We start from the raw sequence: 72,089 nt of genomic DNA on the forward strand, positions 1-72,089 counted from the left end.
GAAAAACAGCAGATCACAAGTAGCACGTATTTTGTGTAACCAGCTAGCCAGCTGCGTTACCAAAAATGGATACCTTTCATGTAGCAAAATGTGTTTGGTGAATGTCGCGGATCCACAGTTAATTGTTGTTAACTTTTATTAAAAACATACAAAATAGGTACTGACGCATAAATGTGCAGCGAAAAGTCACATTCGCTAGTAAGACTTATATTTTGGGTTAAATTTTACTGAGAAATTTGAAACAATTGCGGAATCTGGCATACGAAATCATTGAAAAGAATAAATATTTTTTTCAAAATTTCAGAATATAAAGTACCTAACCTGATTACAATATTCTCAAATCGTGGGCACCCCCCACCCCTCGCCACTGGCACTGAGAGGCTTAAATTTAAAACCAACGCGTAACGTGAAAAACAAGTTTGACAAGCACAGCAAGCATAAAATAGTATACTATCGAAACAAAGTCAACTGGACAAGCGATAATTCCAAACAGTATTCTAATAATATACCACAGCCATCAAAAGGCTTGATAAATACTGTTTTCATGAAACGTAAACAGTAGATAATACACTGAGGTGACAAAAGTACTAACATCGTGACTGACCTCCATTTTCCCGGCGTGCTGCAGCAACTCGACGTGACAAGAAGTCGGTGGAAGTCCACTGCCGATATATTGAGTCAAGGTCCCTCTATAGCCGTCCATAAATTCAAAAGTGTTGCTGGTGCAGAACTTTGGGCACGAACTGATCTCTCGATTAGTCCCCTAAACGTTCGATGCGTGGTCAAACCATTCGCTCGAATCCTCCAGAATGTTCTTCAAACCAATCGTGAGCAATTGTTGCCCGGTGACGCGGCGCTTCGTTATCCATAAAAATTCTATCGTTGTTTGGGAACTTGAAGTCCATGAATGATTGTAAATGGTCTCCAAGTAGCCGAACGTAACCATTTCCAGCCAGTGATCGATACATTGGTACCACAGGAGCCAGTCCATTCCGTGTAAATACGGCTCACACCATTATGGAGCCATCACCAGCTTGACACAGCACTTCGATCCAAGGATTTGTGGGGTCCACGACACACTCGAACCCTACCATCAGCTTTTCCAACTGAAATCGGGACTCATCTGACCACGCCACGGTCTTTCAGCCTTCTAGCATCCAACCCGTATGGTCACGAGCCCGGGAGAGGCACTGCAGGCGATATCGTGCTGTTAGCAGAGGCACTCGCGCCTGCTGCCATAACCCATTAACGCAAAATATCGCCATACTGTACTAACCGATACTTTCGATATCCTACCACATTGATTTCTGCAGTTATTTCACGCACTGTTGCTTGTCTGTTAGCACTGACAACTCTACGCAAACGCCGCTGCTCTCTGTCGTCAAGTGAAGACCGTCAACCACTATTCCGTGTTTGTTAATTACCGTAGTGCGACCATAATCACGTCGGAAGCCGTTTGAGATTAATCATCGGAGTATAAATGATAGGACCCGACAGGTTAGCCGAGAGCGCTAATGCGCTGCTTCCTGGACTCGGGTAGGTGCGCCCACCCCGGATCGAATCCGCCCGCCGGATTAACGACGAGGGCCGGTGTGCCGGCCAGCCTGGATGTGGTTTTTAGGCGGTTTTCCACATCCCTCTAGATGAATACTGGGCTAGTCCCCACGTCCCGCCTCAGTTGCATGACTAACAGACATTTCACTCACATCTGCACTTTTCCGTGGTTTACACTAGACGCAGACAGATAGGGTAGTCTGATTCTGTCCTGGGGGGGGGGGGGGGGTACGGGGTGGCGGCAGGAAGGGCATCCAGCCACCCCTTCAAATTAACATGCCAAATCAGATTTAACCACGCCAACCTCGCGCACGATGCGGGACACAGGCGCAAGCGATAGCGATAGATCGGAGTATAAATGATAGCTCCGCCAATGCACAGCCCTTTTGTATCCTATGTACGCAATACTACAGCTTTATGTATACTTGCATGTCGCTATCCCATGACTTTTGAACAACTCAGTGCACATGAGACAGATAATTGTACTTAATCTGAACACTAATTGCGCAACTAATCTACTAAAAGACAAAAGTAGGAGGCACTTCTTGCGCGCACTGCAAGCCAACCATACTAATCACTAACATTGTGAATAGACAACAAAATATGAAACGGTAATGCATGTTCACTAGAAATTGCGAATACGTGTCCAGAACCACAAACGAAAGCCTTTGGCTCACAACAACAGACTGGAGGAATTACACAAATATCAAGTAGGCCAGAAAGTGGCCGGGATGCAGTTATTCACGGATAAAGTGAGAAAACAGTTAATGCCCATTACAGAAAGGTCTTACCACATAGTCCATAAGGTGGGCACACAACAGTTCCATAAGCATATTCCTTCAACGCTCGAGTATCTAACAGTTAACTTCAACCGATAACATTCCACAGGCTACGGCACTGCTTTCCAGCTGTGTTCGGCCAAACAGAGCGCTCAGATGTCCACGGTCCCCCAAGTGCCCTACTGCCCACTGCTGCTAGCAAGACACTAACTCATAGCTAGCCGAGAGGGGCCGTATGTCAGCGTCTACTGCAGCTTACTCCTGTCCTCTTCTGGCCTCCCAGCAACTAGCTAGAGACAAACACTCGGCAGGTACAACCGCCACTATAACCTCAACGGCATTGCTCGTGCACAGCATATTTACGTGATTAATTTTTTGTTTGATTGTGGGCGTCTCCAGTCCAGGTACTCACTGAAATTCCCAGCCCACGTTACCGTAGTGCACTGGCAGGGAAGCCAAGACGAAGTTCACAACCTATTGATACAGTGGAGTATCATGTGGTGATTTTTTGGCCAGTAAAGGAAATGTTGCAGCTGTGTGAGCACATTCCAGCCAGCTAATCATCAAGAAAGAACAGGTGCTGAATGTAGCACTACGATCCTGAGACAAAGTAGAAAAGAGAACTTACGGATCCGCCACCGTCGGAAAAGTCGTAGACCAACTACAATAAGAGAAGGTGATGCTGAATGTTTTTGGGACTGCCATGGTGTGGGATGAAAGGTTACGCTCGTAAATTAGCTGACAATCAAAGGCTGAGCGAAGCGAAACTGAGCGTGATGATAGCAATGCGAAAAGCGTGCAATGACTTTGAAGGTAAAACTTTGTCAACCGATCTCAGGGAAAAGCTTAAGAGGTTTCGGTCGTATGTAAAATTGGCAAGAGGGTCAAAAAAATCTTTTCTTTAACTCAGTGGCCATACCGACACCGAAACGGAAGATAACAGAGAGAAGGCCGAAATACTGAATTCGTCTTCCGAAATTATTTCACCGCGGAAGATCGTGACTTGGTTCCTCCTTTCGATCGTCGTACGAACGTCGAATTGGCAAATACTGAGATAATCGCTCGCGGAATAGTAGTGGAAAGGCATCAGGACCAGATGAGGTACCTATAAAATTCTACAAATATTGTGCGAAAGAACTTGCTCCCCTTCTAGCAGTAATTTCTCGTAGATCGCATGAGCAACGAAGGGTACCTAGCGACGGGAAGAAAGCGCAGGTCATTCCCGTTATTAAGAAGGGCCGTAGAACAGATGCACGCAATTGTAGACCTATATAGTTGACGTCAGTCTGTTGTAAAATCGTGGTACATGTGTTATGCTCAAAAATTATGACGGTTTTGGACAATGAATATCTCCTTTATAAAAATCAACGTGGATTCCACAAAGAGAGGTCCAGCGGAACTCTGCTTGCACTGTTCCTCCATGTTGAGTTTTATCCTTGCGGGTACAACTCAACACGAAGTTCTTAATGGAATTAAATCGACAGATGTGAAGGTAATTTCCGAAGTGCTCCAAGGAAGTGTGATAGGACCGTTACTGTTTACAATATACACTCCTGGAAATGGAAAAAAGAACACATTGACACCGGTGTGTCAGACCCACCATACTTGCTCCGGACACTGCGAGAGGGCTGTACAAGCAATGATCACACGCACGGCACAGCGGACACACCAGGAACCGCGGTGTTGGCCGTCGAATGGCGCTAGCTGCGCAGCATTTGTGCACTGCCGCCGTCAGTGTCAGCCAGTTTGCCGTGGCATACGGAGCTCCATCGCAGTCTTTAACACTGGTAGCATGCCGCGACAGCGTGGACGTGAACCGTATGTGCAGTTGACGGACTTTGAGCGAGGGCGTATAGTGGCCATGCGGGAGGCCGGGTGGACGTACCGCCGAATTGCTCAACACGTGGGGCGTGAGGTCTCCACAATACATCGATGTTGTCGCCAGTGGTCGGCGGAAGGTGCACGTGCCCGTCGGCCTGGGACCGGACCGCAGCGACGCACGGATGCACGCCAAGACCGTAGGATCCTACGCAGTGCCGTAGGGGACCGCACCGCCACTTCCCAGCAAATTAGGGACACTGTTGCTCCTGGGGTATCGGCGAGGACCATTCGCAACCGTCTCCATGAAGCTGGGCTACGGTCCCGCACACCGTTAGGCCGTCTTCCGCTCACGCCCCAACATCGTGCAGCCCGCCTCCAGTGGTGTCGCGACAGGCGTGAATGGAGGGACGAATGGAGACGTGTCGTCTTCAGCGATGAGAGTCGCTTCTGCCTTGGTGCCAATGATGGTCGTATGCGTGTTTGGCGCCGTGCAGGTGAGCGCCATAATCAGGACTGCATACGACCGAGGCACACAGGGCCAACACCCGGTATCATGGTGTGGGGAGCGATCTCCTACACTGGCCGTACACCACTGGTGATCGTCGAGGGGACACACCGTCATCGAACCCATCGTTCTACCATTCCTAGACCGTCAAGGGAACTTGCTGTTCCAACAGGACAATGCACGTCCGCATGTATCCCGTGCCACCCAACGTGCTCTAGAAGGTGTAAGTCAACTACCCTGGCCAGCAAGATCTCCGGATCTGTCCCCCATTGAGCATGTTTGGGACTGGATGAAGCGTCGTCTCACGCGGTCTGCACGTCCAGCACGAACGCTGGTCCAACTGAGGCGCCAGGTGGAAATGGCATGGCAAGCCGTTCCACAGGACTACATCCAGCATCTCTACGATCGTCTCCATGGGAGAATAGCAGCCTGCATTGCTGCGAAAGGTGGATATACACTGTACTAGTGCCGACATTGTGCATGCTCTGTTGCCTGTGTCTATGTGCCTGTGGTTCTGTCAGTGTGATCATGTGATGTATCTGACCCCAGGAATGTGTCAATAAAGTTTCCCCTTCCTGGGACAATGAATTCACGGTGTTCTTATTTCAATTTCCAGGAGTGTATATAAATGATCTAGTAGAATCTAGCTCTTTAAAGCTGTTCGCAGGTGATGTGGTTGTCTACAACAAAGTAGCAACGCCAGAAAATAGTAACGATTTGCAGAATGACCTGCGGAAAATTGATGAATGGTGCAGGTTCTGGCAGTTGGCCGTGAACGTAAGTAAATATAACGTATTGTGAATGAATAGGAAAAGAAGTTCACTATTTCACAGCTACACCATTGATGACAAACCACTGGAAACAGTACATCCCGTAAAATATTTAGGAGTAAATATGCAGAGCAGCCTTAAGTGGAATTACCATATAAAACGAATTGTGGGAAAATCAGATACCAGACGCAGATTCTTAGGAAGAATTTTAAGGAACTATAACTCATCCACGAAGGAAGTCCTTATAAGGCGCTTGTTCGTCCGATTCTTGAGTATTGTTCTTCTGTATGGGTTTCTTACACAGTTTTGGAAATTCGTGGTAGGTTCCTATGGGACCAAACTGCTGAGGTCATCGGTCCCTAAACTTACACACCACTTAATCTAGTTTAAATTAGTTTACGCTAATGACAACACACACACCCATGCCAGAGGGATGACTCGAACCTCCGACGGGGCAGCCATGCGAACCCTGGCAAGGAGCCTTAAAACCGCGCGGCTACCCCTTGCGGCGGTTTCTTACCAGGTAGGACTGATGGGAGAGAGAGAGAGAGAGAGAGAGAGAGAGAGAGAGAGAGGAGATCCAACGATGAGCGGCGCGTTTCGTCATGAGATCGTTTAGCCGGCGCGAGAGCATTATGGAGATGGTAAACAAACTCCTTTGGCAGAAGTTACAAGAGAGGCCTTGTGCATCACGGAGAGATTTGCTATTGAAATCTTGAGTTAGTAATTTCCGGGAAGAATCGGACAACGTGCCTTCCATTGGCATGGTGCAGTTAAAATCGTGATTCGGACGACCTTATCATGTTACGCCGTTGTTCTACTGTCCATTCCTGGTGACTGGAGAAATGCAAGCTGTTGTGCCCGATGACTTTGTGTCAACAGTAGTACCCGTGTGCGGCGCCGACTTCCATAGCCCATGGTAACCATGTTCTTACGGACTGGCCACTGTGAGACGTGTCCAGCACTTTCTGTGATGAACTGAGCGATGTTGCCCTTCTGACACTATTGACGATCCGTCTCAGATGTTGCCGGTTACGGCCATTAAAGGTGACTGTACGGGCGGTAGTTCATCTGTTGTGAACTGTGATACTCTCATTCAGCCAGTCACGATACACGCTGGACACAGCAGAACGTGTGAAGCCGAATTCCTGCACCAATGACGAAATCTAAATTTCCATCCGTCGGGCGTCGATCACCGTACCCCATATTAATGTCGTCAGCTCACGTCGACGTTGCACGTTACAAAACTCACGTGCGCAACCATTTCTCAGAAGGTCTCCTATACAACTGCAGCTGGCACAGGGGGAGTTTAGTGCGCCATCTGTGCCGCATTATCTGAAATGACGTTTGCTAAGTCAGTGTAAGTGTACTTGGTAGCACTGACAACTAGCCTCACTGACTTCGCTTTTCAACGTTGCTTCGCCACCTATCGATCTGCAGTCTGGGTCTCCGGATCTCTGTGCAGACATTCTTCGTTTCCAAGCCACACCCGCCATGTATTTGGGTAAGCCGCAGTGTATTCACATCTGACGACTCACGCCCACTGGAAAAGATCGTGGGACTCAACTAGTTTTACTCACTGAACCTGGTGTTTGTAACAAACCTCCCCTGCCTGTTCATCTCCTCCAATTTGCTGATACCACCGCCTTCCTAGCCCTTTATACTACCCTTCAACGGTCCTAACGTACCCTTCAAACCCACCTTGACCAATTCACCGCTTGGTGCGACCAGTGGTTCCTCCGTATCAACCCCTACAAAACCCAGGCGATCATCATGGACTGAACCACCCGCTCTTTCCGTTTCCGTGATTTCTACCTCTCCATTTATCTCCGTCCAATCCACCTCACTCCTACCCTCAAATACCTTGGCCTCCCCCTCGACCGCCACCTCACCTGGACTCCCCATCTCCTTACGATCCAACACAAAGCTCGCAACAGAATTCGCCTCCTGAAACTCCAGTCCGCCCTGACATGGGGGTCTGCATCCTTCCACCATCCGTCACACCTCCATATCTTTGATCCGCCCGATTCTTTGTTATGCCAGCGTTGCTTGGATTTCCGCCCCTCCCAGGTTCTATAAGGCCCTCCAAATCCTCGAAAGCCATGCACTCCGCATCGCCGTCCGCATCCATCCCTCACTCGCATCCTCTACAAAAAAAAAAAAAAAAAAAAAAAAAAAAAAAAAAAAAAAAAAAAAAAAAAAAGATGTGTTACGACACGTGGCTCTACCCTTCATTCGATCCCTGCGAAACCATACATTTCAGCAGGATAATGCACTACAGCATGTTTCAGGTCCTGTACGGGCCTTTCTGGATACAGAAAATGTTCGACTGCTGCCCTAGCCAACACATTCTCCAGATCTCTCACCAACTGAAAACGTCTGGTCAATGGTGGCCGAGCAACTGGCTCGTCACAAATGGTTCAAATGGCTCTGAGCACTATGGGACTTAATAGCTACGGTCATCAGTCCCCTAGAACTTAGAACTAATTAAACCTAACTAACTTAAGGACATCACACACATCCATGCCCGAGGCAGGATTCGAACCTGCGACCGTAGCGGTCGCGCGGCTCCAGACTGAAGCGCCTAGAACCACTCAGCCACAACGGTCGGCTTCTCCTTTTCCTTGAACACATCTGCACCCTATATATTGTCTGCCGACTCGGTCCCCCTCACGCCCTGGTGTCTCGCTTCCTCTCCACCACCACGTATAAGTACGTGGTATCACGTAACATTCCCCCAGTGCGGACGGTATTTCCTTCGTGATACATTACCCGTGTTAAAATGGACCGTTTACCAACTGCGGAAAAGGTCTTTAACGTGTTGATGCCTGGCTATTGTGTTCAAAATGTCCAACGGCGTGTGCTATGTGTGCTGCTCGCTATCCTGGACGACATCATCCAAGTGTTCGGATCGTTTGCCGGAAAGTTAGGTTATTTAAGGAAACAGGAAGTGTTCAGCCACATGTGAAACGTCAACCACGACCTGCAACAAATGATGATGTCCAGGTAGGTGTTTTAGCTGCTGTCGTGGCTTATCTGCACATCAGCAGCAGACAACTTGCGCAAGAATCGGGAATCTCAAGAACGTCGGTGTTGAAAATGCTACATCAACATCGATTGCAGACGTACAATATTTCTATGCACCAGGAATTGCATGGCGATGACTTTGAACGTCGTGTACTGTTCTGGCACTGGGCACAAGAGAAATTACGGGACGATGACAGATTTTTTTCAAGCGTTCTACTTAGCGACGAAGCGTCATTCACCAACAGCGGTAACGTAAACCGGCATAATACGCACTATTGGGCAACGGAAAATCCACGATGGCTGCGACAAGTGGAACATCAGCGACCTTGGCGGGTTAATGTATGGTGCGGCATTATGGGAGGAAGGATAATTCGCCCCCATTTTATCGATGGCAATCTAAACGGTGCAATGTATGCTGATTTCCTACGTAATGTTCTACCGATGTTACCATAATATGTTTCAGTGCATGACAGAATGGCGATGTACTTCCAACATTATGGATTACCGGTACATAGCTCGCGTGCGGTTGAAGCGGTATTGAATAGCATATTTCGTGACAGGTGGATTGGTCGTCGAAGCATCATACCATGGCCCGCACGTTCACCGGATCTGATGTCCTCGGATTTCTTTCTGTGGGGAAGTTGAAGTGTATTTGCTATCGTGATCCACCGACAACGCCTGACAACATGCGTCAGCGCATTGACAATGCATGTGCGAACATTACGGAAAGCGAACTACTCACTGTTGAGAGGCATGTCGTTACACGTATTGCCAAATGCATTGAGGTTGACGGACATCATTTTCAGCATTTATAGCATTAATGTGGTATTTACAGGTAATCACGCTGTAACAGCATGCGTTCTCAGAAATTATAAGTTCACAAAGGTACATGTATCACATTGGAACAACCGAAATAAAATGTTCAACCGTACCTAGGTTCTGTAGTTTAATTTTAAAAACCTACCTGTTACCAACTGTTCGTCTAAAATAGTGAGCCATATGTCTGTGACTATTACAGCGCCATCTATCACAAAGCGAAAAAAGTGGTCCAACTAAAACATTCATATTTCTTTACGTACTACACGAATATGTAATTAAAAATGGGGATTCATATTTTTTAAAAAACGCAGTTGTTATCCTTTTGATCTCTGGCAGCGCCATCTAGTGGGCCAACCATAGCCCCATCTGGTTTCCCCCTTCAAGCTAGATGGGTTTCGTTCTTTGTAGTTTTTCTTCGTTTGATGCTTATTTCGTGAGAAATTTGGCCCTATCACTATCAACGGACTACCCTATATATTTGATAGTTGTATGGATGTGACCATAAGGCTACTAAATACATGTTTATCATCATCCAACTCATTTCAACAATTTACGTCACCACCTGACACACTTTACACATCAAGATGGTGTATGTGTTATGTCTGTTATACGAGGATCGTTCCGGAGGTAATTAGAGGAGATACATAAATCGCAACGCCACAGCTAAATAGAGCGATATATCAGCTATAAACTGTCATTTTTCCACATAATCTACACAATGTTGTCAACGATGAACCAGAGCCTGCATGCTGCGCTTGTAAAAATCGGAGCCAGCTGAGGCTAACCACTTCCTTACAACATCCAAGTCTTGGAAATGTTCGCCAAGTAGTCCATCTTTCAGAGACCCAAAGAGATGGAAGTCTCAAGCCACTTAATCGAGACTGTACGAGGGACGTGGTAAGACACTCCAGCCGAATTTGCAATGAGTTGTGTGGTCGCGAAACTGATGTAGGGCCTTTCGTTATCATGTTGCAGGTGAAAGTTGGTCTTCTTCTCTGACCTTACTCTGGAAATTCAGGCTTTCAGGTTAGTCACTGTCGTCTTGTGGCGTGCTGAATTGATAGTTTCCCTAGACTCCAGAACACCCAAAAGAACCACACCGCGACTATCTGTGCACATCACTTTGCCTGCAGACTGACGTGTCTTGAATTTCTTCTTTGACGGAGAACTGGCACGTCGCCATTCCATGGAGGGTCTTTTGGATTCCGGCTCGTACTGGTGACACCATGTCTAATCTCTGGTGACGGCGCTATTCAGAAAACTGTCACCTTCAGCTTCATCTTGGTCCAGCGAGAGATGACAACTGTGCAGGCTCAGCAGGACCGTGACTTGTCATGCACATCCTTTTCACCACCTTGAAAACGCCGTACTGATTGCCTCAGAGTGCTAACGTCTATCGTCTCGTCTCCATAAATATGCATCAATCGTCAATTTCTTCAGCAATGTAGAATTCAATGAGACATCGCTGTTTCATACACGCGCCCATATCAGACTCTATTTTGGAACACTCCTCCGCCGTCGCGAACTACCGCAGAACAACGGAATCACCTGCAAATGAAAGAGGAAAGTTCAAGTATTTTCACTACAGTATTTACATCTGGAGCGGACATCTAAAGACGCCAAAAAAAGAAAAAAAAGGAAGCGTTATTTTCGGAACGATCCTCATACATCATTTTAAACTCTAGAATTTGCCAATGTTTACGTAGGTTGTCGAGCTACTTGTAGCATAATAAAGATTTTTTCAGATTTGTGGTTGTTTAGATAAAAATGTCTTTTATAAAAGGTGTGAGCACAACGAAAAAGAGATTTTATGGACCTTGCTGCGTATGTTTTTCAGAACGAGCAATCAGTAACACATGAGACTGCAACGAGTAAGATTTTGCGGGCAAATACGTGTTATTTTGGAGAAGAAAGAGGTATCTCGAGACTCGGATAAAGCTCAACAAAGGCTGCCGTAAATTCAGCGAATATCCAGTAACGACGGCAGCTAGGAAATTGCTAATGCTCGGAGAGCGTGACGGTATTCTGCAGATGGAGGCACAGAGAGGTTCTGCCGAAGCAAATCTGTATCTCCGGGAGGCGGTAATTTCCTGCGTGGCCGACTTAAGTCCACGGCCTTTGTGTGCTCATCTGGAGCGCCGGCTACCAATCTCCTCCATTGCTTTGTTCCAAAAACGGGAGGGAAATCTAGCGCGGACGGGAAGCGCTTTGTGTTGCTTCTCACCTCTGGAGAGAGATTTGCGGTGCTAAGACGGCCGCCATCAGCATGCAAATTGAAACCTCGGGCCGCGCCGGGCTGGAGCGGCTTCTCGGCTGCGCGCCTTGGCTTCCCGAGGTCTGCGGCATCGCATTGCGTCCCAGCGCTGCGCCAGCCGAGTCACTTCCAGCCACGGGCAGGGCGAGGTCAGGCAGCGCCACACCACACCGCAGTGCGCCCGCCCGGGCCGGCTTCCGTGCGCTGCCGAGACATCTACATCTACATCTACATCTATACTCCGCGAGCCACCTTACGGTGTGTGGCGGAGGGTACTTATTGTACCACTATCTGATCCCCCCTTCCCTGTTCCATTCACGAATTGTGCGTGGGAAGAACGACTGCTTGTAAGTCTCCGTATTTGCTCTAATTTCTCCGATCTTTTCGTTGTGATCATTACGCGAGATATATGTGGGCGGTAGTAATATGTTGCCCATCTCTTCCCGGAATGTGCTCTCTCGTAATTTCGATAATAAACCTCTCCGTATTGCGTAACGCCTTTCTTGAAGTGTCCGCCACTGGAGCTTGTTCAGCATCTCCGTAACGCTCTCGCGCTGACTAAATGTCCCCATGACGAATCGCGCTGCTTTTCGCTGGATCATGTCTATCTCTTCTATTAATCCAACCTGGTAAGGGTCCCATACTGATGAGCAATACTCTAGAATCGGACGAACAAGCGTTTTGTAAGCTACTTCTTTCGTCGATGAGTCACATTTTCTTAGAATTCTTCCTATGAATCTCAACCTGGCGCCTGCTTTTCCCACTATTTGTTTTATGTGATCGTTCCACTTCAGATCGCTCCGGATAGTAACTCCTAAGTATTTTACGGTCGTTACCGCTTCCAATGATTTACCACCTATGGCATAATCGTACTGGAATGGATTTCTGCCCCTATGTATGCGCATTATATTACATTTATCTACGTTTAGGGAAAGCTGCCAGCTGTCGCACCATGCATTAATCCTCTGCAGGTCTTCCTGGAGTACGTACGAGTCTTCTGATGTTGCTACTTTCTTGTAGACAACCGTGTCATCTGCAAATAGCCTCACGGAGCTACCGATGTTGTCAACTAAGTCATTTATGTATATTGTAAACAATAAAGGTCCTATCACGCTTCCTTGCGGTACTACCGAAATTACCTCTACATCTGCAGATTTTGAACCGTTAAGAATGACATGTTGTGTTCTTTCTTCTAGGAAATCCTGAATCCAATCACAAACCTGGTCCGATATTCCGTAAGCTCGTATTTTTTTCACTAAACGTAAGTGCGGAACCGTATCAAATGCCTTCCTGAAGTCCAGGAATACGGCATCAATCTGCTCGCCAGTGTCTACGGCACTGTGAATTTCTTGGGCAAATAGGGCGAGCTGAGTTTCACATGATCTCTGTTTGCGGAATCCATGTTGGTTATGATGAAGGAGATTGGTATTATCTAAGAACGTCATAATACGAGAACACAAAACATGTTCCATTATTCTACAACAGATTGACGTAAGCGAAATAGGCCTATAATTATTCGCATCTGATTTATGACCCTTCTTGAAAATGGGAACGACCTGCGCTTTATTCCAGTCGCTAGGTACTTTACGTTCTTCCAGCGATCTACGATCTCCGTGGAGACATGCCTGTCCGTGCATCACACTTTGAGCCACAGTGGTTTCTGCCTCACATCACCTCGATATTCGCATTGTTTTAAAGCACCAATGCCTTTCGCATGGAACTATCGATGTTACTGCGAGACAGAGTCATCTAGCGGTACACTGCTGTACTTCTACGAATGTAGTGCACTGTAGCAGTCACTATAGTGCGCGTCATTTACGAGGGCGACCGAGTTAGGTTAGTTCTGCGCATCTGACGACACAAAACACAGTCAGCCAATCAACAGAGAACGACGTTGCCAGAGCTCAATTGCGGTGCAGAGCACGGACGAGTGTCTTCAGTTTTAGAAACGTTCTGTCATAAATAAAGTAATTTGAAACGTCCCCTTAGAACAATTATATACGACTGTGCTTAAACTGACACACAATATTTTTAGCGCAACGCAATCTGACTTTCAGAAATCCCTACAAAGGAATGGCCCTGACTAACATTAACCTGTACCTTTCACAAATCACTTACCTCACCAAAAATCTTCGTTACTCGAACTACTGCAATACAGCGAGCGCCACTACTGCCAGCTAAATAAAAGATTCAAACTACGGAAGTCACTAACTACTGATAGGGATAGTTAGCAAATGAAAGATTTTAATAGACAACAAACAATGTATTTACCTTAATAGTCATAATATATATAGCAGTTCATAATATCCAGTATAACAAATTTCAAAACTCCGCCATCTCTCTCCCCACATCCACCACTGCTGGCGGCTCACCTCCAACTGCGCAACGCTACGCGCTGTTAACATCCAGCTGCCCCTCTACAATGGCAGACAACAATGCAAACTAGCCACAGACTGCACACAGCACAGCCACTGATTTTCATACAGAGCGCTACGTGGCATTACCAATATAAAAATCTAAACAGCCTACTTACAAATTGAACAAAAGCAATGTCTTGATAGCAGACTTTCTTTTATAGAAAGTTTCGAAAAAGCATTCTTTATAGCAGTTGCTTCATATTCTATTAATTAATTAAACCAAACAATCAATAAGCCTCCTAATTCAGGCGATAGCAAGGAAAGGTGTTTGTACCATTCTCACAAACCGCTTTTTTGCAATACAGAACAGTGATAACTGTTTATTTCCTATTGTACTTAGACGAAACGTCAGTAATTCACAGTCCTACCAACAGTGTTTGTCAGTATTTTGCTTGATGTTTTATAGTCATCTGGGAATTCGCTTGACCGACAAGCTGAGTTAGCGTAATGGTTAAGGTGTTCGCCAGCACGGTAGCTCAGCGTGTTCGGTCAGAGAGCTGGTTGGCCTCTGTAATAAAAAAACTGAATAGAACGATCAACAAACGAACTTCAACGGATGTAATGTGACGTCCGCAACGACTAAACACAAAAAAAAGTGTTTGGCTGCTAAGTGTAAGGTTGAGAGTTCAAACCTTGTACGGTGCTTAATATTTTCTTTAATTAAAAACAATGTCGAAGTGTCTTACGTCATGAATTTTATTCGTTTGAATGTAATTTTTTGAAATTTCTACTGCTTTCTTTCTTCATTATAATCATAATAAGTTTTCAGTTTTTTTTTAAATTTTGTTCTCCAGTATTTCTTTTCACAGCAATTAAAAACAATGAAAAGGCACCCATACAATAGTAATGTTATCTGTTTTGTTTGTGTATCTTCTCTTACACAGTCGCTGTTTTACTATTCATTTTGAGATATATTCTTTTGTATTAAAAGTATTATGTAGAGCAGAATTTCGGCTCGTACGTTGCCGAGCTACTTGATTGTCTGACGCAATTCTCTGCTTCGCTGCTTTGGCAACATCATATTCCATGTTTTCGTCTACCTATGTTTTGGCAAGTATTTGCTTCCCATTGTGACAAACACAACTTGTTTGTGCACTGCGCATCACTGTCAATATATTTTAGTTTCTATGTTTTATTACGTCCACAATTCAGTTTTGTGTACTTCGCCAACTTTGTTTCAATCAGGACGTTATAGAAAAAAGCGAAATGACTCTGGTATAAATAAAAGTTTTATTACAGTCGCGAAAGACGGAATATTTTTCAATATTTCATACGACACTTATTTGGCACTTAATTAAATGAGATATTGTTATGCGGTAAACTTTATATGAAACTTAGGTATCTTCTCCACATTTCATTCTCAACATTGTGGCAACTAAAATAGACTATACGGAAAGTATACCATATGGCCTTTTACCTCTGCAAGCTCTTCAAAATTTCGTGCAATGGTTTACTACATTTAATGCTGCACAATAACTGCGCTGAACATCGAAACGAAATTAAGTCATTTATGGGGCGAAGGTATCAGTCAAGAAGATGTGTAAAAATCAGATTTTTTGGCCAAATAGTTTTTGTGAAATCGAATGATAAGTGTGTCAAAGCAGTCGGAACACCATGTGTCTGCACAGGCGAGCAATGCAGTGATGACAAAATCGCGCACGGCGCGGAATGCGGGTAATACGTCTCTGTAGCAGCGAAAGGGTTAATGCGGCCGTGGTGGCTTTACTTCATAAACTGCGCGTAAATTTGCGAACTATACTATACTATGGCGCTGCTTGACTTGGCGCGTGCGTCGTTTGCAACTGGCAGCGCAGCAATCTCCCACGTCTGGGTGGGCGTGCGCGAGCCGCCAAGATAAAAGGAACTATAGCAGCTTTCAAAGCAACAGTCGGCGCGGAGATATTGCTGCGTGATTGTAAGAGATTGCGACACTTTTTTTTATACAGGGCGAAGGAAAATTCACGCACTACGACTTCACAGCTCTATTCCTCACATAATAGCAATACAAAAATGTTTGTCACAAAATTTCGTTCTGTGCATGTTTCCGGCATTAAATGGACATCAAAGCCTGGAAGCTTAGCAACACTGTACCCCTCCACTGCCTTTCCCGCTCCTTCTTGCGGCCTCCCATCCCCCCTTTTTTTATGTCCCCTCACTCCATCGGCTTCCACTTTTTTTCCTTTCCTTTCCTTCCCTTTCCTTTCCTTTCCTCTTCTCGAGCCCACCCCCCCTCCCCCTCGGCCTTATCGGTCCGGGTCCTCCCTCCCCTGCCGGCCGGTGTGGCCGAGAGCTTCAGTCTCGAACCGCGCGACCGCTACGGTCGCAGGTTCGAATCCTGCCTCGGGCATGGATGTGTGTGATGTCCTTAGGTTAGTTAGCTTTAAGTAGTTCTAAGTTGTAGGGGACTGATGATCTCAGATGTTAACTCCCATAGTGCTCAGAGCCTCCCTCCCCTCCCCCCCCCCCCCCACCATCTGCCGCCGCAACACCTCTACAGTGTTGCTTTAAGTGACTGTTCAGTGCTGTGCGTCCCCTGTCAGTGTTGCGAACAGCCATCATACTCCAGAATGAGATTTTCACTCTGCAGCGGAGTGTGCGCTGATATGAAACTTCCTGGCAGATTAAAACTGTGTGCCCGACCGAGACTCGAACTCGGGACCTTTGCCTTTCGCGGGCAAGTGCTCTACCAACTGAGCTACCGAAGCACGACTCACGCCCGGTACACACAGCTTTACTTCTGCCAGTACCTCGTCTCCTACCTTCCAAACTTTACAGAAGCTCTCCTGCGAAACTTGCAGAACTAGCACTCCTGAAAGAAAGGATATTGCGGAGACATGGCTTAGCCACAGCCTGGGGGATGTTTCCAGAATGAGATTTTCACTCTGCAGCGGAGTGTGCGCTGATATGAAACTTCCTGGCGGATTAAAACTGTGTGCCCGACCGAGACTCGAACTCTGGACCTTTGCCTTTCGCGGGCAAGTGCTCTACCAGGAGAGCTTCTGTAAAGTTTGGAAGGTAGGAGACGAGGTACTGGCAGAAGTAAAGCTGTGAGTACCGGGCGTGAGTCGTGCTTCGGTAGCTCAGTTGGTAGAGCACTTGCCCGCGAAAGGCAAAGGTCCCGAGTTCGAGTCTCGGTCGGGCACACAGTTTTAATCTGCCAGGAAGTTTCAGCCATCATACTGTCGCTAGTTGTGTTTTTATCTCGTGCAAACAGAAACCAGAGTGTCGCCGTGTTTTTTAATTGGTCATGTCTCCTTCCTGTGTGTCTTCATCCTCATCGTCAAAGCCGTGTTTTTGTATTTTAAGTTCTGCAAGTTTCCGCCATTTTACTGTTATTAACAACGTCACCGTTTTATCGCCTTTTTATATTGTTTGTTCTCTCACCATTGTTTGTTTAACACTTCTCTCGGCTGTAGAGCAGCGTATTAAGCTGCTGTCAGCCCGCCCCTCCCAGGTGGGAGGGAATTAAAAATCAATAAAGGAAAAAAAGTCAAGACTGAAATCATACGTACGGTAACTAAATCTTTCAGCACATTTCAATATCGGTGTGCAATTGGTGGAATGGATAGCGTTTTGCACTAGTATGCAAGAGGTCGAGTGTTCGATTCTGAGTCCTGCATTTGTTTTTATTAGCCATTTTCTTTCTGCCATAGAATACTGTAGAATACACTGTTTCCTACGCAACACGTGTCCGACATTTACATAGTACAGTGTTTTGTAACGGTGAACGTAACAAAAACGTGGTCAGCCAAGTCAGAAACAGGCAGTTGAAGCAAATGACGTGTCACAGGACAGAATAACTACAAAAACAATATTACGAGACGCTGAAGAAGACTGCACAATTAAATAACGCAACACACGGTAGTCATCTATACTACATGCAGTACATCCACTCAGATGTAACACATTAGCAACCAGTGAGAATAATAAATTCCAAATTAATGACCGCATGGCGTTTACAAAGGAATGCATTATCCTTAGAGTAGGTGCTCAAAGCGACCCCTGCACGAACAAACACTGTGCGACCCGCTGGATCCTACAGCTCTGGACTCTTCGCAACATGGCTGCATCTACAGGTACAAGAGCAGCATCAGGTAGATTCAGTCGTGTGAAACACTTTGCGTCCACTACGTGCAAAAGACTTCTTTGAAAGCTGACCGACGAAAACGATTGTACTTTCACTTCTGTATTCATAGTCCATAAGTGCAAATGTTTTGTAGAAACCACACTGTAATCACTGCATGACGATTACGACGACAGATACCGTACAATGAGAGCTACAAATAGCAAATAAAAACAAATACGCCTCGACCCACAATCTAATCCGCAAGCTCCTGCATCCTAACCCAAAATGCTGTCCACTGCACCAACTGGACTGCACTACTTCAGTATGCTGACAGGGATCGTTACCGTCCATGTGATTACAGTGTTGCCAGGCTTCCAGTCTTGAACGTCCATTTACTGCCCGAAATATGCGCAGGACGAAGTTTTGTGAGAGACATTTTTGTATCGCTAGTAAGGGAGGTCAATCTGTATATTGAGCAAGCACTAAAGGAAACAAAAGAAAAATTCGGAGTAGGAATTAAAATCCGTAAAGAAGAAATAAAAACTTTGAGGTTCGCGATGACATTGTAATTCTGTCAGAGACAGAAAACGACCTGGAAGAGCAGCTGAACTGAATGGACAGTGTCTTGAAAAGAAGATATTTGATGAACATCAGCAAAAGCAAAACGAGGATAATGGAATGTAGTCGAATTAAATCGGGTGATGCTGCGGGATTTAGATTAGGAAAGTAAAAGCTTAAAGTAGTAAATGACTTTTGCTATTTGGGGAGAAAAATAACTGACGATGGTGGAAGTAGAGAGGATATAAAATGTAGACAGGCAATGGCAAGGAATGCGTTTCTGAAGAAGAGAAATTTGTTAGCATCGAGTATAGATTTAAGTGTCAGGAAGTCGTTTCTGAAAGTATTTGTATGGAGTGTAGCCATGTGTGAAAGTGAAACATGGACGATAAATAGTTTGGACAAGAATAGAATAGAAGCTTTCGAAATGTGGTGCTACAGAAGAATGCTGAAGATTAGATGGGTAGATCACATGACTAATGAGGAGGTATTGAACAGAATTGGGGAGAAGGAAATTTGTGGCACAACTTGACTAGAAGAAGGGATCGGTCGGTAGGACATGTTCTGAGGCACCAACGGATCACCAATATAGTATTGGAGGGCAGCGTGGAGGGTAAAAATCATAGAGGGAGACCAAGAGATGAATACACTAAACAGATTCGGAAGGATGTAGGTTGCAGTAGCTACTGGGAGATGAAGAAGCTTCCACTCGATAGAGTAGCATGGAGAACTGCATCAGACCAGTCTCTGGACTGAAGACAACAGTAAGAGAGGAATCGCGCTGTGAAGTCCGAGCGCGCGTAAGTTTCTTTACCCTGTACAGTAATCATTAATTATATTGAGGCCATTGACGGTGAAAGTAAGTATATCTGAAGTATCTCTAAGGTAAATTTGAATTTATATTACTGCACTGACGAGTGGTTTCGGTTCAAAATGGTTCAAATGGCTCTGAGCACTATGGAACTTAACATCTATGGTCATCAGTCCCCTAGAACTTAGAACTACTTAAACCTAACTAACCTAAGGACATCACACAACACCCAGTCATCACGAGGCAGAGAAAATCCCTGACCCCGCCGGGAATCGAACCCGGGAACCCAGGCGTGGGGATCGAGAACGCTACCGCACGATCACGAGCTGCGGTCAGTGGTTTCGGAATGTAACCAATGTGGCAATATTTATTTTTGACGTAAATTTATTAAATTTCATGCCCATTTTTGCAGGCTATTTAGGACTATAATTTATTTTGGGCATGACGAGTTCATGTTTGTTTCGAGATGTGGGATTGTGCCTAGCAACATTACGGAAAGGCGTTTCAATGGATCACATAAAATGATGGGTGCTTGAAAACTGTATGCTCCAGTGGCTCTAAAGTGAAACCAAGTCCTCAAAACAATTGATTATTTTTTGCCAATGAGTTCTTGTTTCGTTGCTTACTATGATAATACAGGTTAATTTTGCAAATAATTTTAAAATTAGATTTCAAAGTTAAATCTACTTCTTACAACATTTGATTGATTACTTTTTGGCAACTTGTCCTTGTACCTGTATCTTGCTACGATAACAAAGGTTATTTTTGTGAAAAATTCTAAAATTATATTTTTTCTTATTATTTTGACTCAAAGGGTTAAATTGCAACTGTAAGTGAACGCTTGTAAGAGGTAACGTAATCGGACATGTTAAGGTATTTTAATGCACTGAACTCAATTATTGTTCAAGACTAAACTCCAGCTCTGATACGAATTTAATGACTGAAAATTACGCCCTTAAACAAAGACCGTTTAAGTTTGCGATTATTCACAACTGCTATTCTCTACACGTGTTCCGCATCTTGCGGGCGCTTTCAGCGACGAACTTCACTTACATGGTGAAAGAAAATATCCCGCCGGTTGGAACAGTGACTGACACAGAAAAAGTATTTGTTTGAGTATATAGTCGTAATTTTTTATATTCTCTGTTGGCTACCGGTTTCGATACACAGACCTATTTCAGACCATCCTGGCAATGGCGGTTATCGCTGAAACATCTGGTTTTTGAAACTTCTTGGCAGATTAAAACTGTGTACCGGACCGAGTCTCGAACTCGGGACCTTTGCCTTGCGCTGACAAGTCTTCAACCAACTGAGCTACCCAACCACGACTCACGCTCCCTCCTCGCAGCATTACTTCTGCCAGTAACTCGTCTTGGGTAGCTCAGATTGTAGAGCACTTGCCCAGGAAAGCCAAAGGTCCTGAGTTCGAGTCTCGGTCCGGCACACAGTTTTAATCTGCCAGGAAGTTTCGTATCAGCGCACACTCCGCTGCAGAGTGAAAATCTCATTATGGAAACATCCCCAAGGCCGTGGCTAAGCCATGTCTCCGCAATATCCTTTCTTTCAAGAAGGCTAGTTCTGCAAAGTTCACAGGAGAGCTTCTGTAAAATTTGGAAGGTAGGAGACGAAGTACTGCGCGGCATTTGCCGAGCGGTCTTGGGCGCTGCAGTGATGGACTGTGCGGCTGGTCCCGGTGGAGGTTGGAGTGCTCCCTCGGGCATGGGTGTGTGTGTTTGTCCTTAGGATAATTTGGCCGGCACGGTAACTCAGCATGTTCGGTCTGAGGGTTAGCTGCCATCTGTAAGAAAAAAACTGAGTTAATGGCTCAACGACGAACTGTAACGGGTGTCTTGGGACGTCCGCCCGAGCAGATACAACGAACGAAAACGAACAAAATGACATTAATAAAAAAAGATGGTAGAGCATTTGCCTGCGAAGGGAAAGGTCCCGTGTTCGAGTCTCGGTCGGGCAGACAGTTTTAATCTGTCAGGAAGTTTCATATCAGCGCACACTCCGCTGCAGAGTGAAAATCTCATTTTGGCATCTGGTTTTTGGCTATATCGGTTTCTTCAACGCCAGTTTAACCTTACTGTTAAAATCTGTGATAACAGATATCCGGTTTCTTGTACTTACCATTTCCTGCAACAAACGTAAAAATCTGACAAAGTTTGAAAAATTTTGCCTCTCTCGGTTTCCAGATACCTAGCGTCGACATATTAAAGATAATTAGCCAGTAAAAGAACACGTAGTACGTCCACCGCTCGCCGCTTTTCTCGAAAAGTGATAAGTGGTTGAATACTACAAAAAATCGCAAGCATTTTCCTATTGATTCTAAGTTTTTGTAACACTGCTCAAAAATTGTGTTGCAGTAGAGTATCATGCTAGTACTTGGGTACTGTGAGTAGTCAGTGATAGAAGGCGAAAAACGAGGTTGAAGGGCTCTTATTTCTCGTATTAATTTGTCCGTTTTCCAAGAGCTGTAAGCAGATAAAGAAATATTATGTAGACACAGGCAGCAGATCAGCTTCTTTCTATATTTATTGTAAACTATGAATGAATTGTTAAGTCTGAAGTTTTCTTTTGTGTGACAACGTAAGTTTGTTGTGGCTCCTGCCGGTTTTAATCTTTTAAAGCAAGTGGACCATTGTACATCACCAATACTGCCCTTCATAAAATACACACAGGTTAGCTGTAGTGCCATGCCGTAATACAACACATGTCCGATGATGACAGCGAAAAACGACCGTATAGACCAGATGGCACAAGTCATGCACACTGCATGTACCCACGTACCGTGTAATAGGCCACGTGGCACGGCGTTATTGTCACAGTAATGCTGTACGAATTCTTATGCCACTTGTTTGTTGCTCGTTTCTGTTGACATAGCAAAATAGCACTGATAGTTTTCCTGTTTCCTATTATAAAGCAACATTTGTAAGCTACTTAAATTTTACGAATAAAAAGTACTCGTCGCGCAAAAAAGGTTTGTTTAAAAACAAAACAAAATTTAGCACTTCTACTATGCCTTATTGAAATTTCAGTTTATTTCCTGGTTATCAACAAAAATAAAAAAAATATTATAACCAAGACCAAACAAATACCGAAAAATATCGGTTATTCACAACCAAAATACCGGTAACGGTTTTAACCGGTCGGTTTTTCCCGTCCCCAGGGCATCCTCTGCCGTGCAGTCGTCAGTTCGCTGCCCAGGTTGGCGTGTCAGCAAAATGGTTCAAATGGCTCTGAGCACTATGCGACTTCTGAGGTCATCGGTCGCCTAGAGCTTAGAACTAATTAAACCTAACTGACCTAAGGATATCACACACATCCATGCCCGAGGCAGGATTCAAACCTGCGACCGTAGCGGTCGCTCGGCTCCAAACTGCAACGCCTAGAACAGCGCGGCCACTCCGGCCGGCGGCGTGTCAGCACATTACATTTGTACTGTGTTGCTTGCGGTATGTCCACTGACCCGCGCCTGTGTAATTTTGGGCATGAAAAACCCTGGAAAGAAAGATGCGGAAAATTGTTGGTTTCGGTAGAAGAAATCGCTAAATAATGTTCTGAAACTCACAATATTGTAAGCGGCATTATAGAAGCCAGTGACAGTTTTGTCTAGATCTATATCCATACTCCGCAAGCCTCCTTACGGTGTGTGGTGGAGGGTATTTTGTGTACCACTGTCGCCTCATTTTCTTGTTTCAGTCGCATATTGTTCACCGGAAAAAGTGATTGCTGCCAAGCCTCCGAATGCTCTCGATTCTCTTTGATTCTATCTGCATGGTATTTTCGCAGGTGTACGTCTTCTTCCATCTTCCATTGGCACCACATCCCAGGGTGGGACTTGGCCTCCTCGATAATTTTCCACCATTCCTCTCTGGACGTCGCTGTGGGCCTGCAGTTACGGCAACCAACACGGGCACCGTCTTCTCCAACCTCATTGTTCCATTTCAACCCCGGCGCCTTCTTGCTCTTCTTCCTTCAGATTCACTGCAGCATGCTTTCCTTGCAGGATCTGTTGAAGACCTCAGTGCACGTATAGGAAAAGATAATCATTACCGTCCAGCAATAGGAAAGCAAAGCCCCCATGAATACACAAATGTTAATGGACACAGAGTTGTTCGGTTTGTACTGTCACATAACGTGACACAAAAGGAACATAAAGGAACATGGTATAGCCTGGTCAGCATACCTTCAACCAAAACGAACATGTATTTATTGACAGCAGGTGTTTAGTACATACCGGGTGATCAAAAAGTCAGTATAAATTTGAGAACTTAATAAACCACGGAATAATGTAGATAGAGAGGTAAAAATTGACACACATGCTTGGAATGACATGGGGTTTTATCAGAACCAAAAAAAACAAAGTTCACAAAATGTATGACAGATGGCTCTGGACAGCAAAACGTCAGTAACTGCTACCGTGACGAGTGAGAGGTACGCCGATGTGTTACAGAATCGCATCATCCCCAGCCTGGCTGATGAACACCTGCTGGAACGTACGATGTTTATGCAGGATAGCGCTCCACCTCATATTGCTAGACGCGTGAAAGATCTCTCGAGCGCGTCGTTTGGCGATGATCGTGTGCTCAGCCACCACTTTCGTCATGCTTGGCCTCCTAGGTCCCCAGACCTCAGTCCGTGCGGTTATTGGCTTTGGGGTTACCTGAAGTCGCAAGTGTATCGTGATCGACCGACATCTCTAGGGATGCTGAAAGACAACATCCGACGCCAATGCTTCACCATAACTCCGGACATACTTTACATTGTTGTTCACAACATTATTCCTCGACTACAGCTGTTGTTGAGGAATGATGGTAGACATATTGAGCATTTCTTGTAAAGAACATCATCTCTGCTTTGTCTTACTTTGTTATGCTAATTATTGTTATTCTGGTCAGATGAGGCGCCACCTGTCGAACATTTGTGAAATTTTGTATTTTTTTGGTTCTAATAAAACCCCATGTCATTCCAAGCATGTGTGTCAATTTGTAACTATCTATTTACATATAAAAGAAATTATTCAGGTAGTGAAGGGAGACGAAAACTTAATAGTCTTGGGTGACTGGAATTCGAGAGTAGGGAAAGGGAGAGAAGGAAACATAGTAGGTGAATATGGATTGGGGCTAAGAAATGAAAGAGGAAGCCGCCTGGTAAAATTTTGCGAAGAGCATAACTTAATCATAGCTAACACTTGGTTCAAGAATCATAAAAGAAGGTTGTATACGTGGAAGAACCCTGGAGATACTAAAAGGAATCAGATAGATTATATAATGGTAAGACAGAGATTTAGGAACCAGGTTTTAAATTGTTAGACATTTCCAGGGGCAGATGTGGACTCTGACCACAATCTATTGGTTATGAACTGTAGATTAAAACTGAAGAAACTGCAAAAAGGTGGGAATTTAAGGAGATGGGACCTGGATAAACTGTAAGAACCAGAGGTTGTACAGAGTTTCAGGGAGAGCATAAGGGAACAATTGACAGGAGTGGGGGAAAGAAATACAGTAGAAGAAGAATGGGTAGCTTCAAGGGATTAAATAGTGAAGGCAGCAGAGGGTCAAATAGGTAAAAAGACGAGGGATAGTAGAAACCCTTGGGTAACAGAAGAAATATTGAATTTAATTGATGAAAGGAGAAAATATAAAAATGCAGTAAATGAAGCAGGCAAAGAGGAATACAAACGTCTCAAAAATGATATCGACAGGAAGTGCAAAATAGCTAAGCAGGGATAGCTAGAGGACAAATGTATGGATGTAGAGGCTTATCTCACTACGGGTAAGACAGATACTGCCTACAGGAAAATTAAAGAGACCTTTGGAGAAAGGAGAACCACTTGCATGAATATAAAGAGCTTTGATGGAAACCCAGTTCTAAGCAAAGAAGGAAAAGCAGAAAGGTGGAAAGAGTATATAGAGGGTCTATAGAAGGGCGATGTACTTGAGGACAATATTATGGAAATGAAGAGGATGTAGATGAAGATGAAATAGGAGATACGATACTGCGTGAGGAGTTTGACAGAGCACTGAAAGATCTGAGTCGAAACGAGGCCCTGGGAATAGACAAAATTCCGTTAGAACTACTGATGGCCTTGGGAGAGCCAGTCCTGACAAAACTCTACCATCTGCTGAGCAAGATGTATGAGGCAGGCGAAATACCCTGACTTCAAGAAGAATATAATAATTCTAATTCCAAAGAAAGCAGGTGTTGACAGATGTGAAAATTATGAAACTGAAAATTCTCGAACTGTCAGTTTAATAAGGCACAGCTGCAAAATACTAACGCGAGTTCTTTACAGACGAATGGAAAAACTGATAGCAGCCGACCTCGGGGAAGATCAGTTTGGATTCCGTAGAAATGTTGTAACACGTGAGGCAATACTGACCCTACGACGTATCGTAGAAGAAAGATTAAGGAAAGGCAAACCTACGTTTCTAGCATTTGTAGACTTAGAGAAAACTTTTGACAATGTTGATTGGAATACTCTCTTTCAAATTCTAAAGGTGGCAGGAGTAAAATACAGGGACCGAAAGGCTATTTAGAATTTGTACAGAAACCAGATGGCAGTTATAAGAGTCGAGGGGTATGAAAGGGAAGGAGTGGTTGGGAAGGGAGTGAGACGGCGTTGTAGCCTATCCACGATGTTATTCAATCTGTATGTTGAGCAACCAGTAAAGGAAACAAAAGAAAAGTTCGGAGGAGGTATTAAAATCCATGGAGAAGAAATAAAAACTTTGAGGTTCGCCGATGACATTGTAATTCTGTCAGAGACAGCAAAGGACCTGGAAGAGCAGTTGAACAAAATGGACAGTATAAGACGAACATCAACAAAAGCAAAACGAGGATAATGGAATGTAGTCGAATTAAGTCGGGTGATGCTGAGGGAATTAGATTAGAAAATGAGACACTTAAAGTAGTAAATGAGTTTTGCTATTTGGGGAGCAAAATAACTGATGATGGTCGAAGCAGAGAGGATATAAAATGTAGACTGGCAATGGCAAAGAAAGCGTTTCAGAAGAAGAGGAATTTGTTAACATCAAGTATAGATTTAAGTGTCAGGAAGTGGTTTCTGAAAGTATTTGTACGGAGTGTAGCCATGTATGGAAGTGAAACGTTGACGATAAATAGTTTGGACAAGAATAGAATAGAAGCTTTCGAAATGTGGTGCTACAGAAAAATGTTGAAGATTAGATGGGTAGATCACATAACTAATGCGGAGGTACTGAATAGAATTGGGGAGAAAAGGAGCTTGTGGCACAACTTGACTAGAAGAAGGGACCGGTTGGTAGGACATGTTCTGAGACATCGAGGGATCACCAGTTTAGTATTGGAGGGCAGCGTGAAGGGAAAAAATCGTAGAGGGAGACCAAGAGATGAATACACTAAGCAGATTCAGAAGGATGTAGGCTGCACTAGGTACTGGGAGATGAAGAATCTTGCACAGGATAGAGTAGCATGGAGAGCTGCATCAAACCAGTCGCAGGACTGAAGACCACAACAACAACATCTACATTATTCCGTGATTTATTCAGTTTTCAAATGTATACTGACTTTTTGATCACCTGGTATATGTAACTATAGAGTAGTTTATATGGATTCAGATCTCTACCTTTCAATTGCGGAACTAAGAGCTCGAATATCTAACGCAAGGAAAGTGAAAAAAATTTCAAAGGAAGTATACTACAACAAAGAACAAAGCTAAAAAAAGGAAGAGGCAACTAAAACGTCTCTGAGAAGGTCAGTAAGGCAGCAGAAGAAGTTGTAGGGAAAGAAGGAAAACAACCAAGAAATTTCTGGTTTGATGAAGATTCTAAGAGAATAGTCACGAAAAAACCCGGCTATAGAAAAATGCTTGATAAATCCTACACACGTTTAGCGCCAAGAAATTATCCAGATAAAAGGAAAGAAGAGAAAAAACTGCATCAGGAGAAGAAAAGGGATTGGGATAGAAAGCAGACTGAGGAAGTGGAGGTAATTGGAAAAACAAATGATATCAGAACCTTCTGTCAGAAAATTAATACTGAAAGAACATTTAAGCCACGTATTAATATATGTAAAAGTACAAATAGGGAACTGCTAACTGATGACCAACAGATACTGGAGCGTTGGGTAGAATATTTTAGTAAACTGATGAATGCTCCAGAGCCCCCTTTTGAAGATATCCTAACCCACCCAAAAGCAGATGATGCAGTCCCCTTCTCTCAAGGCGAAGTAGACAAAGCAATAGCCCGACTGAAGAACAATAAAGTTCCAGGGGCTGATAATATAACATCAGAACTATAGAAAGCCGGAGGATTTGAATTAAATAGCAGGATATACAAGATTTTGTGCCATATCCGGAAAAGGAAGTGTTGCCAGAAGAATGGAGTGTAGAGATAGTGTGGTACACAAGAAAGGAAAGATATGCGGCAACTATAGAGGCATTACACTCCTAAATGTTGTATTGTTTTGTCAAACATCTTGTTTAGTAGACTCTCACCCATAGCAGGAAACGTTATTGGAAGTTATCAATGTGAATTCAGCCTGGGAAGGTCAACTGTGGACCAGATATTTACACTCTGGCAAATAGCAGAAAATGAAAGGGTACAGTACCGCCCGACATTGAAAATAGGTACAACATTCTTCGTTATTCTTTTCAGAACAACATATTTTTTGTAATAATAACTCAGTTTCACTTAATACACGAAAGCCGGATACCAGTGTAGGAAAGAATGACAATTTATTTATTTAATTGATCACATGTGCACTCCCACAAAATAAATCCCTACACCCAATTTGGTGAGACCTGTGAAATGAATGAATGTATGGTCGTCTGCTAACCGCAGATAGTGAATCTACAATATATGATCATCTTTGAGACAGTCCTTTGGTCACCTTAGGTGGAACCAAAGAGATGAAATTTACCTGAGCTTTGAGCGCGTGAAATGTGGCTGACCAATATGGTAGCAAGGTGCTTGCCCACTTCGGCAGAGGTGCGAGATGACCTGAAGAACGGCCATGTTTCAGCACTCAGGCGCTGGATCTTGTGTTGGTAAGACTTGTCTTAGGTGTGCTCTGCAAAGACAAAAGAGTGGAGAAAATGGTATGCATGTGAAATACTTAAGAGTAGTTTGGAATAATTATTTCTCTATTTCAGGATCTTTTGGTGGGGAGAATTAAATGACAGGCAGGTAACATTAAGGGGATCGTAGTAATCTTCGCAAGTGACCAACGGTCACAATGAATACTTGCGGGTGCTAGTACTAAGTTGGAATACTTGCGGGTGCTAATACTAACTTGAAATTCTTCCGAGTGCTAAAGTTAAGCTGAATTACTGGCGTGTGTACTATAAGTTGGAAATATTTAAGAAATGGCGTGCACAGGACTTGAAATTAGAGAGGAGTACTTCCACGTGGTGAGTACTGTGTGAGTCTCAATCTGTGTATGAGACAAAGAATAAAGAGAAGTACTCGTCCATGGTATCAGTTGAGGACTCGCGTGTGTGACAAATATGTTCTTAATATTACTTTGCGTGTTATGTTTGCGTGTGACGCAGGATTCAAACTCTAATACTCTGAGAGTGAAGCAAGATGAGTCAGCCGTCTATCCAGCAACGCCACTTGGCTTGCATTGCACAGGAAGACGTGCATGGATCCTCCAGAGTTCGTAGTAGGAAAGAAAAGTTACGAAGTGGGGCAGTGTCGTGTGAAACTGGAATGGCTACTGATCGAAGTGGGAAAGCTGAATTTGATGTGATTCTAACATTGTGACTATTCTTTGTGTTGCCAGTGTGATGTGTTTTATGTAATATAAGTATGTGTGGTTTGCATGGGAGAGTAGCAAGATAGGTTCAGAGGAAGTGGGTTGTGCATGTTCATTTTTGTACCGCTCGGTCTGGAGTAAATTTTCGTGATGATGGGTGTGAGAGTCGAAGTGTGAGATATAGCAAAAAGTCCACCATCCTATCCAGAAAGTGCACTGTAGCGTTAGATAATTACGAGACCATAAGATAGAGAATCACCAATGTAAAGCCATGCCCACTGGGCGGAGTTTCTCATGTGTAATTATTGTAAAAAATGTAATAATAGAATAATAGAATTTATCGGAATAAAAAAAAAGATAGTGAAAAGAAAAAGATTGGTGGCCTTGTTCTTCGAATAGTGTGTAGTCATGATATCCAGAATTTATAATGTGTACGCCATTCACATTCAGTGCGATGGCCACGTGTTGATCAAAGCCGTTGAGTAAGAAAGAAAATGTGGTATTGCCAGTGCGTAGCGAACAATCAGAGTTGTGTAAATTACTAATAGTCAGATGTGCGTTATCCGTTTCCGTTGTGTAATGTTCAAATATGAGAATAATTTGTAGCTCAATTGTGAGTACTAGAGCTCATAATCAGTCATTGATGTTTTGCGATAAATAAGAATAAATCCACTCGCTTGGCAGACCACTCATCTTGCAGGCCTGACTGCTTGATGCCACAGTATGAGCAAGGCATGAGGGTGCCTCTCAAAAAGATCATCGAATTTAATGTTGGTGTGCACAATCTGTTCATTGATGTTAAATCTGCATATGACGCAATAAATCGGACTACACCTTATGGGGCAATGCGGGAATTTCGGGTGCCTGGGAAGTTGGTGCGGTTGATAGACCTCCAGTGTACTGTGCCAGTGCAGTCCAGGCTATCACCCCAGTGTCCCACACGAACTGGGCTAAGACAAGGCCTACTCTTCAATTTGGCACTCGATAAAGTGGTGCGTGAATCGGGTATCCAGACAAGAGTTACAGTCTAATATAAGTCCGTACAACTGTTGCGATTTACATATGATTTGGACCTTAACATTTAGAGATCTACAGTCTCAGCTCTGAAACTGAGGGCAGAGAAGTTGAGCCTGAAAATTAATGAAGGAAAGACCAAGAATACGTATAATGCTAGAAATCAACCTATGCAGCCCACAGTAGCCCTTGATAGGACGACTTTTGAAAGAGTGGAATGTTTCACTTGTCTGGGCGCAAAGACAGAAGCAAACGGCAGAACTTCGACTGAAATTATGGCCCTCAAAAGATGTTATTTTGGAATGCTGCGACATCCTAAACCCAAGCTTCTGTCACGAGAGACTTTAGTGCCGACTCTATAAAATGCTGATACGCCCAGTACTTACGTATGGTTCAGAAGCAAGGACAATTATAAAGCAGGGTGAAAGTAGCTTGATATACGTAGGAGGATGTAATACATTGGTCGACTCTTCTACGATCGTACACTTCGCGAATTTTGCTGGTAGACCAAACCATGATGTACAGCGCGTGCCATTGGAACTGATTGAGCGCGACGGTTTTGCCCTTTCGAAATGAACCTGCAACCCAATGTGCTGATCTTCTCAGGATCTCCGTTTCCTCTATCAGTCTTATCTGGTGTGGATCTCAGAGCGACGAGCAATATTCAGCCATTGGTCGAACGAGTGTTTTGCAAGTTGCTTCCTTTTTGATAGACTACATTTTCTTTTTGCATTCTCCCGGTGAGTGTCAGTCTGGCATATGCCTTACCCGCGATTAACGTCACGTGTCCCTTCCACTTTAAATCGTTTTGTACGCATACCCTTAGATAGTTTATAGAAGTAACTGCATCCAGTGATTGGTCTGCAATCGTGTAGCCATACAATAAAAGATCATTTCGTCTCTGTATTCACAATACGTTACATTTGTTCATGTTGAGGCACAGTTCCCAATCGATGCACCAAGAATCCATCCTCTGAAGGTCTTCCCGCATTCCGATACACTTTTCTACTATGTATACAGCCACATCATCTTAAACAAGCCTCACGGAACTTCCGAGGGGGGGGGGGGGGGCCTCTGAGCACTATGGGACTTAACATCTATGGTCATCAGTCGCCTAGAACTTAGAACTACTTAAACCTAACTAACCTAAGGACAGCACACAACACCCAGCCATCACGAGGCAGAGAAAATCCCTGACCCCGCGGGGAATCGAACCCGGGAACCCGGGCATGAGAAGCGAGAACGCTACCGCACGACCACGAGATGCGGGCCGGAACTTCCGACATTATCTACTACGTAATTTGCATATACTATGAAAAATAATGATCCTGTAACACCCCCTTTGGCCACACTGGAAGTTCTTTACGTATGAAGACTTCTCTCGGTTCAGAATGACATGTTGTGTTCTGTTTGCTGGAAACTCTTCAGTCCAGTCACACAGATTGTGTGATATTCCGTAGGCTCGTAATTTGTTCATTAGATGGCTGTGCGAAACTGATGGAACGCCTTCCGGAAGTCGAGGAACACTGCGTCAGCCTGGGAGCCTGTATCTACTGCTTTCTGGGTCTGTTTCTGGAAGAACAGAGTGAGTTGGGCTTCACACACTCGTTGTTTTCGGAACCCTTATTGATTCCTTCACATCAGCTGCAGATATTAATATGAGTATAGATGATCACTAACTGAATGCACACAATATGCGACCACGTGTTACTGGAAGACAAACCACACAAACTGACGCATCAATGTGTAGTTGAAAACACACTGAGAAAGCACGAGGAACAAGGATGTTCGCATCGGCATGAAAACGGGTTATTTACTAACTGGGCAGTAAACAAGTTAGTCAAGTTAGTAGCGAAGTACAGGACTCGCGGACGCCAACTAATTGCAATCCCTCGACATAATACTGTCAATGAGTGACTTTTATCCAATAATTAACAAAAAAATGGAGGTGGTTAAGTATGATACTGGGCTCACAAAACATATATGGTATATCCCAAAATGCTTGCCGTGAAGTGACTAGAATAACTCTTTAGTGACTGCGCATTCCTATCATGACAAATATAGCATTTACACCCTATTGAACGAGAGATATGCTGAGGAACATTTGCAACGTCCGTAATGAATAGTGAACGTTTGCGTTGCTAATCCCACAGATTGCAATGCGGACTGTATAACGAGTTCGGAACAGCTCCTCTCCCTACCGAGACCACCAAAACAGTTATCCCGTGTTCACACAAAGCGTTCACCAGCGTGTCCCGCAACTTGCACTGACATCACTTTCCGTGAGTCCAGTGAATGAATCACCTGGGCATAAACACTGCTGCTTCACATATATAGGTAAGCAAAGAACTGTGTTTTTGGGACACTTCATCAGCAGAAGTACTTGGACCAGAGTGATTTAAGTTTATTGTCGAATGCACGGTGTTTCCGTAAGAGTGTGAAGCCGCGGGGGATTAGCCGAGCGGTCTCAGGCGCTGCAGTCGTGGACTGTGCGGCTGCTCCCGGCGGAGGTTCGAGTCCTCCCTCGGGCATGGGTGAGTGTGTTTGTCCCTAGGATAATTTAGGTTAAGTAGTGTGTAAGCTTAGGGACTGATGACCTTAGCAGTTAAGTCCCATGAGATTTAACACACATTGAAGAGTGTGAAAAAATTCAACAGGACACAGAAGATGCTCCACTGAAGAATCTGAGGTAGGGAACCTGGAGTCGGAGAAGCCAGCTTAAAGAGGTAATAGGAATAAAATCACATTACTCTGTACTTATTTATTTACGTTAGTTACAGTTAACTGCAAATACCGTCATTGACACAATAAGTTCAAAAGGTTCAAATGGCTCTGAGCACTATGGGACTTAACATCTGAGGTCACCAGTCACCTAGAACTACTTAAACCCAAGTAACCTAAGGACATGACACACATCCATGCCTGAGGCAGGATTCGAACCTGCGACCGTAACAGTCCCGCAGTTCCAGACTGAAGCGCCTAAACCGCTCGACCACTAGCGGCCAGCACACAATGGGTGTACAAGCTGCACTGTATCTTACAAAATGGGCTGAAACGGACGGCCATCAACCTTAGTGCAACCATGACATAGGCGAATAAGATTCTGGTGTATCTGACAAATATTCCTGGCGTGTTTCGAATCACGTCTGAGGCAGCTACAATTCTGGCAACAAATTCCGTCTCCTTATCCAATGGGGGTCTCTTACAGAAACGAATTTAGGTGATGGGAAATAATCAAGGGGATTCAGGTCAGGTGAGCTCGCAGGCCATGGAATAGGATCAAGCGACCAGGAAATACTGTACCGGTACTGCTCTATCGTACTGTATTGTGTGTCTCTGGATAGCACTGACAAGGGAACCTCCCCATCGCACCCCCCTCAGATTTAGTTATAAGTTGGCACAGTGGATAGGCCTTGAAAAACTGAACACAGATCAATCGAGAAAACAGGAAGAAGTTGTGTGGAACTATGAAAAAAATTAATAAAATATACAAAGTGAGTAGTCCATCCGAACATAGCCACGTCTCGATCCCCGAGTCAACAGATGAGAATGTTTGCAAGGCAACAACCATCTGCACGAACAGACGACGTTTGCAGCAGCAAGGACTATCAGCTCGGAGATCATGGCTGCGGTTACCCTTGACGCTGCATCACAGACAGGAGAGCCAGCGATGGTGTACTCAACGACGAAACTGGGTGCACGAATGGCAAAACGTCATTTTTGCGGATGAATCCAGGTTCTGTTTACAGCATCATGATGGTCTCATCCGTGTTTGGCGACATCGCGGTGAACGCACATTGGAAGCGTGTATTCGTCATCGCCATACTGGCGTATCACCCGGCGTGATGGTATGGGGTGCCATTGGTTACACGTCTCGGTCTCCTCTTGTTCGTAATGACGGCACTTTGAACAGTGGACGTTACTTTTCAGATGTGTTACGACCCGGGACTCTACTCTTCGTTCGCTCCCTGTGAAACCCTACATTTCAGCAGGATAATGCACGACGGCATGTTGCAGATCCTGTACGGGCCTTTCTGGATACATGAAATGTTCGACTGCTGCCCTGGCCAGCACATTCTCCAGATATCTCATTAATTTAAAACGTCTGGTCAATGGTGGCCGAGCAACTTGCTCGTCACAATACGAAAGTCACTATTCTTGATGAACTGTGGTATCGTGCTGAAGCTGTATGGGCAGCTGTACCTGTACATGCCACCCAAGCTCTGTTTGACTCAATGTCCAGGCGTATCAATGCCGTTATTACGGCCAGAGGTGGTTGTTCTGGGTTCTGATTTCTCAGGATCTATGCACCCAGTTTTCGTGATAATGTAATCACACGTCAGTTCTAGTATAATATATTTGTCCAATGAATACCCGTTTATCATATGTATTTCTTCTTGGTGTATCAATTTTAATGGCCAGTAGTGTAAATAAACTAGAAATTCAGTAAGGTAGATAAAGCGGCAGAGAAATTTACTTCCTTATCTACTGAAGTTGGCCTCACCGTCCCCAGGTTCCCTACCTCAAATCGTTCAGTGGAGCATCCTCTACATCCTGTTTAATTTTTTCACTCTCTTACGGAAACAATCTTTATCAGGGGCCGCATACGTTGATAAATTGGTAAAGCAGATATACCGTATAGTTAGGTCACGTTCCACCATATAAGAAATGTTCAAAAAGACGGCAGAATGGAAGATGGATAGATGATACAAGAAAACGCACAGGGACAATATCGATTCGTGTTGCTGAAGGCCGTAATGCGCTGGAAAGTCTAGAGGACATGGTCTGAAGTCAAGCGGTTTACGATGATCCATGTAATAATAACAATGGTAATATAATAATAAGAATAACGACCCGTGCAGCATTGCGAGCGTTCGTGTGTCGCACGCGTATTTCAGCACGTCGGCGTCACGGAATTTGCCGTGCAGCACACCGGCCACGCCCTCTGTTGGCATGCCACGCTTCCTATAAGTTCATAGGGTGACTCACAAGTCGCGACGGCCAGAGCAGCTGCCGCAGAAGAGGGTTGGGTTCTCGGGAGTAGCAGGCTGGCCGCTGCGAGTCTATACCACGATACCAGATATACGGCACAAATAAGAGAGACTGTTGAAACGTCTGGTAAAAACGATTGAAATAATACATTTTTCCGCGAAGGCAGAATCTGTTTCCACAAATAAGCCCCAATAAACATAGTATTTTTCTCCTCCGTTATATTCCAGTAGTAAAGAAGTTTTCTTCCACTTCAGCATAATAATCATCATTCAACAGAAAGCTTAACCTTACAAACAATTTTTTGAACGTAGGGAACAGCGAAATGTGACGTGGGGTAAAAATTGGGCAACAAGATGGTTCCGACAGCGAATGGTAAGGTATTAAGATTCCCGATCCGTGCTCACTGCTGCTTCAACTGCTGAGGGGACCCCATAGCGTTCGGATTTTTGTAATTTTTTATATTTATGGAACATGAAGTTGAGAATACAAACATTAATCCTGCAAACCAGTTGGTGCAGCTGTAGAAAATTCGGAAGAAAAGCGACTTTAAAGTTTTTCGAACTTTTTTGATATGCTAAAGGTATTTCGATGTTTCTCGACAGGCTTTGTATTGTGTAGTACAATCGTCGCCTGCCCAGGTTCGATTCCCAGATGAGGAAAATTTTTAAACATATCTGTATGTTCTACTAGCAATTTCGTGCAGTTTAAAGTACGTAAAGGTGGAAAAAAATCAGTAGCACTCGAGACTGACACTAGCTGGTTCGAGTCTCGTTTCGGTCATTATATTTTTCTCTTTGATTTTCGTTCATTTCGAACACTTACGTCATTTAAATACAAAACTCATCAAATATATGCAAATTAATATGTATCTAACTGCTGTATATATGAAAAATGCACCTCTAGTTATTTCTAATTATATATCGCACACAAAAATGCAGTTTTACTGTAAATATAAATCTCTTATTACTGATCTTTTATAATAGATTGTTTTAATTTAAAAAAAATTACAAATGAAATTCTTTTTCTCCCTTACGTATTCACGCAATTTTTCATGCAACATGCAATTCTGTTTAAAATCTTCATACGGCTGGGAGTCGAACCGATGGTATACACGCTGTAGGCGAGCATTTTGCCACACTGCCCCACGACCTCTCGAGAAATGTTCACCGTGCTTTGGCATATTAAGACAGCCAGAAAAATACAAAATTGATTTTCTACAGAATTTTTGGGAGTAGTATCGAACTAATTTGCGAACTGATATTTGAGTTCTGGTCTTACCACAAGCACTTCAAAAAAATGAAAAATAATAAATGAATTCGATTGGCGTATGGTCTCCTTTTTTGTCTGGTCCAATACGTTGCGTAATATGAGCTAGCTTTTCTTTGTCTTTTACAAAATGTATACCACAAAGCTACCGTGCTAGCCCCCAAAAATGGCCAGTCTACTCTTAACCTCCAACAAAATTGCTATTTTCGGAATGTGTTCACCTTCGCCAACTGTTTCCAGGCGGAATAGTGCAATCAGATTACCTTTTGAGTCACGTAAAGACGCCAGTTCTTCGGATTAGCTTTAATTTTTCTAACACACGACCCATATGACGTGATGCACACTGGTTTCGAGAAAAACGCAAAAAGTGCTGTAAAATGGAGGGGCTGCTCCCAGAATATTTTATTTTTTTACATGTGTACTGGAGATCACAAGATGCATTCTGCAACATTTCTTTTTAATATTCAATAGGAATAAAGCTGTAGACTTCAGATTTCTGTAAAATGAGGTCCTGGATGCAAAATTTAATATATCTGTTATTTTATGTACCGAATGTTGAAGGGTTTATTTTTTAAAAACTGGTGTATACATTAGAGCGTTACAAGAATATTATACATTTACTTTGCATTGTGTGTAGAACCTACACATATTACCGCAGGTGGGTGCAGGATGCATCCAGTATATTTTTATGTAAGAAACCAGTCGTCTTCAGGAGACGCCTTTATATCATTATAATACTATTCATACATGTATGCGATGGATATCGTAATCATCTTGGTCGCATATATTTTTCACACGTTGGTAACGATATGTTTCGGATAAATTGACGGCGAGAGAATGCTGTTTCTAGATGGGCGGTCTGTAAACGCCAAACAAGCGCAAGAGGGAGAGGACAGAATGGCTTACATCGGCCACAAATACAGGAAGTTTGTCCACAACACGGACGAGTCGTGCTTTGTAAGAGAGGCAAGTCTTTCTGTTCGGCGATGACTAGGTGAAGGATAGTCACATATGGATTTGTTTGTTCGTCATTGCCATTCACTTGCTGATTTGGAGGATTACTATGGGGAAGGCTGCTTCAGATTCTACGCAAAAGTACATCAGTGAGAGGTACCCTGCCACGAATTTCTCTCCTGTGTCAACCTCTTCATCTCAGAGCAGAACTTGCAACCTACATCCTCAGTTATCTGTTGGATGTATTCCAATCTCTTCCTCTGCAGTTTTTGTTCTCTAAGCCACCTCTAGCACCATGGAAATCAGTCCCTGATGTCTTAACAGATATATTGTCATCCTGTCCCTTCTACTTATAAGTATTTTCCACATATACCTTTCCTTTTCGATTCTGCGCAGAGCCTCCTCGTTCCATACCTTACAACCCCACCTAATTTTCAACGTACGTCTGTAGCACAACATCTCAAATGCTTCGATTCACTTATGCTCTGATTTTCCCACAGGCCATGTTTCACTTCCATACAGTTCTGTGCTCCAAACGTATATCCTCAGAATTTTCATCATCAAATTAAGGCCTATGTTTGATACTAGTAGATTTCTCCTGGCCGGGAATGTCCTTTTAGCCAATGCTAGTCTGCTTTTCATGTCCTCCTTGCTCCGCCTTCATTGATTATTTTGCTGTCTAGGTAGCAGAATTCCTTAACTTTATCTACTACATGACCATCAGTCCTGATATTAAGTTTCTCGATGTTCTAATTTCTGCTACTTCATATTACTTTTCATCTTTCTTCGATTTACTCTCAATCCATATTCTGTGCTCATGTGACTGTCCGTTTCATTAAGCAGATCATGTAATTCTTCTTCACTTTCAATCAGGATAGCAATATCATCAGTGAATCGTATCATTGATACACTTTCACCTTGAATTTTAATTCCATTCCTGAACCTTTCCTTCATTTCCATCATTGCTTCTTCGATGTACAGATTAAACAGCAGGGGCGAGAGACTACATCCTGTCTTACACCCTTTTTAATCCGAGGATTTAGTTCTTGGTCGTCCACTCTTATTGTTCCTACTTGGCTCTTGTACATATTGTATATTACCCTTCTCTCCCTACAGCTTACCCTATTTTTCTCAGAATTTCGAATATCTTGCACCATTTTACATTGTCTAACGCTTTTTCCAGGTCGACAAATCCTATGAACGTGTCTTGATTTTTCTTTAGTCTTGATTCCATTATCAACCGCAACGTCGGAAATGCCTCTTTAGTGTATTTACCTCTTCTAACGCCAAATTGATCGTCATCTAACACATCCTCAATTGGATGATATTTTTCCGAAATTCAGACGGCGTATTGCCAGATTTACACATTCCATACACAAACGTGAATAGTCGTTTCGTTACCACTTCCCCTAACTATTTTAGAAATTCTGTTGGGATGTATCGGCCCCTTCTGCCTTATTTGATCCTAAGTCCTCCAAAACTCTCTTAAATTTTGATTCTAATACTGGATCTCCTATCTCTTCTACATCGACTCCTGTTTTTTCTTGTGTCACGTCACAATGTTCCCCCTCATAGAGTCCCCTATCGACTTGCTCCTCTGTATTTAGCAATAGAATTCCGGTTGCACTCTTAATGTTACAGTTATCACACTTGCTCTAAATTTCACCAAAAGTTGTTTTGACTTCCTTATATGCTGAGTCAGTCCTTCCGGCTACCATTTCTTTTCCAATTTCTTCACATTTTTCGTGCAGCCATTTCGTCTTAGCTTCCCTTCACCTACTGTGTATTTCATTCCTCAGAGACTTGTATTTTTGTATTCCTGAATTTTCCTGAATTTTTTTGTACTTCCTTCTTTCATCGATCAGCTGAAGTATTTCTTCTATTAGCCATCGTTTCCTTACAGTTACCTTCTTTGTACCTATGTTTTTCTTTCCGGCTTCTCTCATTGCCCTTTCTAGAAACGCCAATTCCTCTTCAACTGTACTGCCTACTGGACTATTGCTGTTATCTACAGCATTAGAGAACTTCATGCGTATCTCGTCATTCTTCAATACTTATGTATCCCACTGCTTTGCGTAATAATTCTTCCTGACTAATCTCTTAAACTTCAGCTTAATCTTCATCACTAATACATTGTGATCTGAGTCTATATCTGCTCCTGGGTACGCCTTACAATATCTCTCTGACCATGATGTGATGTAACCTAATCTTCCCGTATCACCCGGCCTTTTCCAAGTATACGTCCTCCTTCTCCTGTAATTCTTGAACACAGTATTGGCTATTACTAACTGAAATTTATTGCTTAGCTCAACTAGTCTTTCTCCTCTCTCATTCCTTGTCCCAAGCCCATATTCTCCTGAAACCTTTTCTTCTACTCCTTCCCCTACAACTGCATTTCAGTCCCCTATTAGATTTTCATCTCCGTTTATGTACTGTATTACCCTTTCAATACTCTTCCATACTTTCTCAATCTCTACATCTTCAGCTTGTGACGTCGGCATGTATTCCTGAATTATCGTTGTCGGTGTTAGTTTGCTGTTGATTCTGGTAAGAACAGCCCTTATCACTGAACTTCTCACAGTAACACACTCTCTGCCCTACCTTCCTGTTCATAATGAATCCTACTTCCATTATACCATTTTCTGCTGCTGTTGATATTACCCTATACTCATCTGACCAGAAATCCTTGTCTTCTTCCCATTTCACTTCACTGACCCCTACTATATCTAGACTGAGCCTTTGGATTTTCTTTTTCAGATTTTCTAGCTCCCTACCGCATTTAAGGTTCTGATATTCCACGCCCTGACTCGTAGAACGTTGTCCTTTCGTTGATTACTCAATCTTTTTCTCGTGGTCACCTCCCCCTTGGCAGTCCCCCCCCCCCCCCCCCCGGAGATCCGAATGGGGCACTATTTCAGAATCTTTTTCCACTGGAGAGATCATCAAGACACTTTTTCAATTACAGTCTACATGTCCTGTGAGTACACGTTTCGTGCCTTTAAAGCAGTGGTTTCCATTCCTTTTGCATACTCATTCCGTTTACCATTGCTGATTCTTCTGCGTTTATCGGAAGTTTCTCACCCCAAGGACAAGAGAGTGCCCTGAACTTCTGGACGCTCCTCCGCCCTCTTTTGGCAAGACCGTTGGATGAATGAGGGTGACTTCTTATGCCGGAAGTCTTCGCCGTCAATGCTGGTTATTCGTAAAAATTTAAGCGGTGGTGGGTTTCGAACCCGGGACCGTGGACTTTTTGATTATAAAGACGCTACCCCTTTTTTATCATTTTGTTCGTTATTGTTCGTTGTGTTTGGTCTTAGTGGACGTCACATTACATCCGTTGATGTTCATGTTCGTCGTTGATCCCTTCACTCAGTTCCTTTTTTTTTTGTGTTACAGAGACTGATCAGCCCTCTGACGGAACACCGAAAACGCTGAGCTACCGTGTCGGCATCCCTAGACCACGGGTACAAGTGTGCTTACCTATTTAAAAATGGTGGACGGCCTCTAGTTCCTTACATTGTAGGTAACATAGGAGCACCTACTTATTTTGTTGCCAAATACCTGACATCACTATTGGGACCTCTCGTAGGCAAGTGCGACCATCACATTCGAAACTCTGACGATTTCATAGGTCGCCTGAAAATCGTGAGATTTCAATCATTGGATATGTTAGTAAGTTTCGATGTTGTGGCTTTATTTACAAAGGTGCCCTTGGACCTTGGGGCTCATTAGCAACAAGTTTGAGGAGGACATAGTAGCATTATTCAAACACGTGTTTAGTTCAACATACTTCTTATTTCAAGACCAATATTTTGAACAAGTGGACGGTGTCGCCATGGGAAGCCCTCTGTCTCCTGTGGTCACCAATTATTTTATGGAGGGCTTTCAAGAAAATGCACTACAGTCAGCCACCCTCAAACCCTCTTGTTTTGTGCGGTATGTGGATGATACATTTGTGGTGTGGCCACATGGACTTGATATTGTATCTACGTTTCTTCGCCATCTCAATCCGCTCCATCCGTACATAAACTTCACAATGGAAGTGGAAAAAGAAGGTACTTTACCTTTTCTTTATGTCTTGGTACGAAGGAAAGCAGATGGAACCTTGGGACACAGCGTCTACCGCAAGCCAACGAATACAGATCTATATCTGCAGGCCACAAGTTCCCATCATCCTGCACAATGCGGTAGTGCCATACGTACGTTAGTTCATAGAGCACATGTGGTATCTGATCCTAAGAGCCTGTCGAGTGAAATACAACATTTGAAGACAGTGTTCCGACAAAACCGTTATTCTGTGAGACAGATACGTAATGCATTGTAGTTCAATCTACGGAGCAGAATGAAGATACGAAGACACCCACCACTTTGGCCTTTTTGCCGTATGTCGGTGCCATGTCGTCAAGAATTGGAAGAGTCCTCGAAATATACGGAATTAAGTGTGTTTTTCAACCATCTACGAAACTGAGAAACCTGTTCGGTTCGGTTATGGATGACCTTGGACTGAGGAAATGTGGTGTGTACAAGATTCCTTGTCAGTGTGGGGCAGCACAGTAAAAGAAAGCTGCTACGAACATCAGCGTCATACACGCCTTCGTCAACCGGAAAAGTCGCCAATTGCGGAACACTGCCTGAATACAGGACATCGTATGAATTATGGAAAGACGGAAGTTTTAACCCCGGCATCATCTTTCTGGGACTGCGTCATTAAGGAAGCTATACATATCCGTACAGCCGATGATCTCATCAACAAGGATACGGGATTTCAACTGAGCACAGCCCGGAACCCTGCATTGGCTGCTATTAAATCACTATGCGAAAATCAACATTCTTCGATAGCAGGCCCGCCATAACACTAGCCTAGTACGGGCGTTGGTCAGTAACGTCTGGCCGCACTGTTGACAAACGCAGCGTACAGCACACGTGCGGGAGAGCCGCTCTGCGATTTTCAGCAGACGGAGTTTGAATAGGGCAAAAAGTACCTAGCGACTGGAAGAAAGCGCAGGTCGTTCCCATTTTCAAGAAGGGTCATAAATCAGATGCGAATAATTATAGGCCTATTTCGCTTACGTCAATCTGTTGTAGAATAATGGAACATGTTTTGTGTTCTCGTATTATGACGTTCTTAGATAATACAAATCTCCTTCATCATAACCAACATGGATTCCGCAAACAGAGATCATGTGAAACTCAGCTCGCCCTATTTGCCCAAGAAATTCACAGTGCCGTAGACACTGGCGAGCAGATTGATGCCGTATTCCTGGACTTCAGGAAGGCATTTGATACGGTTCCGCACTTACGTTTAGTGAAAAAAATACGAGCTTACGGAATATAGGAACCAGGTTTGTGATTGGATTCAGGATTTCCTAGAAGAAAGAACACAACATGTCATTCTTAACGGTTCAAAATATGCAGATGTAGAGGTAATTTCGGGAGTACCGCAAGGAAGCGTGATAGGACCTTTATTGTTTACAATATACATAAATGACTTAGTTGACAACATCGGTAGCTCCGTGAGGCTATTTGCAGATGACACGGTTGTCTACAAGAAAGTAGCAACATCAGAAGACTCGTACGTACTCCAGGAAGACCTGCAGAGGATTAATGCATGGTGCGACAGCTGGCAGCTTTCCCTAAACGTAGATAAATGTAATATAATGCGCATACATAGGGGCAGAAATCCATTCCAGTACGATTATGCCATAGGTGGTAAATCATTGGAAGCGGTAACGACCGTAAAATACTTAGGAGTTTCTATCCGGAGCGATCTGAAGTGGAATGATCACATAAAACAAATAGTGGGAAAAGCAGGCGCCAGGTTGAGATTCATAGGAAGAATTCTAAGAAAATGTGACTCATCGACGAAAGAAGTAGCTTACAAAACGCTTGTTCGTCCGATTCTTGAGTATTGCTCATCAGTATGGGACCCTTACCAGGTTGGATTAATAGAAGAGATAGACATGATCCAGCGAAAAGCAGCGCGATTCGTCATGGGGACATTTAGTCAGCGCGAGAGCGTTACGGAGATGCTGAACAAGCTCCAGTGGCGGACACTTCAAGAAAGGCGTTACGCAATACGAAGAGGTTTATTATCGAAATTACGAGAGAGCACATTCCGGGAAGAGATGGGCAACATATTACTACCGCCCACATATATCTCGCGTAATGATCACAACGAAAAGATCCGAGAAATTAGAGCAAATACGGAGACTTACAAGCAGTCGTTCTTCCCACGCACAATTCGTGAATGGAACAGGGAAGGGGGGATCAGATAGTGGTACAATAAGTACCCTCCGCCACACACCGTAAGGTGGCTCGCGGAGTATAGATGTAGATGTAGATGTAGAATCACTGTGCATGCGCGATTTCCGCGGCTGCGCATTCTTCGCTCGCGTGTTCTAAAAACGCGGCGTCTGTGTGCGGATACCGTCAGTCGTACCTAGCCACGAGCAAGGTTGAGCCACCTGAAGATATCGGACAGTTGCTCCGAGGAAATATTGTGGAATTTGCACAACGTGATCCGGCGGCAAACCAGTGAAGACTATTTACAACACATCCGCCGGGAAAGCTTGAAGAGTCACACATGAATTATCTCCTTCACGGGCGTTAGTTTTTATTTGTTTTCTTGTTTAGCAATTTAAACTGGACAGAGACCGCACTTCTCGTGTAAGAACACCGGGTTAACTTGGTTATTTCCGTGAAGAGCTAGAAGCTGCGTTGGTTATACTCGGCAGGATTCACACTTTTACTCTGAACTGCAGCGACGTTGAGGCGCCAGTGGTGAAAGCAGCGACACCTCTGGTGGGACTCGAATCCACTGGACACCCCTACGTCACTGCGTCTTCAGATGAGCAACATCTGTCTGGTCTTTCATCACTGAAGGAAGAGTGGTGGACAGTGATGGGTCTCCATATGCTCTGGGCGGAAGGCAAAAGTGAGAACTGGTCCCACGGCTGCCCCTTTACGCCTTGGCAACAGAAGCGAAGTGCTGTTCCGTCTTGGTGCCAGAATGAGTTGCCTAAACTCTTGGGCCGGTGGCCTATTTTGCTGCCAAGTCTGGGCAAGCACAGAGGGTGGGATTCATTGGTCATTGTGTGCCGAGAGAGGTTATGAGGAATAAATTTTTCACTCTGCAGAGAAGTGTGCGCCGATTTCAAACTTCCTGGGACACAGAAACTGTGTGCCGGATTGGGACTAGCAATGTGGAACATTTGCCTTTTGCGGGCGGTTACTCACGTGACAGAACTATACTGATCGGCCCTTCCTTTCCCCCCAAATCCCTCTTCTCCCTCACAGCTTTACTTCCGGCAGTAGCTGAGTTGGTAAACCATTTGCCTGTAGAAAGCAAAGGTCCCAGTTTCGAGTCCTCGTTTGGCACACACTTTTACACTTTTAATTAGCTAGGACGTTTAAGTTTGTGAGAAACGGTAAAGACTCACCATACTACAATAGCCATATCATAAACTTACTGCAAGCACAAAGAGACTGTGTCACAGATTCAAGCGAAGCCTAGCTGAGAAGTTTGAAACATTAATGAGGGTAAGCACAGTAATGCGAGAAACGTACCATCAATTTGTGACAAGTAAAATTTTACAAACCGATCCGGCCAAAAATCCGAAGAAGTTTTGCCCTTGTACAGAGCATCCGACAATCTGATTGTGGAATTTTTCTCGCGTACCTTAAAACCAACCAACCAGCGTCAGTTCTTGCAGTGCATACGTGGCAAGTCAAGTTGATCCTCAGTCTAAATGCAGTTCGTTTCAGTAGAAGCTGCTGAGAGGGAACGCTTCCAGTTCTCTGCTGAATCTAGTAGTGTACCCACACCACCGGCGACCCAATAGGCTAGAGAAGGCAATTACGTGCCTTCTGCTGACCGTGTGCTTGGGAGCAGAAGTCACTCTCAAATATCCTGTTGTCGAGCTGAAGACAGTTTATCTAAGGGTACGGCAAATGTCCAGGCCACGAGGTGGCAGCTTCACCAGGACATTCGGAGGCTAAGTGTTGATAACTTGCACCACCAAAAAACGTTTTTCTGGAGGTCTGAGTGCGTCAATGATGCTCTGAGGTTTTCTGGCGGGAGCAACGCTCCTGGCAGCATCACACAAGCCATACTGGTCAGCTGGTGAGAACCCAGGCGAAGTTTAGTCCCACTAGGGGTTTTCCTTCTTAGGAGCCTGTGGGTGTCAACCACAGGGACCCTTAGCTAAGTTTCACATTACTTCCACTTCTATTGTACTGTATTATATTGTATGTTAACCAGGGGCCTAGGAACGTTGGAGAGGCTCCGTCCCCGCCGCAGCTGCAGTGGTCCACAACCCCACGACGACTACCGCAGTCCACTTCAACCCCCCCCCCCCCTCCCGGCAGCCCACACCGAACCACTCTTTCAGGGTTACTGTGCGGTTAGGCCCTCGGTGACCCCCCCCCCCCCCCCAGGGAACGTCTCACACCAGACGAGTGTAACCCCTATGCTTGCGTGGTAGAGTAATGGTGGTGTACGCGTACATGGAAAATGTGTTTGCGCACGATCGCTGACATAGTGCAGCTGAGGCGCAATAAGGGGAACCAGCCCGCATTCTCCGAGGCAGATGGAAAACCGCTTAAAAACCATCCAAAGACTGGCCGGCTCACCGGACCTCGACACACGTCCGCTGGGCGGATTCGTGCCCGGGACCAGGCGTCCCTTCCCAGTCCGGAAAGGCGTGCGTTAGACCGCACTACTAACCGGGCGGCCTACTTCCACTTACTTGTGTAAGACTTCTTCTGTTTTTTTTTTCTTTTCTGTCGGTCACCCTTCGCCATCTCTTGTTTTCTTCGACCCCTATGGTATTACATTTCGAGGTCTGAGGGTATTGAAATGCCTGGTATGGCAGGACAGAGCGGATTAGGCTGTGGAAAGGGGCCAAAATATGCTGCACTCAACATACGGACTTCATTTATCAACACACAGTATTACAACAAGGATGCAAAAAATCAAAACCTTAATCGACCTCCTTTGATTAACTTTAGATTGGTTGAAGGCTACACTCAAAATCCAAGACACAAGGCCTAAGCAAGAAATTGAAATACAATGTACTTCTGGAGGTTCCACCCAAGAATATTTTCTAAATCTTCAATCCAAACAGGATGACGGACTTAGCAATTTAGTTTTAATGGAACTTGGCTGGATGCCTCATATTAAGCAATATGAAGAGTTTCAATCAAAGGCACAAGGCCTTATCTTAAAAAATTTCATGCAAAATTCGGCTGAAGGCCCCATACAAAAGCATAACAATCTGATGCCTTAAGGGCAAGACAAGAACATTAATTTAAGAGATATTAAAACTCGGCTGAAGGGCGCACATCAGCAAATAGTTTAACGGCTTAAGCCCTAGAAAGAAGAGTTTGAATTTTGAAAGGGAGAAGGCCGATCCTTAAAACATTTCATATAAAATGCGGCTGAAGGCTCCTATAAAGAATAACAATCTCATGCCTGAAAGGCAAGACAAGAACATTAATTTAAGAGATATTAATACTCGGCTGAAGGCCACATATCGACAAAATATGTTTAATGGCTTAAGGCCTCGAAAAAGAGTTTCAATTTAAAAGGCAGAAGGGCTTATCTTAAAACATCTCATGTAAAAATCGGCTGAAGGCCCCATCTAAAAGAATAACAATCTGATGCCTTAAGGGCAAGACAAGAACATTACTTTAAGAGATATTTATACTCGGCTGAAGATCACAGATCAACTAAATAACTAAAACCCAAACAGGGGAATTACTAACTAACACAGAAGGAACAGCGCTCAGAAGTTTCCAAGAGTCGGCCTGGGATTGCAACAATAACGCCCGTTTAGGTGAGACAGGCAGCCTGTCCAACGACTTCTTAATGTGGAGGCAACCCAACCGACAGCCAGCCGACCGACCAATGAACAAGATCAGTTGCACTCCACGCAACCAGGAAAACGACCACAAGATTTCAATACAACGACACACAGAATATTGGGCGCCCACAACGACCAACAACTCCTCAGCTGTCGAACTACACACCAAGCTGGACAGCAACAACACGACGAGGAAAACACACTGCCTAAAATTACGTCAACGACCAGGTCATGTAACAGAAACGTCAACGGCCACAAGGCAGGTGATACCGCTGGTCAACTTCAATAACACGGAATAAATTAACTCCACAGGAAGGTGGCTAGAGTCTTAGCGTGCTTGAAAACACACATGCGGGAATGTCCCAAAGCGACAACCAGGATCAAAGGAAGAAATGTAAACAGCTGAGGCTCTATAGTAGGTTAAGTGAGGACTCAGCTCTGATGTCCAAGGTCGGTGGGCGACGAAGTTCGTAGCACTCGCAAGCAGCACCTCACACCCCAACCGCGAGTGCACGCCGCCAGCTTCTCTGGCCCCATTCCGTGCGACGGGGGCTTCCTCGCTGCTCCACGCCAACCGACCGACTCCCAGGCCCGGAAACGGTGAATCGACAAAATACACGTCGGCCGATGAGACGACCAACTGCACGACCACCCAACGCTCGTCCCGCTCCAGTCACGCTCCGTCGGACAGTTCATGTGTGTCGCCAGCGGTCGGCGAGCACTGGCATTCGGCGCCTCACCGGCGCTCCGTCCCCGACTTCATTGCTGCTGCGTCCCGACTGCACTGATTGTCCGTCTATGACTGACTGCCAGACACACGACGACCCGGAAATACAGGGTGATTCAAAAAGAATACCACAACTTTAAAAATGTGTATTTAATGAAAGGAACATAATATAACCTTCTGTTATACATCATTACAAAGAGTATTTAAAAATATTTTTTTTCACTCAAAAACAAGTTCAGAGATGTTCAATATGGCCCCCTCCAGACACTCGAGCAATATCAACCTGATACTCCAACTCGTTCCACACTCTCTGTAGCATATCAGGCAGAACAGTTTGGATAGCTGCTGTTATTTCTCGTTTCAAATCATCAATGGTGGCTGGGAGAGGTGGCCGAAACACCATATCCTTAACATACCCCCATAAGAAAAAATCGCAGGGGGTAAGATCAGGGCTTCTTGGAGGCCAGTGATGAAGTGCTCTGTCACGGGCTGCCTGGTGGCCGATCCATCGCCTCGGGTAGTTGACGTTCAGGTAGTTACGGACAGATAAGTGCCAATGTGGTGGCGCTCCATCCTGCTGAAATATGAATTGTTGTGCTTCTTGTTCGAGCTGAGGGAACAGCCAATTCTCTAACATCTCCAGATACTGTAGTCCAGTTACAGTAGCACCTTCGAAGAAAAAGGGGCCAAAAACTTTATTGGCTGAAATGGCACAGAAAATGTTCACCTTAGGCGAGTCACATTTATACTGAGTGGTTTCCCGCGGATTCTCAGTGCCCCATATACAGACATTGTGACGGTTGACTTTCCCGTTAGTGTGGAAAGTTGCTTCATCACTAAACACAATCTTTGAAACGAAAGATTCATCTGTTTCCGTTTGAGCAAGGATAAAATCACAAAAATCGATTCTTTTAATCTTATCAGCTGCAGACAGTGCTTGAACCAATTTCAGACGATAAGGTTTCATAACTAACCTTTTTCGTAGGACTCTCCATACAGGTGATTGTGGAATTTGCAGCTCTCTGCTAGCTCTGCGAGTCGATTTTCCTGGGCTGCGAACAAATGCTTGCTGGATGCGTGCTACATTTTCATCACTCGTTCTCGGCCGTCCAGAACTTTTCCCTTTGCACAGACACCCATTCTCTGTAAACTGTTTATACCAACGTTTAATACACCACCTATCAGGAGGTTTAACACCATACTTCGTTCGAAATGCACGCTGAACAACTGTCGTCGATTCACTTCTGCCGTACTCAATAACACAAAAAGCTTTCTGTTGAGCGGTCGCCATCTTAGCATCAACTGACGCTGACGCCTAGTCAACAGCGCCTCAAGCGAACAAATGTACAACTAAATGAAACTTTATAGCTCCCTTAATTCGCCGACAGATAGTGCTTATCTCTGCCTTTTGCCGTTGCAGAGTTTTAAATTCCTAAAGTTGTGGTATTCTTTTTGAATCACCCTGTACTATCCGTCACTCCAGAGATGGTACGACAGTGCAATTATGGATACGCGCTGCTGCCGCTGCTCACGGGCAATTCAGGCAGGAAGCTAGTGACGCCAGTAAATGGAATAAGAAAACGAGGCAGCAGTACCGTATGAGAAGATGACAAGCAATAAATGGCATGAACACGAGCCGTGCACCGTTCAGGTATCATTCATTTCCCTTTTCCTTTCCTGTCTCTACTGGCCACATGTTGCAAAGGATCTCAGAGTCTGGTCAGGGTGCCGATACCTGTTCAGAATCAAAACTCTTAGAAACGTTCAATGAAGTTTCATTAACGAACCAGACCTTGAAGTATTCAACATCTGGCAACAAACCCTAGTCCCACGTCCAAGAAGACATGAGTCGCGTGATCTCTGCTCAATGCATGGCGTACGTTGTTGTAGTCAACAGGAGAGTACGAAAGTTTTCCGACGCCTTTAAAATAACCAGAACATATCGGCGAAGGGAGCTGAGCCAGAAAGAAAATCGTGGTCCTTCTGGAAATGGGGTTGAGCGGATGGCTGGTAACCAACTCTCCGAGAACACTCATTACTCCTACACTGAACAGCCAAAGAAACTGGTACACCTGCCTAATATCGTGTAGGGCCCCAGCAAGCACGTGGACTGCTGGAACTCGACTAATGTTTGAAGCAGGGTTGGAGAGAACTGACGTTACACAGACTCCACCAGCTTGAACAGTCCCCTGCTGCGTGTTGCCGCCGCCGCCCATTGTGTTGCTGCCCATTGTAACAAGCTGTCAGTTGGCGATTCACGTGCGATGTTGCCTGTGATTTCATCGGGAACGATCGTTGGTTGGTCGGTCGGTCATCTCTGCGTACGACGTTTATCGGGTCGTTTGGTCGCCTCTGGGTTCTGTGTCTCCTGATTACTTACAATTCTTTCTTGTTGCTGCACAGTGATTGGTTTTAGTATTCTTTGAGTTGCTTGTGGTATTGTTTTTTAGTGGATCTGTGAAGAGGTCCAACTAAAAGGGGCCATATTGGGACAGACAGAGCAATTATTGCGCCGAATTATTAAACCAGTTTTTAAAAATTGTTTTAGGATTACATTAACCATACAATGGGGTGTCCTTAGGCCTAGCCACATGGGGATATGGCTGTCATGTAGAGGACACAATGGACTGTCGATGAATGCCCTATTTTGGTAAAGTTCAGTATTTTTATCTAGTTAAAATGTTGAATGAGCAGCCAATCTTAACCCCGTTCGAGTACTGGATTTTCCTTGGATTAATCTTTTTTTAAATGTTACCTTCTTGTTTAAATGTTTGTCAATATACACATATATTTTTACAGTTTTGGGGATAAATAATAACTTTATTGCAGCTATCTTTAATCATTCCATGGGCTTAAGTGTTATAATCTTCTTTAAATGTTGGTCTTATTTTTAAAGAAAAAAAGGGGAATAAATTAGCAGAAGGTTAAAGTGGTGAACTATTCTTGTGTTTCAGGTGGTTACTGTCCAGGCTGATCTAACACTAATATCAGGTTGCCAGTTGAGCAGCCTGGGCTAGTTAGCCATATTGTATGCTGACCCAGCTGCTGGTTGTTCGGCGACCAACAAACTGTTCCGGTGTGCCTCACCAGCCGGCCAACTAGACGACGGGGGAGGAAGCGGGCGTGGTTCTGGCCGGAGGCAGGAAATACAACCTCAGTGGGACCGCTATTCCGTGCCGAGTTGTGGTTGAGGGTATTCGGTCCCTTAAGTTCTTATGCTTACTGCGGCGCTCTGTCCCGGAAATATCTTCAATTTTCAATTCCTCGTTAAATTTTCCCTTGCCTGCCTTCCCCTCCCGTAATCAAGCCTCAAAATTGTGCAAAGGCTACAAGCCATTAGACAGTTACTAAATTTCACCAAGTTAGCGTCTGTTGCAAGTTTAGTTCACCACACACCACACATTATATATATGGAGTTGTCGCCAATTTTCCAAACGTTCAAGCTCCTAAAGGCCTGCCCGCTGTTACTGGTTTCAATACATTTGTTGTGTTCCTGGTAGCCACCACCGTGGCCTGGTTGTTTTGAAGTGGGGCATTTACTCTCTTACTCTGTTTCGCAAGAATCGTACAATACCTTGTTCTATTTCTGTTTATGCGTTTCTTGATCTATATCTGTTAAAGGTTTTCTTTTAATTTTTAAATGGACTATTTCTAAGACTTCCGGGCCTCGGATTCAACTTTACCTTATTGTAATACTTAAAAATATCAAGGTAACTTCCAAGCCTTCTGGCGCTTGGTGGTTACTGATTTTGATCTTTTCGTAATTTTTTTAAAGAGAGTATTTTAATTTAAATTCGAATCCTTCTAGCGTTCTGCGATTATTGATGTTGATCTCATTGTAGTTTTCTTTTTAAAAAAACGGATAAATTTCAAAGCAAATTTTTAAGCTCTTCTGGCGCTCTGTGGTGATTGTTTGTTGTTAACTAGCTTTCCGCTTCATTCCATCTAAAGGAAAATTTTAACTGTATTCACGAGATAAATCTAGATGTTGTCAACCACATGTGATGTTGAACGTGGGGCTTGCCCCTCCATGAATTCCTGCCGCCACCAATGAAAGTCCATTTCAAGCGGAAGCAGCACTGCATGAGGATAAAATGGGTTTTAGGAAAGAACGCTCTACGATAGATGCAGTTTTTATATTACAACAGATGATACAGAAATGCAGAGAATATAATAAATAAACAAATATATCTTTTACCGGTTAAAAATAACTTTTGTCAATATCAATAGATAGACACTTTGGAAGATAATGACAAATCGTGGGTATCAAAAACATCTAATCATTGCAATATAAAAAATGGTTCAAATGGCTCTGAGCACTATGGGACTTAACATCTGTGGTCATCAGTCCCCTAGAACTTAGAACTACTTAAACCTAACTAACCTAAGGACATCACACACATCCATGCCCGAAGCAGGATTCGAACCTGCGACCGTAGCGTCGCGCGGTTCCGGACTGAGCGCCTAGAACCGCTAGACCACCGCGGCCGTCATTGCAATATAAAGTTTGTATCAGAACACGATTATCACTCTAGATCTCAACGGAAAAATGACTAATGAGATACCGATTAACAGCGGGGTAGGACAAGGCTGCTGTATCTTCCAAATTTCGTTTAACATTTGTCTACATGAAATAATGCTTATGTGGAAAACAGAATTTCAAAAAGGTGTACACCTAGAGATGACGACTCTTTTATATAACTTACTATCTGCTAATGCTGCAGTGATCCTAGCAGATAAAGAAGAGAACCTTCAGAGAGGAATTGATTTACTGAAACGAATATTTGCGAAATTCGGCTTGGGAATATCAACAGCAATACTAAGACAATGGCCTTCACAGGGAAAGAACGCATTAGGACCAAAATAGCGGTAGAACATTTTAGAGGAAGTAAACCATTTCAGTTACCTAGAATTTTAAGTGAAATATGGCTACAGCAATGACATAAAAATTAAGCTTAGCAAATTTAGCCAGGTATGAGGAATAATTAACAGAAACTATAAAAAAGACTAGGGAACATACTCAAATTAAATTCTACAAAACACTTGTAGTCTGTACAATGCGTTATGAGGACGAGACCAGAGTGATTAGCAAAAAGCACGAAAACCTATTCAGGCACAATAAATAAAATTCCTGAGATGAGTTCAGGGTTATACAATAGGGGGCAGACTAAGGAATCAAGATATTGGAGAGCAACTAAACACTTTTAGTCTAAATGATAAAATTGTAGAGTATAGGAGGAAATGGAACGAACACCTAGAAAGAATGTAAAGTGACAGACTCTTATTAAAGGATAGAAAATATACGTATCAAGGACGAAGAGATAGAGCAAGGCCTAGGCAACGATGGGCAATTCGCCCAATATCTGAAGAGAAGAAGAAAGTAAAAGGAAAAATGGCCTAGAAAGGAAAACCCCTGTGGGAATTTGGAATGTAAGAACAATGAAAGAGACGGGAAAATTAAGGCAGGTCGAAAAAGAGATAGAGAACTAAGATATAATGGGACTAAGTGAAATAAAGTAGCCACAATCTGGGGAAGTTCAAACACAAAAAGGTGGAGTCCTACTTTTTGGCGCCGGCCGCGGTGGCCGTGCGGTTCTGGCGCTGCAGTCCGGAACCGCGGGACTGCTACGGTCGCAGGTTCGAATCCTGCCTCGGGCATGGGTGTGTGTGATGTCCTTAGGTTAGTTAGGTTTAAGTAGTTCTACGTTCTAGGGGACTTATGGCCTAAGATGTTGAGTCCCATAGTGCTCAGAGCCATTTGAACCAATCCTATTTTTTGTAATACAAACAGATGTGAATGCAATATATAGGAACGGTGTAGGGCTCCTACTATCTAAAAGCTGCAAAAAGAGCTTACTGGAGTGGAAATCAGTGTCATAAAGCATAATAACAGCACACTTTACAACAAATGCGCGAAATTTCGCTGTAATTCAATACTGTGCACCTACTGAAGTGGCTGAAGGAGAATTAAAAAATGCATTTTATACAGAACTAAATGGAGTCATTAGACAAATGAATTATAGAGACATAAAAATTTTAATGGAGGACTTGAACGCAAAAGACGTTGCAGAAAATGAAAGGTTTGAACACAGCATTGTAAACAGAAGTACAAATGGTGAACTGCTGATAGGTATGTAAACTAAACATGACCTAGTCGTTGAAGGCACACTCTTTGCCCCTCGCAACTGACATAAGATAGCGTCGGTCTCGTCAGATCATGTTACTGAAAACCAGATAGATCACACAGCCGTAAGCTGTACGTTTCTCTGCTAAATATCAGAAATAAGAGAAGAGCGGACCTTGGAAGTGACCATACCTAATAGGCTGAGTTCAGACTGAAAATAGTGGCAAGTACAGCCTAGCTCATAGGAGCAGAAAAATAGATGTGGTAAGGTTAAAAGACCATCATATCAAAGAAGGATTTGCCCTTGAACTAAAAAACATAGGTTGGCAAAAACTTAAAGACATCTACCTAAATCTTGGAAAGAACATATTAGGAGTTAAGACACATCAGAGGAAAGAATGGAACGAAGTTGCGAAGTTAGCTGCAGGAAAGAACTAAGACAAAAGCTAAATTTTTATAAGACTAGAGTGCAGAAGATAGAAACATTTATAGAACACAAGGTGGCAAACAGAAGAGTGAACATGGGGTTAAAGTGAAATAAAAGGAAATGGGCAGATGAACAGGCACACTTAGTAGACGAGAAAGCAAAGGAGCTGTACAGTATCCCAAAATGTGTCTCAATGAAGAACTTTAGACGGGAAGGACCAATTAAGAGCAAGGATGGGGTGATGATTACAAACCAACAGACACATCTACAGAGATGGAAGAAGCATTTCAAGGAGTTGTCAAAACATAAAGACAACTAAGGCGAGGAATCTTCCAGAGGAAGTTGAAGTAGATCAAAATATAAATCTGCAGTGTCCCACAATGGGAGAAATTAGGAGTCCACAACGTAGCACCGAGCTGTTAAAAGCCGATACTGGAAATACTGTTAAAGTGCTCCACCCCTTGCTGAAGTATACTTGTCTGGAAGAGAAAACACCAAAGGAGTGGAAAAGTGGATTGGTGAAAAAGTTCCCAAAACAGGAAATTTGTCGGATAGTAACAACTAATGTGGTATTATATTGCTATCAATTAGCAATAAGGTCCTCACCAGAGTTATTTTAAATAAGATTAAGGATTCAGTTGAAAATCGACTGCGTAAAGAAGAGGCCGGTTTCAGACACAACTCAGTTGTGCTGATCTTATTAATACTCTTAGGATCATATTAGAGCAGAGCAAAGAATTCCAAGCAACAAGGTACCTAGCTTTCATTTATTCTGAAAAGGCTTTCGATCCTATGGAAGATCAAGTGCTGTGGCAGATATTACGAAAGTATGGATTGCCATGGAAGATTCTAAACATCATCAAAGATCTGTATGGTGGCTACACATTTTGTATGCTCCACAAGAGAAATCTCACAGATCCAATAGAGGTATCATCCGGCGTCCGACAGGACTGTATTTTGCCACCTACTTGTCTTTGACTCAGTTATGAGAAGAGTCACAGTGGGTGGGAGATGGGGGATCCAATGGGGGATGCATGAACGTCTGGAGGATTTGGATTTGGCAGACGACATAGTTTTATTAACTCAAAGGCTGAAATATATGAAAACTAAATTAAACTAATTGAAAAAAGAAGCAGAGATTGCTGGGCTCAAGGCAAAGGTAGGTAAATGATAGGAAGTGAGAGTAGATTCTGAGAAAGTGAACCTGCCGCTGCTTGAAGGGGAGCAACGACAGGAGATGGTCAACTCATTCCTGTTGAAACTTCCCCTTTGAATGTAAAGAAAGACTGTACTGGTAAACGTCTACGTCATTTGATACAGAAACAGCTGAGTAAAACTGAACGTACTCAGACATTTCTCTCTTTACTTATTCTCATCACTTCTAAACTGACACACAATAATTTAACGCAACGCAATCTGACTTTCAATAATCCCTACAAAAGAACTGCCCTGACTAACAATAACCTATACCCTTCATGAATCACTTACTTCATATAAATCTTCGTTACGCGAACTACTGCAATACAGCGAGTGCCAATACTACCAGCTAAATAAAAGATTCTAACTACTGAAGGCACTAACTACGGATAGATATATTGTTAGCAAATGAAAGATTTTCATAGAGAACAAACAATGTAATTACCTTAATAGTGTTCAAAAGTCGTTATATATATATATATATATATATATATATATATATATATATATATATATAAATTCTTTCATCTGTTTTGACAAATTTCCTTTTTCTGGCGGACTCACGTCCAGATCGTCCGCTGATATTAACATATTACAACTCTGGCATCTCTCTCCCAACATCCACCCCTGCTGGCGGCTCACCTCCAACTGCCCGACGCTACGTGCTGTTCACATCCAACTGCCCAACACTACACAAGCGAATAATCCAACAGTGAGTCCCACCAGCCACAGACTGCACACAGCGCAGTCAGTGATTTTCATACAGAGCACTACGTGGCGTCACCAAGATAATAACCTAAACAGCCTACTTACACTGTATCTGGGTAGCCTGCTGACAGCAGATGGTAGAGGCGGAGAAGATATAAAGAATCGCATAAAGAAGGCAAATCTAATTTCACACAACTGAATCCAATACGTAGAAATAGAAACATCACATGCAAAACTAAAATTCGTATTTTTATTAGAAATGCGAAGGCTGTCATTCTGCACACCACTGACAACTGGGAAGTATCCAGAATGAGATTTTCACTCTGCAGCGGAGTGTGCGCTGATATGAAACTTCCTGGCAGATTAAAACTGTGTGCCCGACCGAGACTCGAACTCGGGACCTTTGCCTTTCGCGGGCAAGTGCTCTACCAACTGAGCTACCGAAGCACGACTCACGCCCGGTCCTCACAGCTTTACTTCTGCCAGTACCTCGTCTCCTACCTTCCAAACTTTACAGAAGCTCTCCTGCGAAACTTGCAGAACTAGCACTCCTGAGTCGTGCTTCGGTAGCTCAGTTGGTAGAGCACTTGCCCGCGAAAGGCAAAGGTCCCGAGTTCGAGTCTCGGTCGGGCACACAGTTTTAATCTGCCAGGAAGTTTCATATCAGCGCACACTCCGCTGCAGAGTGAAAATCTCATTCTGGAAACATCCCCCAGGCTGTGGCTAAGCCATGTCTCCGCAATATCCTTTCTTTCAGGAGTGCTAGTTCTGCAAGTTTCACAGGAGAGCTTCTGTAAAGTTTGGAAGGTAGGAGACGAGGTACTGGCAGAAGTAAAGCTGTGAGGACCGAGCGTGAGTCGTGCTTCGGTAGCTCAGTTGGTAGAGCACTTGCCCGCGAAAGGCAAAGGTCCCGAGTTCGAGTCTCGGTCGGGCACACAGTTTTAATCTGCCAGGAAGTTTCAACTGGGAAGTAGATAGAAATATTACATCTAAAGGGATACATAAATAGGTGTCTCCGGTACATATTCAAAACCTCGTGGCCAGAAAAAATAAGTAATGTCTGGAGGAAAACAAACCAGACACCTATAAAATAACAGATTCGTGAGAGAAAATGGAGATTGCTGGGGCGCACGCTGAGGAAGCCAGATGGAGCAATCGAAAAAAGGTATTGGAGTAAAATCCCCAAGGAACAAGGAAGAGGAAGCAAGGACCATTGGCAAGACTGGAGAAGAAACGAGGAAAATGGCAATAGACAAGAAGGGATGGCGGGTTGTTCTGCATGCCCTATGCCCACATAGGGGCCCAAGGAATTAAGTCGAGTAAGGCTCTTGTTTCGAGTTTTCATATGGGGCAGACAGCCTCGTACCATCTGCATCTGGCTCTACTCTCTTCGGCTAACCACTGGCTGGATCGAAAGTGCATCACCTTCCTCTCCCCTTCCTGTTCCCGCATTTTACTTTCACTCAGACTGGCGAACGCCCCTCCAGTACAGGCTGGATGAGCCTTCATTTAGTCCCTACTGTTTGAATATTGTCAAAAATTTATTTTATGCATTGTTTTTATTTCAAACGGCCTCCCATCTGACACCCCCTTCTACCATCTCTGACACAGGCTGCCTCCACACCACTGGCGGTCTTGTAAGGTTGGTTGGTTGGTTTGGGGAAGGAGACCAGACAGCGTGGTCATCGGTCTCATCGGATTAGGGAAGGATTGGGAAGGAAGTCGGCCGTGCCCTTTCAGAGGAACCATCCCGGCATTTGCCTGGAGTGATTTAGGGAAATCACGGAAAACCTAAATCAGGATGGCCGGACGCGGGATTGAACCGGCGTCCTCCCGAATGCGAGTCCAGTGTCTAACGGTCTTGTAAGGCACCAATGATTGCGACAGTGGTAATTTATTTTTTTTAGTCAATTCGCGACCTGTTCGTTGTTTGGTAAACAGCTGAGGGTGCAACAATGGTCCAAAATATCTTTGCTTAGTGGTTGTGTACAGATGTGTAGAATATGTCACAGAAAACACGATATGTACCACTGGATACGGCTGTCAGTCTCGCAATCGGCGCTAGCCAGCAACAGCGGATGGCCAAAGGCAAGACGAGAAAGTGGCAGGCACCCGAGGTGCACATAAATGCGACAGCCGAAGATTAATTTTGTATAAAATGTTAAATAACAAAACATTGCTGTGATACATCGCGTTTGGTCATGTACTATCCACATAGCGTACAACACCCTCAGTAGCGCTGTAGCGAGAAGGAAGTACTTCTCTGGGCGGTATCACTAACCTGGTGTCTTGCTGCTTCGGTAGGTCCCTCGTCGCACAGTAGTAGCGCTCAGTCGCCAGGTTCGATGTAGGTGGTTGTAACACGTCCGTATTTTATGTATCCCGCTCGATCGGGATCTAATAGCAGCCCAAATGAATACTTAAATAATGTGACCGTGTACGTAATGGGGCTGGCAATCGGAATGGACTGCTACGGAGTTGTTACATTCCATTTTGTCCTTCTCAATGCTGTAATAATGAAATGTCTGGTGACAAGAATAACGCCAACACAGCTTCACTAATCAAGACCTATATTCGCCTCAAAAACACAAGAAAAAGGAGACAGCCACTACCTTCGTCATACACTTTTAATAACGGCTAATCTCAGCACAGGTGTCTTCGTTAGTCACATTCGTCACACACTGATACAATCACTGCAATCCAACACTGCAATCCAACACGGCAAATCCAAAATAATGCCGGCGCGGTAGACGCGAAATCAAAATAACGGCACAGAAATATCACTGATCACTCTCGTAATTATACTTTATCACTTTCCCGTATTATTCTAACACAAAGGGGTTAAACTGCGGCGATGGCCACTCCCTTTGTCGGTAAACCTTGAATTACAACAACTGCTGGCTTCCGCACAGCTCGGCCCGCCACACGGGACCCACTGACTCTACACTCGCTCTCGCCACTCGACACACTATCGATAGTTTGCCCTGTCGACCTGTGCCGAGTGCAAACTTATAGTAAGGGCCTACGGACCCCTTAAATGGTGATCCTGCTGAAGTGGAGTGTTTAGGGATGCCAGTTGTTAATTGTCAACAACGTTTGTACTATACTTGTTTTGATACAGAAATTTCTTTGTCCCACACGTCACAGAATCAGTAATTGCAATATGGCGGCTCTGGACTACGCCGTTATATTCGACCCTTTACACACGTTAACACAGTTTTCTTATTTTACATAATGATAAACACTGCCCTTGACACGTGGCGTTCTGATAACTAATAACTTCACTTTATATCTTGTGTAACCGCTGAGTTATGCACTCGCGGCCGTTCTTTTAGAGCCGCCCCGGTTTCTCGACCGTGAGTTTTGTCTGGCTTGGCTCCCCGCGACTGACTGGCCCTGTCTTCCCGAAGGACAAGAGAGACCCACCCCTCTCTCCCTCAGCCAATAAAGACCCTTCTCTCGTTTCACACACAAACACACACACACACACACACACACACACACACACACACATATATATATATATATATATATATATATATATATGTGTGTGTGTGTCTATACAGAGCTATTACAAATGATTGAAGCGATTTCATAAATTCACTGTAGCTCCATTCATTGACATATGGTCACGACGCACTACAGATACGTAGAAAAACTCATAAAGTTTTGTTCGGCTGAAGCCACACTTCAGGTTTCTGCCGTCAGAGCGCTTGAGAGCGCAGTGAGACAAAATGGCGACAGGAGCCGAGAAAGCGTATGTCGTGCTTGAAATGCACTCACATCAGTCAGTCATAACAGTGCAACGACACTTCAGGACGAAGTTCAACAAAGATCCACCAACTGCTAACTCCATTCGGCGATGGAAGCGCAGTTTAAAGCTTCTGGATGCCTCTGTAAGGGGAAATCAAACGGGTCGGCCTGCAGTGAACAAAGAAACGGTTGAACGCGTGCGGGCAAGTTTCACGCGTAGCCCGCGGAAAATTGGCTCATGCCACAACTGGAGTACGACAGCGCCGACTTCATCTTTCAACAGGATAGTGCTCCACCGCACTTCCATCATGATGTTCGGCATTTCTTAAACAGGAGACTGGAAAACCGATGGATCGGTCGTGGTGGAGATCATGATCAGCAATTCATGTCATGGTCTCCACGCTCTCCCGACTTAACCCCATGCGATTTCTTTCTGTGGGGTTATCTGAAAGTTTCAGTGTTTAAACCTCCTCTACCAAGAAACGTGCCAGAACTGCGAGCTCGCATCAACGATGCTTTCGAACTCATTGTTGGGGACATGCTGCGCCGAGTGTGGGAGGAACTTCATTATCGGCTTGATGTCTGCCGAAACACTAAAGGGGCACATATAGAACATTTGTGAATGCCTAAAAAACCTTTTTGAGTTTTTGTATGTGTGTGCAAAGCATTGTGAAAATATCTCAAATAATATAGTTATTGTAGAGCTGTGAAATCGCTTCAATCATTTGTAATAACCCTGTATATAGATGTTATGTGGACATGTGTCCGGAAACGCTTACTTTCCATGTTAGAACTCATTTTAGTTTCGTCAGTATGTTCTTCCACCTACGCTCAATGGAGCACGTTATCATGATTTCATACGGGATACTCTACCTGTGCTGCTAGAACATGTGCCTTTACAAGTACGACACAACATGTGGTTCATGCACGATGGAGCTCCTGCACATTTCAGTCGAAGTGTTCGTACGCTTCTCAACAACAGATTCGGTGACCGATGAATTGGTAGAGGCGGACCAATTCCATGGCCTCCACGCTCTCCTGACCTCAACCCTCTTGACTTTCATTTATGGGGGCATTTGAAAGCTCTTGTCTACGCATCCCCGGTACCAAATGTGGAGACTTTTGGTGCTCGTATTGTGGACGGCTGTGATACAATACGCCATTCTCCAGGGCTGCATCAGAGCATCAGGGATTCCACGCGACGGAGGGTGGATGCATGTATCCTCGCTAACGGACGACATCTTGAACATTTACTGTAATGAAGTGTTTGAAGTCACGCTGGTACGTTGTGTTGCTGTGTGTTTCCATTCCATGATTAATGTGATTTGAAGAGAAGTAATAAAATGAGTTCTAACATGGAAAGTAAACGTTTCCGGACACATGTCCACATAACATATTTTCTTTCTTTGTGTGTGAGGAATGTTTCCTGAAAGTTTGGCCGTACCCTTTTGTAACACCCTGTATATCCAAACCTTCATCCAATGGACGTTCAGATCGCTATTGCTAGGCGGATCTGACGTCGCGTTTGCGGACATTGTGACGGAAGTTTGTCTCGTAACACTGTCTCAGATTGTAAGATCCTACTCCCGAATAGTCGGATCTTGTCCCTACTAAGGTTGCACAATATTGCCTCCTATGATTTCATCACTAATGCTCCTTGCTGACGCTTGATTGTCAAATGTACATGTAGCCTGGCTGCTACTGAGCATTCCCGATCGCATAAATATGCATAATACTTGGCTTAAACAAGTGAAGGGAAGGCACATATGCATTACAAGCGCCAAACTAGGATTGTGGACGTACCCTCAAACATTGTGTTTCTCGGAACTTTCCGGCTTCAAGCAAGTATTTAATAGTCTCATAGACTGCCAGAAGCTCGCTATCATAGGCGCTCCATTTTCGTTGTGACGGAGGAAGTTTCTGTCACAGGGAAGCTAGCGGCTGCCATGCATCATCACATTATTGTTGTAGCATTCCGCCAATCGCTGTCCGTCTCTCGTCAACCGCTAATGGCAAGGGGTTATTTGGGTCAGATGTGCGAATAATGCAGAATCTGCTATGCTTCGTTCGGCCGCCTCGAAAGTGGAGGTCATGCTCTCCGGCCACGGAGTGGTTGAGTTGCGCCATTGAGGGCAGCCGTTAACGTTTTCTGTAATTCTGCTGACTGCGGCAGATGTCGGCGGTAAGAATAAATCACACTGAGGAAGCGACGTAATTCTTTAAAAATGTTCGGTCATGGGTACTGTAAGATAGCCTCAACTTTCTCGTGTAACGAACCTAACGACGAGGTTTTAAAGCCAAGAAAGTTCATGTCAGTCTGACCAAAAATGCACTTTCCGGTTTTATACTCTGTGCTGCTGTAATCCTTGGAACACCTCAAGTAGGTGTTGCTGATGGTGAGGCTGAACATCGTCTAGATACGGAAAACCATGTGGGACTCCTTGTAACACAAGATCTATGATCCTTTCCCATGTTTGTGCTGCATTACGAAGGCCAAACATCGTGACGTGATTCTCAAATAGGACAAATGGAGTGATTATGACCTTCTTCGGTATGTCTTCCGCGGGTGCAGAAATCTGAGTGTACACCTTGGCACAGTCTAGGACACTGAAGAAGACCGCACCATTCAACGTGTAATCTCCAAGCAAGGCTATGGGGTAACGATGTGGTGTGGCTCTGGCACTGAGGGCTCAATAATCTATACATGAGCTCCATGCAAAACACATCTTAGGTACCAAATGAGGTGGGAATGAGCAACGACTCCTCGACGGTCGCATAACTCCTTCAAGTAGCTTACTGTCGAATTCTGCTTTTGCTACGGCCAGGCTGTCTGGAGCCAAAAGTAGATCGGCTGGGGTACTGGTGGTCCGTCGGTAGTTTTAATGCAGTGCACCACGTCGTGGCATACCTCTTTTGGCTTAACCCGCGCGGTATTAGCCGAGCAGCGTAAGGTGCTGCAGTCATGGACTGTGCGGCTGGTCCCGGAGGACGTTCGAGTCCTCCCTCGGGCATGGGTGTGTGTGTTTGTCCTTAGGCTACTTTAGATTAAGTAGTGTGTAAGCTTAGGGACTGATGACCTTAGCAGTTAAGCCCCATAAGATTTCACACACATTTCTTTTCGGCTCCCCAGGTGATCAGGTCAACGCTGAGAACTTTTGAGCTGGGGGCTTGCACGAACTTGGCCGTGTGCATAGCTGCGTTCTTTCGAAAACTTGATCTCTATAAGCTGCTGACGCCGCCCACGAACCGTGCGTTCTCCATGTCTGGCAAACGCTGCTAATATGTCAACAAATCTTCTCCTATTACGTGTTCCGACACAATCGTGATCGTTAAATCCCACGCTAGGTCACGTGGCAGTCCGAAGTCGAGCTCGGTTACGCAACGTGCCGTACGTCACTACTGTTGATTAATTAGCTGCAGTCAAGCAGTATGCGGTTGGTCGTCGGTCGCTGTGTAGTCGTATGCTTAGAAACGCTTATAGGTCTGATCCTGTGTCCACTAGGTGCTTTTGCCCTGACTTAGGGTCACTAATAAATGCGCGCTGCGGCATAGTCCGGCTATCTGTTCACGCGCCTACATCCGACTGCTACTTTCTTTCTTCAGTCCGGAGCGATTGCAGGGTCGGGATGGTTACAACGGATTTGGCAAGGATAGTTTGAGGGGTGGCCGGATGCCCTTGATGCCGCCACCCCGTACCCCTAGGGATGGAATCAGTGTACCCCAGCTGTCTGCATCGTGAAATAGTGCGAACGTGTTTCAAATGTCTGCGACGCGTGTAACTGAGGCAGAACGTGGGGACCAGTCGAGTATTTACCTAGCGGGATGTGGAAAACCGCCTAAAACCCAGGCGGGCCATCAGGGGCCGGCACGCCTACCCGAGTCCAGGAAGCATCGCGCTAGCGCTCTCGGCTACTGTTAACTTACAATCAACAGTCGATATCGCAGTAGCGTTTGTTTATTGACCGCGCTATGATGAGTGACAGACGCCAAATTAGAAGAGAGAGTCACTGCGGCCCTTCGGCCAGCGGCGGCGAGAGGGCGTTGGCGGCGAGTTGCTTGTGAGTGTGTCTCTGGCCTCTCTCGTGACAGGTGGGCTTGATCCAGCGCCTACCATCGGTCTTCACGCTACATCTTTGCCGACCAGTGTGCTAGCGACAGCTTACACCAGCAAAATTAGAAAAAAAGGGAATATTACAGACAGATCAAAGAATGTTGCTTAGGCAGCTCCATCCAAAGTGTGACTGTGTGTTTCCCAACTACAGAGCAGACAGACAGAATCACGTAAAGACAGAATGCTTACCGACTGGCCCCGACCAGTTGTTAGACTTAATGATGCAAGTATGTATACGAAGAGACTAACCATTTGATATGGATAAGATACATTCCGACCACGTCAGGGTACATTTATGGATGTACTTTGACTGTCCTCAAACTCGTAGCATATGCTACGTACATGTTAAACACCAACAGCATGAACACTCTTCAGCTGAACGTATTGAGGAACAAGCAAGTTAGTGCTGAAATCACCAAAATAGTTAAAGACCTAAGCAGAGATATACTGGGTCTACAAGAGCCATACACCAACCAAAGCAAAAGAAAATCCTTTCCGACAAATATGATAACAATAACCGGCAGTCAGGACAGGAAGGCCTTTCATACCAAGGAGATATATGGATAAATTGCTTCACCGTATGCCCAATACAGTCATTCCATAGCATCCTATGCAAATTATATAAAGATAATAGCCGAATACGCCCAAGGTAAGAAGTACTCATGTGCTCGGACATAAACGCCTGGTCCATCCTTCGGAATTGAGCCACAACAGACAACAAAGGGCGCACAATAAACGACGTCATACGGGAAACGCGACTACTCATAGTTAACATAGAAGGGAACATACCGACTCACAGTCGACATGACGGATCGAAAAGTAATATAGACATCACACCCGTAAATAATGCTGCATGAAACGTATGACAGACTGGACAAAACAAGACCACATTACTGTCAGTGAACACAACGCGATTACTTTTAGACTAAAACACAAACAGTACATACCCAACACATACTATTCCATACTGGGAGAGACTAAGCTACTGGGAGAGACTAAGAGAAATAGTACAAGACGGAAATTTTGAAACCATCGACGAAAGTATTAACTTCAAGGAACACATGCTTACCGATCTCATCACAAAAGCACAAAATAATCCGTTCCAAAAACACAGAACACAAAACGCACACAAATGCCATGGACAAACAAACTGACTAGACTAAAATAAGAAACTCGAAGAGCGAAACGATTGCACCAACAGTCAATAGCAGACAGAGATAGACAAAGAAGACTGGAAGCGTGTAGGTTCGTAAAAGACCAATACAAAACGAATTGTTCAAAGCACGTAAACAAGACTGCGACAGATATGTCTCATCGCAGATACAGACAAACGTATGGGGGGAACCACACAAAATAACTATTGAAAACATAAAGAGCCCACTAGTACTGGTAGCGCCAAGACAGGATGACGGCGCAATGACAGAAGAATGGAGACAAGCAACGCAATTCCTGCTGCCCAAGCTCCTAACTGATGACATCGTCAACATTGACACACACCAACAAGCAACACTGGGAGATGAATCCTGCCACTGTCACCTGTCCTGTCGGCAAGAAGAAGTGGCGATAGTGATCTCAGAGCTCAAAAACAAGAAAGCATCTTGACCAGACAGAATTCATTCGGAATTGTTAAATAATTCCGCAGATCATCCCATTCCTTACAACACTGCTAAACGACGCTCTACGGCTGGGTCATGTGCCTTCAGTTTGGAAGGTCTCCAAAGCAGTCGTAATAAAGAAGGCAGCTGATAGGGATCCAACAGATCCCAAGTCATACAGGCCTACATGTCATATAAATACACTTGGCAAAGTGCATGAAACGGCTCCTGTGCAGGCGTTTACAGGCACGCAAAGCTCTCCATGGCCTGAGCCAATACCAGTTCGGCTGCAGAGAGGGAAAGTCGATTGATGGTGCCATCAACCAAGCGTTACAATTTTCCAACAACACCTGGGATAAGTATGCAATGGCAATTATGATCGACATTGCGGGTGCCTTTTATAATATCTTGTGGCCAGCAATGTTCAAGGTACGAGACAACTGGGGGTACCCGATACACTATATAACAGTCTACTAGACTGCTGTAAGCTCAAAGTGGTCGGAAGGCAGATGAACGGCCGAAAAGTAATCAAACCAATTACAAAAGGCTGCCCCCAAGGGTCGACCTATGCCCCATCTTCTGGGACATCACCAATGAACCCCTCCTGCAACTACTGGAGAGAACAATAACGGCAGATGGATGTGTCGTGTGCGCAGACGACATTTTGGTCGTAGTATATAGGGGAACCACTGTGTGGTGATCGTAATCCACCCAATAGTCATTACTGTACGATATAAAGTGGTTATGTACTCTCTTGGTTGCACGTGTGGTCTAGGCAAAGTATCTTTCACTAACAATCAAAACATCTTCTAGCCGGATTCGAAACCCGCCACCGCTTAAATTTTAATTAATAATCAGCATTGGCTGCCGAAGACTTCTGACGTAAGAAGTCACCCTCATTCTGCCAACGGTCTTGCCAAACGAGGGCGAAGGAGAGACCATAGTTTCAGGGCACTCTCTTGTCCTTAGGGTGGGAAACTGTTCCCAAACGCAGAAGAATCAGCAATGATCAACGGCATGAGGATGCAGAATGCAATGGAAACCACTGCATTAAAGAGACATAACATGTACCTACAGAACATGTGGTATGTATTTGAAAAAGTATCATGATGATCTCTCCATTGGCAAAAGATTCCGGAATAGTACCCCATTAGGATCAACGGAAGGGTTCTGCCAAGGGGGAGGTGACCATGAGAAAATGATTGAATAACCAGTCAAAAGACAACGTTCTGCGAGTCGGGTCGTGGAGTGTCAGAAGTTTAAACGTGGTAGTGCAAGTAGAAACTTCTAAAAGAGAAATGCTAAGGCTCAATCTAGATATAGTAGTTGTCACTGAAGTGAAATGGAAAGAAGACAAGGATTTATTGTCAGACGAGTACGGAATAATATCAACAGCAGCAGAAAATTGTTTAATGGGAGTAGGGTTCGTTATGAATAGAAAGGTAGAGCAAAGAGTGTATTACAGTGAACAGTTCAGTAATAGGGCTGTTCTTGTCAGGATCGACAACAGACCAACACTGCCAACGATAGTTCAGATATACATGCCGACGTCGCAAGCTGAAGATGGAGAGATTGAGAAAGTATAGAAGAATATTGAAAGGGCAATAAAGAACGAAAATGGAGATGAAAATCTAATAGGGGATTGGAATGCAGTTGTATGGGAAGGAATAGAAGAAAAGGTTACAGATGAATGTGGGCTTGGGACAAGGAATGAGAGAGGATACTTTGAAAAAAACTGTAAAATTACAATTAATAGCATTTTTGTTTGGTTTTGTGTTGCTACTTACATCCATACTACATTATGCACTGTTGCTGTCTTATAATCTTATTGCAGCCTAATTTTATTTGTTAATCATTTGATTTACTTATGATTTGTTGGGAAATGCCTATGGATACATTTTTTTATCGAAGGTATATACTGTTGTAGTTGCAACAGATATGACTGACTGCAAATCAAGTGATGCTGTATGGTTACAATTAGTTTATTTATTTCTCTATGTATCATAACGATCTGTGATGTGGTACTACAATATTTTTTGTGGTGTAAATGTGCTTGTTTTTATTGTGTTTTGGTTATGTGGAATCGAATGATTAGAGTAAAGTTATCTACATAATTTTTATGTTTCAGGTCCAGTGGTTCATTTAATATTTTATCAGGGTCTGTCTGTGAGCGTACATAGATTGCGATTTCCGAAATTTTCATTTTAAATGTATTTCGTGTTATATATAAGGGCAAAGTTTCTGCCCATTTGTGCTATATAGAATTTATCACATTCATTATACATGATTTTATATATGCTTGGTTGAATGTATAGTGGTAGCTTTGCTGTGTCAGAATGGATCCGTGCTTTAAGGTTGAGACCGGTTCTGTATGCGAATTTAACTGTTGCCTTCTTTAGTACTATGTCCAGTTCGTTGGATATACGTCCTATGGCAGTTTATGGTATATATTTAAACTTCTGTTTTCTCGGTACTTCTTTTGTTCGTTTCATGTTGCTATGGGTCTTGATGGGTTTAGTTTACTGTTATTTTCTTTTGGTTTGTCACTGTGCATGGACGAAGTCATTTTGTTGAGCTGTGTAAGTAATGATTGCCAGTTCTTTTCTACGGATGTATCTTCAAAACATAGCTTTCTTAATCTGTTAATAATTGTTTTAAAATGTACCACCTTAAAACACACAAATATGTATATTAACTTATAGATACACAGATAACTTTACTGAACTCACAGAATCCCATTCCAGATAATCGAAACAAAATAAAAACAAATATATACACACTACAAAAACATAACAAAGATTATACTACCACATTATAGATCAATATGATACATAGACAAAAACTAAACAAATTTTAACTGTACATCATCGCTGTATTTGATGTCAATCATAGCTGTCAAAATTACAACAGCATATACCATCGGCAAAAAAACCTAAGCTGACAATTTCTAACAACAGCAATCATTAGTTAAGTAAATGATTAACAAATAAAATTAGGCTGCAACTGAAGTTCGTTACGAAGCAATAAGATTATAAGACAGCGACAGCAGCACGCCGGAGTATGGATGTAAGCACCAACACACAACAAAACAAAATTGTTATTGATTATGATTTTGTAACTTTTAACAATGCGTATTTGCCTCAAATAGCCTGAATATGCCGAATGAGGCTAAATAGTCCTGTTGCTACTGTATAATGTACAGTATTTTGGTTCAATACTATTATTACCTTGCCACTGCAAGACATCTACCATAACACTGGCCAAAGAGAAAATAAAAAGAATAATGCCCATTCCTTGATCATTATTATTTTCATCTGTCACATGCATAGATCCTGGATCTAACCTTTGACAGCTGCAGGTAATCACTGTTCTAAACATTATTTCCATCTTGTGTCTTTAGAGTATACACTAAGCTTTGACAACACTGATGAGACTGTATTCTATGTTATTAACATTTGTGAAAGTATAAATGGGTTTCCTAGCGGTCTAAGGCTCTGCAGTCATGGACTGTGCGGCTGGTCCCTCGGGCATGGGTGTGTGTGTTTGCCCTTAGGATAATTTAGGTTACGTAGTGTGTAAGCTTAGGGACTGATGACCTTAGCAGTTAAGTCCCACAAGGTTTCACACACATTTGAACACATACATAGATTTCAAGGTTCTGATATTTTGTAAGAATCAGTGGAAATTAAGCTGTAGTTAAGATATATCTAAATCAGCACTCTCCCCAACAGAGAACCACTGTGTTTTAGCATATATAGGTGAGAGCTTTGGCGTTTGGTATTGTGTGGGTTGAATTGGAAGAAGTTCAGTTTGTAGAAATCATGCGCACACACACATTTTTATATATACTTGTAAGTTTATGTTTAGACTATTTACAATGTAGAAAACATGGAAAAATTTGGAAAAGCGGAAAATGCATAAAAACTGTGGAAAGTACAAAAAATTCGGGAATATCCAGATAATAAATGATAATACAGAATGTCTATATTTATACAGAAGGACCAGTCGAAATTTGCGACGTATGCAATAGATACACAAAGGACATGACACCACCCTCTGGAAAAAAGCATGATATAGGTGGAGTAATCATAAATGTCACTAATGCACTCTTGCTAAAAAGTGGAACTGGTCAACGCCCACCTACATCAGAACTAATATGTTAATGAATGTATGCCACTAGATTACCTGCCTTAGTATGTGTTTTGTAGTGTAGAGCTACTACCATTATGCATACAAGACATATGCATCTACATGTTGTTAGTGGATCCACTCTTGCATCCCCCTAATGTATCCATGTCAGAGTACATACAGAACAGTGGAACTGTACGAGAAGTTTACAATTGGATTGCAACGCCACTGAAATTTAGAAGGTATGACCGAAAGATCAGCTTACCAGAGGTGCTGTCATCTTGGTATTTAACGAGAGGTTTCCACTACTGGTACGAATAACCGTCATTCACAAAAATATTTGATGTTGGTAGGCGTTCTAATCATAATGCTATGCTAAAACACAGTCCAGTGTTGGTCCGACACATATACAAATAGGAAGACAGACTATTGTGGGATCAAAACTAGCACCTTCCAGAGAATTAAAGTAAATACGTATAGGTTGACACTGACTTGTGTGGAAGTATACCATTCCAGGTTATCATGAGTGATAATGGGTTATAAAACTATGCTCTTTATGTGTACACTTTTAATTACACTCCTGGAAATGGAAAAAAGAACACATTGACACCGGTGTGTCAGACCCACAATACTTGCTCCGGACACTGCGAGAGGGCTGTACAAGCAATGATCACACGCACGGCACAGCGGACACACCAGGAACCGCGGTGTTGGCCGTCGAATGGCGCTAGCTGCGCAGCATTTGTGCACCGCCGCCGTCAGTGTCGGCCAGTTTGCCGTGGCATACGGAGCTCCATCGCAGTCTTTAACACTGGTAGCATGCCGCGACAGCGTGGACGTGAACCGTATGTGCAGCTGACGGACTTTGAGCGCGGGCGTATAGTGGGCATGCGGGAGGCCGGGTGGACGTACCGCCGAATTGCTCAACACGTGGGGCGTGAGGTCTCCACAGTACATCGATGTTGTCGCCAGTGGTCGGCGGAAGGTGCACGTGCCCGTCGACCTGGGACCGGACCGCAGCGACGCACGGATGCACGCCAAGACCGTAGGATCCTACGCAGTGCCGTAGGGGAGCGCACCGCCACTTCCCAGCAAATTAGGGACACTATTGCTCCTGGGGTATCGGCGAGGACCATTCGCAACCGTCTCCATGAAGCTGCGCTACGGTCCCGCACACCGTTAGGCCGTCTTCCGCTCACGCCCCAACATCGTGCAGCCCGCCTCCAGTGGTGTCGCGACAGGCGTGAATGGAGGGACGAATGGAGACGTGTCGTCTTCAGCGATGAGAGTCGCTTCTGCCTTGGTGCCAATGATGGTCGTATGCGTGTTTGGCGCCGTGCAGGTGAGCGCCACAATCAGGACTGCATACGACCGAGGCACACAGGGCCAACACCCAACATCATGGTGTGGGGAGCGATCTCCTACACTGGCCGTACACCACTGGTGATCGTTCCCCATTGAGCATGTTTGGGAGTGGATGAAGCGTCGTCTCACGCGGTCTGCACGCCCAGCACGAACGCTGGTCCAACTGAGGCGCCAGGTGAAAATGGCATGGCAAGCCGTTCCACAGGACTACATCCAGCATCTCTACGATCGTCTCCATGGGAGAATAGCAGCCTGCATTGCTGCGAAAGGTGGATATACACTGTACTAGTGCCGACATTGTGCATGCTCTGTTGCCTGTGTCTCTGTGCCTGTGGTTCTGTCAGTGTGATCATGTGATGTATCTGACCCCAGGAATGTGTCAATAAAGTTACCCCTTCTTGGGACAATGAATTCACGGTGTTCTTATTTCAATTTCCAGGAGTGTATTTAATATGGAAATCGATTACACATACTACCAAACAGCGATGCTGACAGTTTCATCGTAGACCATATCTTGATGAAAGTCTATGTTTAGAGCCTGAACGACTGTCTATTCGTCGTGAGCAAATAAAATTTGAAAATCAGTATGGAATACATGTGTATTACAAGACTGTCGGTTTAATGGAACATTTGTTAATGGCAGTAGGGAGTGGATGACTGACTATTCATCTAGGTGCAAGTCGATTGGTCAACCCATTGCTGGGATTGGATACCTCCTTTAGAAACTAGACTGGAAAACA

This window comes from Schistocerca cancellata, chromosome 6, assembly GCF_023864275.1.
Source record: "Schistocerca cancellata isolate TAMUIC-IGC-003103 chromosome 6, iqSchCanc2.1, whole genome shotgun sequence".
Taxonomy (NCBI): Eukaryota; Metazoa; Arthropoda; class Insecta; order Orthoptera; family Acrididae; genus Schistocerca; species Schistocerca cancellata.